The sequence below is a fragment of the Mercenaria mercenaria genome, chromosome 12 (assembly GCF_021730395.1).
Source record: "Mercenaria mercenaria strain notata chromosome 12, MADL_Memer_1, whole genome shotgun sequence".
NCBI lineage: Eukaryota > Metazoa > Mollusca > Bivalvia > Venerida > Veneridae > Mercenaria > Mercenaria mercenaria.
Genome location: NC_069372.1, coordinates 80,260,928 through 80,333,016, shown reverse-complemented (window position 1 = coordinate 80,333,016; position 72,089 = coordinate 80,260,928). Strand labels below are relative to the sequence as shown.

The 72,089-nt window shown below is 31.1% G+C and overlaps 2 protein-coding genes across 2 annotated transcripts in view; both read left to right on the top strand.

Annotated features, from left to right (window-relative positions):
• The window catches only part of LOC123558043 (uncharacterized), a 4,712-nt gene extending 3,012 nt beyond the window's left edge, over positions 1-1,700 (top strand). Inside the window, exons 5-7 of the mRNA XM_053520666.1 lie at positions 194-256; positions 831-930; positions 1,314-1,700. Coding sequence (XP_053376641.1) covers positions 194-256; positions 831-930; positions 1,314-1,387 — 237 coding nt within the window. The 3' untranslated portion in view covers positions 1,388-1,700. The remainder of the gene's footprint in view (positions 1-193; positions 257-830; positions 931-1,313) is intronic.
• A 42,675-nt stretch (positions 1,701-44,375) lies between these two features.
• Positions 44,376-49,044, top strand: LOC123565268 (uncharacterized). Its single transcript, XM_053520665.1, has 4 exons — positions 44,376-46,454; positions 46,703-46,819; positions 47,367-47,469; positions 47,906-49,044. Exons 1-4 carry the CDS (start codon positions 45,560-45,562, stop codon positions 48,360-48,362), a joined length of 1,572 nt encoding a protein of 523 aa, XP_053376640.1. The 5' UTR covers positions 44,376-45,559; the 3' UTR covers positions 48,363-49,044.
• Positions 49,045-72,089: the final 23,045 nt, after the last annotated feature.

Here is a 72,089-nt window from a genome sequence, read left to right as displayed (position 1 = left end):
TTACATGATGGAAGAAATACAAAAGAAATGTAAATAAATTATATTTTGGTGTTTGTTGAACTGTCAACATTTACGAAAACATACAGATGCCTCATCTTTTTAACCTTTATTCATCAGTATTCACATGTTCATTAATGTTGTCTGTCAAGTTTTTGCATTTTTTAGCTCAAAGCTTATTTCAATAAATTTTCAGGTCGAAACACAGTCGGCACCAGCACCAGCAGCAACAGTTCGCTCTAGCAGGAGGTTATCAGAGGTAAATACATTTTACTTGTAATTAAACTCTTCACTGTAAATAATAGATAAAATCAATGTGGATTTTTTTTATATCTGAAAATTTGTTTAGGTTAACATTTTATTTTATGGTCTCAGTTTTTTGTTTCTTTAGGATTAAACGCTGTTTTTGAACAGTATTTAAGTTATGTAATGGCTAACATTTAACCTAATCAGAGTTCCTGGATTCTGTACCAGTACAAACCTGTTCTCCGCGAGTAATTGCCAACTTTCCAGCATGAATCAAAGGTGGAGTACGAATGATGAAACAAAACGTCTTTTATCAAATAGTCTCTGAGAACATGTGGTCTCTACGAGGATAGAACTCATGACCTGGGATCCGCAGATCGGTACTCTCCCTATTGAGCTAAGCGGATGGGTTAATATTTTAGTGTAGGTGGCACTAAGAGTTTTGCTAGGAAGTTGTTAACACATGTTATTAAAAGTGAGTTTAAGAAAAAAAAATGAATCCAAAATGTCTCTAAATAGCATTATATCAGCGCTTAATTATTTCAAAAGTAATTTATTGTAATAAATTTTTTCGTTCTTTATAACAGGTTTTCAACAAAGGAGACCATGTCGAGGCACTTTGGCAGGATAGAAACCCAGAGTTGAGAAAGTTCTACAAGGCCAGCATTGTTGCTGTTGTATCCTCTGGTAAGAAAAAAAAACCTATCTACTTTCTTAGTAAGCATTGGGGATGTAATTTGTTGACAGATAAATGTTAATCAAGAAATACTTTATAAAGGAGGTTATTTGGGGAAAAAAATGATGCTACATTGCTGAAAGACTTTCTACATTTAGTGTTGTTTTGACTAAAAAAGGAATTATTAGCGAGTTGACATTTGAGGTCGTTTATGTAATTAAGGTGATAAAACAATTTACTTTGGTTGGACTTCGAACAAATTATCACGTTCAGAAAAATCTTAAGGCTATACTATTAGTATATATACTGTTACACAGTAAATTTGATGTTTTTGTAAAATGTTAAGAAGAAAACATTTTTAAAAAGATGTGTAATATAGTGTTTTCTTTTTCAGGCTTGTATAAAGTCAGGTTTTTAGACGATGGACAATATCGGTTTGTGAGCAAGAAGGACTTGAGGAGGGCATAGAATGAGAGTAGAAATAATACTTAAACAGGCCATTTATGGAAAACAAGGGATATACAAATTTTAAGAGTTGTTTGCAAATTTGATAAGGTCAATGATATTAATAAAATGTTAACTGATTTTTAGTTTTGAATTATTTAATTATTATTTGATATTTGTAGAAGTAAATTTATCAGAAAAGTGCATTCTTTAAGATATCTTTGTTGAGACATGTTTTGATTATTTAAGAATACTTACAGAAAGTTGCAGTTTCTGTCCAGACTAAACTGGTATACACTGTATATTGTTACATAAATTTTTGTGACCTTGTATCAGTTTTTTTACCCTTTTTGTTGAATTGAACTTTACCATCTTATATAATAAAACAATAACTTCTGAACACTTTGTACTCAACTCACATTATTTCCATCATATAATTATAATGAAACGTTTTTGTATACTACATTAATATGAAATGGACCTTCATATATTTTTGGAATATTGATTAGTGTTACACTTCTTTTGAAGAAATAATTTTGGGCAAGCTTTTTTGCTTATTATTAAAAGGTACTCTAATTGGATTGTTGCCAAAATCTAGTCTTGATATTATTTATAAGTTTAATGAATTTGAAGTTTTAATTTTTAAAGGTCAGATTTTTATAAGATGATACATTTGTTTCAATCTGTAACATCTTAAATGTTGATTCTAAGTAACCTGCTACCAGTCAAGAGCAACATTTTCTGACAGTTTATATTTTCTGTGAAATTTATTCAACCCTTAGCCTGCTACATTTCTAAAAAAGACTGGTTTATCATTTAATTTGGGCAATACCATTTATCATTCGAAGGGGTTTTCTATGAAAATTTACTAACTGAATAGTGAACAGTGCAGACCATGATCAGCCTGCACAAATGTGCAGGCTGATCTTGGTCTGCACTGGTCGCAAAGGCAGAGTCACTTGCCGCCAGCATGCTAAAGGTTAAGGAACAAAAAGACCCATTACTTGGAGTTAGATCGCTACTGGTTTATGTGTGACTTGTAATCGTTTATGAAATTTAAATTTGTTATTATCTCCCTTTAATATCAAAGTGTTCAAAAAAGTGGATAAATTCTGTATAATTTCTAGTTTCACATTTGCATTTGATATAAATTGGAATATTTCAACTGTCTGAAACAAGGCCAATTTTGCAACAACTTTTAGCTTTAGAAGTACTTTTTTTTAAATCTTAGTTGTGCACCCAAAGCTCAACAAAGGGAGGTAATAACTATTTCATAAACTTGCATTTCTGTTGAATTTTGGTAAAATATGTTCTTGTGAATGCGAATCTTTGACAACTTAATTGCGGTAGTGCTTAATAATTAATACAAATTATTAAATTTATACTTGTGCTAAAATTGCACTATTTTGTGTGACAAGGAAAATTAAAGTTTAAAAATACACACAGTGAATTGAATGCTTAACCACCCTTAAGCAAATTGTATCCAATTTTAGAGTTTTCGCTAATGTTTTGTGACTTTTCCTGGAAAGCTTTCCAAGATTGTAAAGATATAACTTTATTTAGATCTGATTTCCAAAACATAAACCATACTTGTTCATAAAAAGAGACAATATTTTAAGGTGCTTGATTGCTTTCATTTGTAATAAGACTGAAGTCTGTTATTGCAGATTTTAAGCTATGAATTTTTCCCTTCACTCCTTCAATGTGTGTATTTTTATTTATTTATATATGCTTTTCTCTACTAAAACACTCTTATGCTACAATGAAGTCATGTTAATACGTGGCGACGTCAATTTTTTGGTTGTGACTAAGAAAGAGCGTTACTATGTTTTATCTACTGTTTTAGATTAATGGCATAATAGAATCAAAATAATTTATAGCAAAACCGTATTTTAACACTTTATCCACTCGGGCGGTGATATGTAATACAAATAATTTTCGTTCGGGCTGCGTCCTCGTTAAATTATTACGACTGACATATAACTGCCCATCTTACATACATAGTGTTAAAACACTCTTTTGCTATAAATTATTTTTTTAATTAAATGGTGATATAAGGTTCAGGCTATATGTGTTTGAAACTTAGTATCTGGAAATACAAGATATCAAGTGTTTTATAAAGAAATATTAAATATCCACTATACTTTGTTAATATTTTAATATTTTATTAAGAAGTTATTTATTTCATATTTTATTAACTTAGAAAATGAGGAACATTAGCTTGTAACTTCCCTTGAAAAGTTGTATAATAAAGCGCAAGGATAACCAAATATAACATTGGTCCCTTTCAGTTGGATTCCTCCGACTTTTTCGTTATAACCTTTGTCCAAAATGTTGAGGTTGGTAAAAATACATATGCTTTTAAAGTGTAAGTTTATAAATAAAAATGATTAATCTAACATAAATTTAGCACAGAGCCAATAAAAGACACCCTGTTCTTAATCATTTTCCAATCCAATGAAATTTAGTTTAGATATTGCTTTTGAAAATTACAAAGAAGTCAACAATAAATCAGAGGAAGGACCAATCTACTTCTTGGACATAATCAAGGGAAGTAACTGATTAATGTTCCCCATTATTGGAACATATTATTTTGATTCAAACAACACACAATTATCATTTTACAGTATCACATTATACGTGTTATATGTAATTTTTGTCATACACTTTACCCACTTAGTTAGAAAGTGTTGCATAGCCAATGTATATATACTTATATATTTTCATCAAAAGTTTTTATAAAGTAGTAATCTAACAGCTTGCAAACTATTTATACACAGAATCATGAAATTAGGTATGTTGATATTATTACGAGTTACAAGCTTCACTTTTGTATGAGGTCATACATTTATGATGTCACCGTTGAATCAGAAATGAGCTAATTTAATTAGCTCATAGATATTAAAATATGTTTTATGGTCATTCTCATAAGTCTGTATGAGTTTATCATAATTATGTTTTGAATTATTTTCAGCCACTTGGCCATGAAATAATGTATGTAATGTAATGGAAGTAGAATCTCTTAATGTTAAAATTAGAGGGGGCAAAATGTATCAGCTTAGCAAATTTTATTGAAAATTCATATATAGACTGTTTAGAATCTGCCATAAACAATTCCTTTAAATGATACTTTGTGCACATGTTTGAGTACAGGTCTTGAAGCTGTCTTTGAGACAGCCTGAAATTTTATGAGTTCGGGATATCAAGTTTCCACTGTATTTTTTATATTAAGATGCTATGTTGTTTTATAAAATAATTTTGAGAATAAATTTTTTAATTTATTTGATTTTACTTTTATGCTTTTATTCTCAGTTGAGCAGAACGTTTTTTAGCTCACCTGTCACATAGTGACAAGGTGAGCTTTTATGATCACCCTTCGTCCGTCCGTGCGTCAACAATTTCTTGCCTGCACGATAGTGGTTTCATTTTTTATGATTTTATTTTAATCAAAAATGCATACAACTTGTATCACCATAAGATCTCGGTTCCTTTCTTGAACTGGCCAGATCCCACAATGGGTTCCAGAGTTATGGCCCCTGAAAGGGCCAGAATTAGCTATTTTGACCTTGTCTGCATAATAGCAGCTTCGTTTATGATATGAATTTAAACGGACTTGCACAAAACTTGTGTCATAGTAAGATCTTGGGTCCTTTCTTGAACGGCCAGATCCCTTTATGGGTTCCAGAGTTATGGCCCCCGAAAGGCCAAAATTAGCTAGTTTAAGCTTGTCTGCACAACAGCAGCTTCATTTAATATGATATTATTTTAACCAAACTTGCACCCAACTTGTATCACCACAAGATCTTGGTTCCTTTTAGCTTGACTATTCGAAGAATAAGTAGAGCTTTTCCTACTCACTATGGCGTCGGTGTTGGCGTCACACCTTGGTTAAGTTTTTCGTACCAGTCCACATTTTTACAAAGTCTTTTGAGATAAAGCTAACTCCATCAAGGATTTTAGCTGAATTATGGCCCCTTTTGACTTAGAAATCATGGTTAAGTTTTTCGTACCAGTTCATATTTTGACAGTCTTTTGAGATAAAGCTTTGAAACTTTCAACACATGTTTACAATCACCATGTCCAGTTATAGGCAAGAGTACTTAACTCCATCAAGGATTTTGGCTGAATTATGGCCCCTTTTGACTTAAAAATCTCAGTTAAGTTTTTCATACCGGTTCATATTTTGACAGTCTTTTGAGATAAAACATTGAAACTTTGAACACCTGTTTACCATCACCATGTCCAGTTATAGGCAAGAGTACATAACTCCATCAAGGATTTTGGCAGAATTATGGCCCTTTGACTTAGAAATCTGGGTTTAGTTCTTCGTACCAGTTAATATTTTGTGTAAAGTGTTTGACATATGGCTTTGAAACTTTTATCACTTGTTCAGTATAATTGTCTCTATCTGTAGAAAAGAGTACAATACTCGGTCATCTATTCTGGCTGAATTATGGCCCTTTGTGGACTTGGAATTTTTTTCGGTTTTCATTTACAAGTCCATGTTTTGTCAAAACTATTTGACATATTGCTTTTAAACTTTGAACACTTGATTATCATCATGATTTCAATCTGTAGGCAAGAGTACATAACTCTGACAACTATTTTGGCTGAATTAAGGCCCTTTCTGGACTTTGAAATTGGTTCACACATTGCCATTTAGTGCAAGACTTATTGAAATCCACAAATACAGGAACATTGTTTGTCTAAACTTGTTTTTTCTTTTGTCTGAATATCTTTGGTAATATTTTGACCCCATTCTTCAATCATTTTTTCGAATAGTTGAGCGCTCTGTCATCCGACAGCTCTTGTTTGAACTGGCCAGAATTCGTAATGGGTTCCAGATTTATGGCCCCTTAAAGGTCCAGAATTTGCTGTTTCGGCTTTTGCAGCCGATATAGAGAATTAATTTATGGTTTGATTTTATACAAACATCCAAAATATCTTCAGCAACTTTGTAGTCCTGTTTGACGCCATATAACCTATACTGTGTTGGTGTGCCATAAAACCCAAATAAAATAAATAAAAAATAAACATTGTTTTACCCTGTCTGTCTGTCCGTCCGTACGGTGCACTTCATTTCTGAGCAATAACTGGAGAAACGTTTGACCTAGAACCTTCAAACTTCATAGGGTGGCAGAGCTTATGGAGTAGACAGCGGCTATTGTTTTTGAGGTCACTCCATCAAAGGTCAAGGTCACAGGGGCCTGAACATTGAAAACCACTTCCGATCAATAAGTTGAGAACCATTTGCCAAAGAATGTTGAAACTTCATACTTAAGATGATTGGTCTTTCAGAGTAGATGGCCCCTATTGGTTTTGGGTCATTCTGTTAAAGGTCAAGGTCACAGAAGTCTGAACATGGAAATCCATTTCTGATCAATAACCTGAGAACTATTTGTTCCAGAATGTTGAAATTTCATAGGAGGATTGGTCTTGCAGAGTAGATGACCCTGATGTTTTTGGGGTTACTCTGTTAAGGTCAAGGTCACAGGGACATGAACATGGAAAACCCATTTCCGATCAATAACTTGAGAACTGCTTGACCCAGAATATTGAAACTTCATAGGTTGATTGGACATGCAGAGTAGATGACCCCTATCAATATTGTGGTAACTCTATTTAAGGTCAAGGTCACACAGTGGACAGAACATGGAATCTATTTCCGGTCAATAACTTAAGAACCATTTGACCTAGAACCTTCAAACTTCATAGGATGATAGGACTTACAAAGTACATGTCCCGTAATGGTTTTGGAGTTACTTTATCAAAGGTCAAGGTCACAGGGGGCTGAACATAGAAAACACTTTCCAATCAGTAATTTGAGAACCACTTGACCAAGAATGTTGAAACTTAATAGGATGAATGAACATGCAGAGTACATGATCCTTATCCACCGCCTCGGTAGCCCTATGGTTGAGCGTCCGCTTCGAGTGCGGGAGGTCGTGGGTTCGATCCCCGGCCGCGTCATACCAAAGACGTAAAAATTGTAGTAGTAGCTTCCTCGCTTGGCGCTCAGCATTAAGAGGATAGTGCTAGGACTGGTCAGCCCGGTGTCAGTATAATGTGACTGGGTGGGGTATCATGCCACGTGTCTACGGCGTGATATTCCAGTCAGGCAGCACTATAAAGTTGGGCATTGTGCTCACTGCTACAAGTAGACACCGTCGTTTATATGACTGAAAAATTGTTGAAAAAGACGTTAAACTCGAACACACACACACACACACACACACATGATCCTTATTGTTTTTGTGGTCACTCTGTTAAAGGTCAAGGACACAGGGACCTGTACATGGAAAACTATTTCTAGTCAATACCTTGAAAACCACTAGACCCAGAATGTTGAAACTTCATAGGATGATTGGACATGCAGAGTAGATGACCCCGATTGATTTTAGGGTATTTCAAGGTCACAGCAAACAGAACATTGAGTCAAGTTTAACTTAATTTTATCTACCTGTTTCGGTTATTTACCATTACTTTGATCAGGATAAAATACTAACATAAGTTCAGACATAAAGCATACAAAAGTTCTAAAAGTTAAAACCCACAGAATGTCACAAAAATAAAACTTGTTGTAAACGCTATTTCCGGAAAAAGAAATCCCTGCTATTAATATGAATGGAAAAATACCTATATGAAAGATGTAAATTCAAAGAAAACAATTTCAGGGCTATTAGAAGCATGAGTGTGTTATCATGTACAGCAAGTTACATGATAGCTTACTTTCCATTGCATTGATATATTAACATAGAAAAGATTATGATTGATAAATGATGTTCACTCAAATTGCGGCATAACCTTCAAACGGACCTATACATCGATGAACTCGGCCTTCATACAACATTCACCTTTTAATATAAGAAAACGACATCTTTGGTCAAGCACTTGGTGACATGACTTCGCATTCAAGAAATGCACGTACTCGTTTTAAGTGGGAAACCTGAAATATTCAACAATATAGAAACGTATTAGTAGACTGTAAAAATATTTTATTAACAACTGTGAGAAGTTTATGTTACGTAGACTGTACACATAATGAATGGCTTGCCGGTCTATAGTTAAAACTATTGCCCGATGAACAAATTGCATGACATCAGAAGGAAATGTTCATTTTTTTTGTCTTCCAAGATTTTTCATGGGCCCATGAAAATTTATATATTATTAGCACAATGTGGACCGCGCTTTACATAAAGAGTTGTGTAATAGTGCACACTTACCGAAAGACTTGCTGGCCAATAGTCAACTTGATTACATACTTTCATATGGAGTTAAACAAAATAGCATCTATTGATGCAAAAATGAATACAGTTCTTATATCATATGAATACTTACATTATGTTTTCTTGCAGTGACTCGGATTGGGATAGATAAATGAATATATAAATATATAATTGTTCCACTGACTTCTTGTGTTGGTTAATGATGGAAACAGATACAAACATGTGTATTCTTATAACATTAAAGTGCACATATATGTAAGATATTCTATATTTATGTAATTTCGTAGCTTTGAAAATGGGCGGGGCGTACGTTCTCCGTGACGATTTGATAAAAGACATTGTGTCTGACATCATTTGTCCACCACCTCTGATAATTCTGATAATAAGTGGAGGTTATGGCAGTTATTTCGGGAGAACAGGTTTGTACTTGAATCCAGGAACACTGGGTAGGCTAACTGCCCGCAGTTACATAACCGAAATACTGTAACAGTTGAAAAACGGCTTCAAACCCAAAACAAACAAACAAAAAAAGCTACGCTTATCAATTTAAATGTGACATCATAAGACCCTTTCAGTCATTTCTGCACCTGCTAGTGTTGTATTTCATTATCACTAAAATTTATTATAATATAATAATATTATTTGGAATTTTTTTTGCCATGGCAAGATTTTGCCATGGCAAAATTGTCATGACGGAATCTTGCCATGGCAAAATTTGGCCATGGCAAAATTGCCATGGCAGAACCTTGCCATTGCAAAATTGCCATGGCAAGATTTGGCCATGGCAAAATTGCCATGGCAGAACCTTGCCATTGCAAAATTGCCATGGCAAGATTTGGCCATGGCAAATTTGCCATGGCAACTTTTTGCCATGGCAAAATAAAAAAAAACCGAGATACTAATATGAAACATCATATTTTTACCTAAACATTCGTTTAGAAATAGTTAAAATCAATTTTAAAGAAAAATGAAAAAAAAGTTGCCATGGCAATTTTGCCATGGCAAAATGACGATTTTTCTTGCCATGGCAAAATTATTTTGCCATGGCAATGCATTTTGCCATGGCAAAAGACCGCTTTGCCATGGCAAAATCAGTTTTGCCATGGCAAATGCAATTTTCTCTTACTTCCTTACAAAAAACTGGTAATTATATTTAATCAAAACATACTAACTTTGAAATAGGTAAGTTAATGTAACAATTTAAGACACTTTTCATTTTTGTAAAGCGCGTATAAATATGGGCTGAATTTGCCAAATACCGGCGTGGCAAAAAGAAACCGGCGGCTATTTTATATGAATTGTTCAAATTATAAACCTTTTAAAAATCTATAACTAAGACAGTCTAAAACATCTAAAATAGTCGAAAGCGTGCTTGTATCAAATAATATCCGGTTGAAATAAGCCAATGCTTATACGTACATCTAGGTAGAGAGTAGGAAATTAAGCTTTTTTTTTCTTCAACGAAAAGGTCAAATAACACATATGATGGAGTGAACATTGAGAAAAAGAACAAATTAGAAATTCGATATAGGAAAATGAAAAATATGGAGATATATCGGAAGATTTGAAACCGTAGTTGTCTCTATGCTAATGAATAATTATAGTGCATCTGTTCACTTCGGTATCCCCTTCATTAAGATATGATCAATTTACTTTCATTTAAATGACATTCTAATGATAAAAATATGTGGCAGAAAGAAAGAAAATAAAAATTTAGACGTGTGGATTGAGAACAGTGAAATTGGAATGTTTGTGAAAAAACATAGTATACGGTCAAATAGATCTGAACGCATTGGAACAGACATGGAACAGGAAGTGGATTTGGAGCAGATATGGAACAGGAAGTGGATTTGGAGCAGATATGGAACAGGAAGTGAGCATGGAAAAACCGATATTCAAAAATTATATGACAAAATAGATGCAAGCGGTAAAGAGAGCATTTAGATACAAAACAGGTATGATCAGTAATTATAAAGATACTAATTGATTGACAAAAATGCTTCTGCTGGTACAATGTATCATATAAATACAGAACGGGGAGAAAAAAGTATAAAGTTAGAATTATTAATTCATTGGAACGTACTCTGAGCTCACTTTAAATACTGAAGTATGAAAATAAAGTATGAAAATTTATTTAAATTGTTGTAAGTGAGAAATCACGTCAGGTACATTTAAATCCGCATGTGTACCGTAATATGGAAATGATGTTTAGGACTACCTGAAATTGAATGTTGTTTTGTAAGAAGCAGAATCGAGGATTAAATAAAGTATACAAGCTTTCATTTCGCCGTCTTATCTTTACCTTATTTCAAAGTATGTGGTGGTTATATAACGATTTATTAACATCAATTTGTTTTGTAAGTTTAGATTTGCCTCCAACAATGTAATGTGTAAAGCAAAAAATAATAGGTAAGAGTAGATTTCTTGGAAACACAGAACACCAAAACACAGCCCCAGAGCCACGCCAACAACAAAAAGAAGCTCTAATAGACAAATATTTCAGACGGGTTGCTTCAAACATCAAACAAGTACATAATAATTCATGCTAAATATTGTTGGAGGGAAAGAAAATAGTAAAGGGCGAAATGTGGTCGGGGTGGGGGGTGGGTAACCCGAATGGGAAAGTTGAACAAGGATGAATATACAAGGGAATACCATGTTCTTTAGAAACAGTCGCACTACAACGTAAACCACAATATCGCAAACACTCATGTACCAAAGATACAAATACAACTACGATCAACTGAATAACATAGAGAAACGAACAAACAACGCATAAAAAACAGTAGGGCACCGTTAAAGACTCACAAGCATAGAAACGCACCCCCACAGTTAGAAAAAAACAATCAAGTAACGTCTGAGAAGTCGGCTGGAAAAACAAAGGGGAACCACGAAAACTTATAAAAGTAAAGGGGGAGGGGATACAAAACGTACCGTAAATGCAAGGGAAATGAGCGGGCAGTAAGGTGAGTGAGGTGAAGGAAAAACACTTACAACAAACTAGAAATTGATCATAAACCTTCGGCAAAGTGTATGGTCGAAAAGTGTCGTAATATTTTCATTGTGTTCTAAATTTGTATCTCAACATCCTTACCTTTTTACCACTCGCTTAGTACTGAGTAATTTTGTCAGTTTTTTTATAAAGCGTCTGTACCTTTTAAACCTGTATGAGCCAGGTTAAAATTATATGTGGAAAAGGGGCGGGCGTTAGTGGGGAGGGGCATTGGAACTTCAGATATTTCTATTCACATTGTCTTTCGATAGTATTTAATATTTGAAAAATTAATTTAGTTCTTTGACAATTAATTGCACTGAATGAAAAACAATATCAGTACTTTCGAAAATGTTATTTTATCTGTAGCTTTTGTCATCATTTCTCATGTACAGGAACCAGGAATAAATTTAAAATATTATGATGATGTATCAGCATTCGTTTGATTTGCAATATACTTAACATTGTATCAGTTATATTATTTAACAAGCGTTTGTAGGTAAACGCCGGAGTTCTTCTCCGAAATAGAAACTCACGACTTCGGAGCGTGAAAACGGCTATTTTGTGCTATTTCGGTGCATGCGCTGTGAACTACTTCCTTTTATTGCATATCATATTTATACATAATCATACTCAAATGACGTTAAAATCGTTTAACACCCATAGGCTATTCAGCAGGTAAGAACACTTGCCACCTGTATTCATAATAAACAATTATCACGGTGTAATACCGTTGATAACGTCTATTTGCTGCAAAGGATCTGTTGATGGCTTACCAGAAATCGAATATGCGCTTACTTTCGCGACAAAATTACGGTAAGGACATGACATGCGCTTATTTCCCCTATACGGAATAACAGTAAGACCTATGCGCTTATTATATACCAGATTCTAAAGTACTTTTCCACAGAAGTTAAAAGAGGCACAAGTTACTCCTCTCCACCAGAAAAATGACACAGTGTCTAAATCAAATTACAGGCCAGTTAGCATCTTGCCCGTCACTTCAAAAATCTTTAAAAAGGTTATGTTCGTTTAGCTTTCAGATTATTTCAGCAATGATTTTAATTATTTTTATGTGCATTTAGAAAGGGTCATGGCTGCTTAAATACTTTAATTAAATTCATAGAAGACTGGAAGTATGCTTCAGATAATAAAATGTTTAGCTGTCGTTCTAATGGATTTATCAAAAGCCTTTCACTGTTTGCCACGCAATATTTACTGAGAAATCTGTCTGCTTGCGGATTTTCAAAATCATCAACAAATCTCCTCTGTTCATATTTATCAATTAGGAAACAACAAATTAGAATTGGAAATGTAGTAAGTACATGGGCAAATATTAAAAAGGAGTACCAAATGGCTCTATACTTGGTCCTCTTCTATTTAATGTTTTTTATCAACGACAATGTTTTATTTAAAGAGCTATTACGCTTTACAATCATGCAAATGACAACACTCTTTCTTTTTATTCGCCTGATTTTAGTAAATTAGTCAATGTTTTTACAGCACGAAAATAAATACATTTCTTATTGAGTGGTTTAGTTTTAATTGTAATTGTATGCAGGCAAACCCTGATAAATTACATTACAGTAACAAGAAATAGGCAAGAAAATAGTTTCAAAGAATCCAGTCTTCAACTTTGGGTCTGCTAGTATAAATTGTGAAGAGGTGGTAAAGTTGCTTGGAGTAGAAATAGACTACCACATAAATTTTAACGTACTCATAGGTAACAAATGTAAATAAGCAGCCAGGCAATTGAATATCCTTTTAACAATTTGCAGAAATCTAAATAAACTGAATCAACTATCGATTTATTATTCTTTAATACTTTCATGTTTCTCCAATCAGCTGGCATTTTTGTTCTGAAGGTAACACTAAGAAAATTGAAAAAAAATAAAGAACGAGCTTTAAGATTTGCCTATAATGACTAGTCTTCGGCTTATAAAGATCATCTTGTTAAAGCAAATCTACCTAGCTTGCATATTAGACGCATGAGAACAATGGCTATAGAAACTTTTAAATTATTGAATGATATCTCTCCTCCTGTTTTGTACAACTTGATACAAGAAAAGACATTCCAGAAACAAATCTAAATATATAACATGCACCTCAAGAGAACTCTATAAAATTTGGTAAGAACTAATTTAGATATGCTGCTCTTGTGTTGTGGAATTCATTGCCAGAAAATTTTAGAAAATGCTCCAGATTTAACCAGTTTAAAACTCTGATATCCTCCTGGAATGGTAAGGACTGTAAATGCTTAGTGTGTAAAAGTTAAATAAAAACCTGCAGATTAATCATTCTTATCCAGTATAATTTTATTAATAAACGTTTACCAGCGTGCAATTAAATTATCACAGCACAGTAAAGTATATTTTTGTTTGCTTATAAAGTTAGTTTTGTACATTCAGTGTATTTGTTGTTTCTGTTTCGCAAGTGTTAAAATGTTTTAAACGTTTTTTTCTAAAGGTTCTGTAAGTACCTATTTCTGTAAGTTGCTATTTATGTGAATGTACCCCAGTTATAGTCGATGCCTTACAAATTGGGATAGCCCCGCCTTTTGGCATGGCTACACTCTGTGTGCATCCTTGCCACTGTATCTCCTTTGTTTTATTTATACATTTTTTTGTATTTGATCTTGGAAATGTAATCAGCACCTTGCATTATTTTAGTGTGTACCTATATACTGTATATCATATTCATCGTCAGCCAGGTTTAGGTTAATTTTCACAATGTTTGTTCATTGTTTGTTCTCCTTTGTAAAATGTGTTTTTGTGATAAATTAGGAATTGCTTGACACCATAGTTGCATATGTGCGATTTTGCTTAACTGTTTGTGCTTCCAGTCGGTACTGTATATTCTATCATCTACTGCTGCTTCATGTTCTAATCATTATGCTTGATTACTTTAATGTTGTATGCTTTGTGATGCATGACGACTTACCTGTCTTAATTTGCTTTTTTACCTAATCTTTCACGCTTGAAGGTGCTAATTAATGAAAATTTATTACTTTAGAATGAATTCTTATTAATCATGTTATCTATTGAAAAGAATAGTATGTCTTACGCCTAGTAGCTATTCTTAAGCTCACTTAGTATGTATCTTTTCTTCTTTTATGGATAATTCAGTGTTTTTAAATATCTTACTCCTATATATGTAAAAACTAAACAATGTTCTCTTACCTAAAATGATGAATGTTTGTAAATTGTTTTACTTACTCATTCATGTATTTATCTAAGTAGTTATATATATAGCGCTTTTGGCGCAGTTTCACCTAATTTAACATTTAGTCTTTGACCTAAACCGACCAATGCTGACCAATTTCAACAAATTTAAAACAAATTTTAACAAATTATTGTTAAAACCTATAGTAAAATATGATTAAAGATAATTTTAAACACTTCCACCAAATATTTGCGAAAATCCTGCCAAGTGGCAGCAATGTGGCAGTCGCTGCCAACTTGACAAACTTTTGGCAGAACGTTGGCAAACACAAATTCAACCAATCAAAAGACTGCCATTTTTCTGCCAAGTGGCAGCAATGTATGTCTGCCAACTTGACAAACTTTTGGCAGATTATTTTTATTGATAAAATGTAACTTATTTGATCTTATTTTGAATTAATAACTACATTATTAGTCTTTAAATAATTTTAAATACATTTGATATAGATGAGTTTACAAAATAAAATATATTGTTTGAAAGAAAGAAGATTTACTGATAATATAAATCCTCATTATGTTACAACAAAAAACGGGAGAAAAATGATAAGGGCTACTTGTTCATCTTGTGGAAAAATGAAATCAAAGTTTGTTAAAAGTACAGGGGGTAATTTAGATATTCACAAAGCAATGTTACCTTTATTACCTAAGAAAGGTTTAACACTTCCAGGATATAATTATTGTGGGCCAGGAAATCCCCTAGATAATGGACCCCCTGTCAATGAACTGGATGCAGTATGTATGGACCATGATTTTTGCTATGACAGTGATGTAAAAAAGGGTACATGTGATAAGCAAATGCTTTCCAATTTAAATAAAACTAAATCAAAAACATTTGGAGAAAAGATTGCAAAACATGTAGTTGTGAAACCTATAATTAAAACGAAATACAAACTTGGTCTCGGACAAAAACAAAAATCAAAAAACGGGAAAAGGGGGTAGAGTATACCCCCGGAATCACTGCAGAGCCGGTAACTCTGAGCTACCGCTGGAGCGATGAATTAGCAGAAGAATTACACAAACCAATTAAAAGAAAATTTAGGAAACGAAGAGTGATAGTTAATGATATTGATGATACTTGGTCAGCTGATTTAGTTGACATGCAAGCTTTTTCAAAATATAATAAAGGAGTAAAGTACTTGTTAACCGTTATTGATATATTTAGTAAATATGCTTGGGTTATTCCATTAAAGAATAAAACCGGAGAATCTGTTACAGAAGCATTTGAAAAAATAATTTCTGAAGATAGAATACAGGGACAAAAGTCCCCGAAGACTGCAAGGATTCCACAAAATTTATGGGTAGATGAAGGAAAAGAATTTTATAATAAAAAGTTTGAATCATTTTTAAATAAAAATAAAATTAATATGTACCATACATTTAATGAAGGAAAGGCTGTAGTAATAGAAAGATTTAATAGAAGTTTAAAAAGAATAATGTGGAAATATTTTACAGCAAATAATACTTATACTTATTTTAGATAATTTGCAGGATATGGTTGATAATATAACAAACAAAACTTCTAGTATAAAAATGACACCAACCGAAGCTAGTAAAAACTTAAATAAAGGTACTGTTTACTTTAATTTATATGGTGATTTAAAGATACCAAAGAGCAAAGCAAAATTTAAAATTGGTGATCGAGTTCGCTTAAGCAAACTTAAAAGAACATTTTGAAAAAGGTATACACCAAACTGGACAGAGGAAATATTTATATTTATAAAATTAATAATACAAATCCCAGAAACATACACTATTAAAGATTTAAATGATGAAATAATTCAAGGTTCATTTTATGAACAAGAACTTTTACCTACTACACAAGAAGTTTTTTAGAATTGAAAAAGTTATTAGACGAGACTATAAGAAAAAACAAGCTTTAGTAAAATGGAAAGGTTACAATGAAAATTTAATAGTTGGGTACCATTTAGCGATCTTGAACAAATTTAATTTAGAAATAAAAAGTTTAATTATATAAATGAGCAAATAAAAATCTAATTTCTAATAATAATGGAATAGAAACAATAGATCAATTAATTATTCACTTAACTAAACTAGCTGCTGCTTACAGAAAAAGTTATAAATTTTGTGGGAGAGTAAATACTGGATTATATATTACAGCAGGTATTTTTGGTTGTTCAGCTGCATTAGTACTTGTTCCAGCTATTCCTATATTTGTAGCAGTTGCTGGCGCTGTTCCATCAGTAATTACCATATTTACTAACAGACTAAAACTTGACGACAAGAAATTTTTTTTAAAATCACATCATCATAAAATAAAACAACTTATAACAAAAGCACGGATCGGAAAAGTAAATAAAGAAGATCCAAATAAAGTTATTCAGGATATTTTTACAATACTATTAGAAATGCAGAAAGAAAAAAATTATTCAACACCTCTTGAAATGCATATGAAGGAATTTAAACTTAACGGATATAAAAGTAAAAAAGAAGAAGAGCTGTATTAAATTTTACGTGTGTTTTTTAAAGATTTTTTTCTATAAGTATATTATATATAGATGGTTAATAGAAAGGTAGATAGAATGATTATACCAAAATTATCTAGCACTTTAGGAGAAATAATGAATCCAGACAAAAATTCATATAAAAAAGTTCTTAAAAGAAGAAATGTTATTAAATCAAAACTTAATCAAATAGTTAGCGATGAATATAAAAATCATGTCATTGATAAATTACAAAATGTTATAGATCCTTATCTTCGTAAAAGAACTTTATTTGAATGGGACTGTGGTTGTCTATTAACTGAAGAAGAAAATGCTGAAAGATTATGTGATTGTCCCAGACCAAATAATATTCGAAACAATCCTAAAAAAGTTATTGCAACCGATTGTGACACTAATGAAGGAAAAACATATAAAAGCACTTATGCAGCATCCAAAGACCTTAATATTAATTCAGGGTTAATAACAGTGTGCTGCAAAGGAAAAACCAAGTTAAAAGTGGAATATCAAAACCAGCGGAAAAAGATATAATTTAAATATTTTAATTCATCTTAAAGATAATTTAAAAACTTTATTTATTTTATTATTTTTTTAATCCTTTTTCCTTAGTGATTTTTTTTTCTAAATATAATATATAGATGGAAATCGAGAGATCTACAAAACAATATTATAAGAAATTTGAAATTAAAATTACATATAGACAAGATCCAAAGAATCAATTATATTTAACTATAAACGACTCTTATGAAATACTTAAATCTGAACTTAAAACTTTAAAAGGTATAAAAATAAACGTTGTTTTTAAAAATAACTTTTGCAAAAATGGATAAAACTGATACAATATATAAATCAGCTTATTTTCAATCAAAGGCTTAGGAATTATTAACACAAATGAAATAAAAAAAACTTTACATCAAGCTTTTGATGAAATAATAAATAGAATTGGTAATTGGATTTCTGAAGGAAGTGGCTGGAGAATAGAGTCAGTTGATGCTCATTTATAATAGATATAAGTATAATCCATTGGCTGCTTCAAGTTATTTAGAATTACCAAAACCATTACAAAATTCAATGAAAGGATTAATAAATATAAAGAATGATGATAATGAATGTTTTAGATGTGTCATTTAGCTTACAAATTTCCTGTTGAAAAAGACCCTCAAAGAGTTTCAAAATATAAAAAAACATATAAACGATCTTGATTTACTGGAATTAAATTTCCTGTTACATTAAATCAAATACCTAAAATAGAAGTTTTAAATGAAATATCATTTAATATATTTGGTTATGAAGAAAATAGTATTTATCCATTGTACATATCAAGTATCAATACGAAGAACACTGTGACATGTTGCTAATTACTAATGATAAAATAAATGATAAAATAAATGATAAAATAACTGATGATGACTGTAAACCCTCAAGAACTGTAGTCCAACATTATGTTTGGATAAAAGACTTTAATAGATTAATGTTTCAAAAAACAAAATATCAACATAAAAAAACATTTTTGTAAATCATGTCTACAGAATTTTTCACAAGAAAGAATATTAAATGAACATATTCCAAATTGTTTAGCTATTAATGGTATCCAAGGTGTAAAAATGCCAAAAGAGGAAAGTAAAGTACAATTTAAAAATTATCATAAAGGTTTAGAAGTACCTTTTGTAATTTATGCTGATTTTGAATCAATAACTAAAAAAGTTTTAACTGCTTTACCATCAACTGAATCTTCATTTACTGAACCATATCAAAATCATATAGATTGTGGTTACGGTTATAAAGTTGTTGTTGTTATGACGATAAATATACTAACCAACCCAGATTTATAGAGGTCCTAATGCAGTTTATAAGTTTATTGAAAAATGCTTGAGGAAGAGGAATATTGTAAAGAAATATTTAAAGAACATTTTAACAAAGAACTAAGAATGTCTAAAAAATGATTCAACCGAATTTAAAAAAACAAAAGTTTTGTCATATCTGTGAAAAAGATATATAGAAGGTGAAGTGCCAGTACGTGATCATTGTCATATAACAGGAAAAATTCAGAGGAAGTGCTCACTCAGAATGTAATATTAATTTTAGACTAACACACAAAATTCCTGTTATTTTTCATAATTTAAGAGGTTATGACGGTCATTTTATTATGCAACAAATAGGAAATTTAAAAAGAAATTAATGTTATTCCTAACAATATGGAAAGATATATGGCATTTATGATTTCTGACTTGGTCTTTATGATTCATTTCAGTTTATGTCTCAATCATTGGATAACTTAGTAAAAAAATATTCCAGAATTTAAATATTTATCTCAAGAATTTGATTACATAGAATTATTAAAAACAAAAGGTGTTTATCCATATGATTACATGGATTCATTTAAAAAATTCAAAGAAACAGAATTACCTTCTAAAGAAGAGTTTTATTCAATTTTAAATGAAACTAATATTTCTGATAATGAATACGAACATGCTAAAAATATCTGGAAAAAATTTAAAATAAAAACAATGGGAGAATATCATGATCTATATTTAAAAACTGACGTATTACTTTTAGCTGATGTATTCGAAAATTTTAGAAAATTATGTTTGGAGTACTACAAATTAGATCCTTGTCATTATTTTAGTAGTCCTGGGTTAGCTTGGGATGCAATGTTAAAAATGACTGGAATTAAGTTAGATTTAATAACTGATAATGTATGTATCTTTTTATTGAAAAGGGGACTGAGAGGAGGAATAAGTTATATTTCAAACAGATACAGTAAAGCAAACAATAAATATATGAAAGATTATAATTCAAAAGAAGAAAGTAAATACATTATGTACCTTGACGCCAATAATCTTTACGGTTGGGCTATGTGTCAACCTTTACCCTCTGGAAACTTAAATTTATATCCGAAAAAACAATTTAAGAAATTAATTGCAAAAGGTAAAACTAACTTATAGTTGAATGTGATCTTGAATATCCAAAAGAATTACATAAAACCCACAACGATTATCCTTTAGCTCCTGAAAAAATTAAAATACCAGATCAATGGCTTTCTGATTATAGTAAGAATATTAAAACAGAATTTGAAATAGGAAAAAGTAATGTAAAGAAGTTGGTTCCAACTTTAATGAAAAAACAAAATTATGTGTTCATTATAAAAATCTTGAACTATATACACAATTAGGGTTAAAAGTAACAAAAATACATAAAGTATTAACTTTTGACGAAAGTCCTTGGTTAAAAAAGTATATTGATTTTAAATACTCAAAAAAGATCTAAAGCAAAAAATTCATTTGGAAAAGGACTTTTTTAAGTTAATGAACAACTCTGTATTCGGTAAGACGATGGAGAATTTACGCAAGAGGGTTAATATTAAATTAACTCATGATGAAAATATTTTATTAAAATACATAGCCAAACCTTCATTTGTTAGTTCAACGATGTTTAACTCTAACTTTTTTTGGGATTCATAGAATAAAAGAAAGTTTTGTTATTAAACAGACCTTGTTATGTTGGAATGTGCATTTTAGATTTATCAAAATATTTAATGTATGATTTTCATTATAATTATATTAAGGAAAAGTACAAGGGTTAATGTAAATTATTGTTTACTGACACTGATTCATTATGTTATGAAATAAAAACCAAAGATGCATTTAAAGACTTTATAAGGACAAAGATTTATTTGATAATAGTGATTACGATAGTATTCAAAGTTTTATTTTGATTACAACAAAAAAGTAATTGGAAAATTTAAAGATGAAGCTGCTGGTGTATAGTAATTGTTGAAATTTGTTGGATTAAGAAGTAAAATGTATTCATATTTATTAGAAAATGAAGTTAACATTAAAAAATGTAAAGGAATTAAAAAACTTGTTGTTAAGAAAACAATAGTTCATAAAAATTATAAAGATACTTTGTTTAATTCAACCCAAAGTAATCACACCTTTAAAGTTATTCGTTCTGATAAACACAATCTTTCCAGTTATGTTATAAATAAACATTCATTATCAATGTTATGATGATAAAAGATATATTCTTGATAATGGTATTGATACATTAGCTTATTCTTAAATTAATTAAAGTTTTTATTAAAGTTTTATTAAAGTTTTTATTAAATTATAGAACCATAAATTGTTTAACTGAATATTTTTAACGTTTAAAGAATTAATATAAATAACATCATTTATTTTAAATTTATTAGCATAATTAATAGAAATAGATTCATTTTTTCTGTTATTTTTTACATCGTAACTTTGAAGAATTACATTTTCTTTATTTTTTAGTTGTAATTTAGCTTCTCCTTTATCTAATTTAATTGCATCAACAAGAATAATTAAAATGCAATTAAAATTAATTCTTACATTATTACCTTTTTGAACATAACCAGGACTAGCATTTACAGTTTTCCATTGAAAATAATCCACCATCAGTATCTTGAGTATAACATGTTAAAAACAATGGAGGTTTTCTTATTAATTGTTTTTCTATTTTATTTACTTTTTCATTTATATTATTGAATATTCCCATTATATTAATTATTCCAGTTAAATTTCAGTTAAATAAATGTCCTTATTAGTTAAAATAATTTATAATAGTTTGTACATTTACTCTTTGATTATGAATTTTTAGTATTTTATACAATAAATCATACAACGTACTTTGTCTTGTAACATTTTAATGAAAAATAAACAATAATATCCGCAAAGCATACTTGTTTTGTCTTGATATTGAACATTGTTGTATTTTACATTTGGTATATACTTAATTACTTCTTTCGGCGGAGGAAGCCCAAATGGATCGAAATACATATTATTTAAGTAACAAACCCAATGTGTTCCAGGACCAACAGAGTCGTCTAAATTTATAATTCCACACTCGTCCTTTTCTTTTAATTTTAATAAATTATTTCTACTAAATACACCCCTAAAGTTTTTAATTTTTAACTGTTTTACCCATTGTTCAATTTCAAAGTTAGATATTGGTTTGTTTATAAATTTTATTTTTTTTTTACTATAGGAATTCGTCTGTAAGGTCTTCGTTGTGAATCAATCTGTAATCCTTTCCCACTTAACAAAGATGTAATCAAAGGTATTCCTAGACTAGCAGCCAACATACCTAAAAACCCACCGTCTTGTTTTTGTTTTTGTGTTAATTTAATCACTCCAGATCCTACTAGTTGCTTTCTTTGATTAGGTGTAAGATATGGTGATATCATATTTCTCTTATCATTAGCTATTGAAATCATACCATTCCAAGTATTTTACTAACACCAAGTACTGGCTAGCCAGACAAAGCACCAATGCCTAGAGGGGCTAATATTTTTGGAGCTATTTTTGCTGCCATTGGAAGAATTGTTTTTCCTAACAAACCAGCCAAAGCTCCTAAAAATCCACCATTTTGACCTTGACTGGACATTTGTTTCTTTGAAATTGTAATTTCTAATCCCTTATTATTTGCAAGAGCTTTTTTAATTTGATTAATTTGTGTTTTTGTTAAAAGTAAAGGGAAGTTTCCATGTAATTGTTCATGTTTTAATCTAAAAGTATGTGGAATTTTGTTGCTGTAGGCTCGGGCTAAATTTTTCTTTTGTCCATCTGTAAGGTTAACTTTATATTCAATATAATTTGATGACATTATATACTTTATATTTATTTTAATTTATATTTATTTTATTTAAACAATAACAAGTTCATTTCCAATAGTATTTATTTCAACTGTTTCCTCATATAATACAATTGCGTAAACACGAATATTAGCTGCTGGTGGAATATTTAATTTAGCTGTTAATGTAATATGCTTAGGATCTTCTGTAGTTACTTCCTTTTTATATTCCAAGTTAAAATGAACAAATCCAAAATAATTATAAAAATTTGATCTATTTAAAAGACTTCCAGTAGTTTTGTTATTTTGTTTATAATAATAATTAATTACATCGTCATATATTCTTGATATACTTGTGTATTCTGTTTCTGGATAAAAAACACCATTACCAACTTCAAGACGACAAGAACTCAAAATGCAATTTTCATTTGCTGCATTAATTTTAAATGTATCTAATAAATGTGGATTATGTTCTTGTGAATTACTTTTGTCAGGTCGTTGTAAATAAACAAATACATGTTGTGGTTTTATTACACCAGCTGTTATTCTAAAGGTTATATTAGTTTGTTGTGTATCAGTTGATTGTGTCACCATTTCCCTAAGGTATGACCATCTTGCTTTTTTAAATCTTTCAGTAGCAATTAGATCAAACCCAAATTCATTAAAAATTAAACGTGGAACCCATAGAATTAATTTTGTTACAATTACTCTACCTGGATCAGCAGCATTAGCTCTAAAAATTAATTCATCATCATCTGTCAGCTGCAGTGTTATTTGAATTTGACTTGGAGGTAAAATATTAGTTTCTAAACCCTGAAAAAATGAATAATTATTTAATGGAATTTTAGCATTTACCTCTTTACCACCTTGGATTAATAACTTCCTAGAAGCAAAACCCGAATTATCATCAGCAGCAGCAGTAGCAGTAGTATCTAAATAAATAAATTCATTTGTTCCAGTTGATTTTGCATAATCTTCAGATAGTTCAACCAAACTCTTTACATTTATTACTTTGTATAAATTATTACAGTCATAAACAATTTTTCCATTTTGTTTAACCACTAACTGATCAATTAATGAAGCTGCATTATTAATTAGAGCAATTTGATCTCCATCAGCATAATTATTACCATTAGCAAGCTTATTTACAATTTCTGATTTATCAAATTCATAATCACCATTACTTATTAATGTTTCCCTAATATAATTATTAATATCTGTGTAACTGTAAGAACCATTTGTAAATATGATATCTTTCCAATCCTTACCATTATGATAACGAATTCTTTTATTGTCATATTCATCACTAATATTATGCCAAGAGTAGGTCATAGTGTTAATACTATCCAAACCAACAACATAAGTTTTATTTTTATCTAAAATTAAAGAACGACTAAATCTGATTGTAAAATCACTCGGTTTATTTTTATTATCTTTAACTGTTTCAGAACTTAAGGAGGTAGGTTACCTTCATATTTGTAAGTGCGCATGTCCAACCGGAAGCTAACGTGACGATTTACGACGACGTTTACGACAAACTAAATGTGTTTGTATATTCATTTTTCTGAAAACAAATCATGAACCTGTCTTTGAGCTGATGCTTTATGGTTTAATAATGTAGAAATAATGAATAAATTGCCGCAGAAACGCTTCAAAACAATGTTGCCTTTAAATGACGTCATTGACGTCATTACGTTACGTGTCAGTTACCGCGCAAAATTAATAGCTTTTATCTTGAAAGTATGTAATTCTGTGCATTTCCTTTATTTTAACTATTTTCAAATAACCATTATTTGCTAAATACTTTTTATGAGTCTTTTGCTCAGAATAATAATCAATATTTTGCTTCTCTTATGTAGTTATATTGAAATGTTATGCGGAATGTTAAGAAAATGGATGATGGTAACCAAGTTATATTGGAATATAGTTGGGTGAAAGGTTACTTTTTTACGGCCATTTTCAATTAAAAATCAGCAGTTTGATTTGTAATACTTTTTTTCAGGGTCCGTTGATAATTTGTTACTTATATACTAAAACTAAGATCTAAAATGTTCAAATTTCAGTAGAAAATAGTGGTTTTCTTAAATTGAATTGATGTTACCATGGAAACGAAGCCCGTGACCTATGTATCTAAATGTAAAATTCAAAAGCGTTGACACTGATCTATTTAAGAAACACAGCTTCGGCTTTTCATTTTCATTTCAACAATATCGATGAGATAGTAGCAAGCAAGTTGAACGATTTTTCCATGAAAAATACCATACAAAAGGGTACTGCTGTAAGTATTCTAACCTGTGAAATGTGTTTGAATAAATGCAAATACACGAAAATGTAACTTACTTTAGAAATAATATGTTTTAAAGCCACAATAACTAAAAAGATAATCTTATTCAAAATTTTTTATAAGAAATTACGACAAAAAGCATGATAAAAGCTATTTTAAACATCTCTGTGCCATGGTTACTTTAAACTTTAAGAAAAATAGGGTACCATGTAAAGTGCATGGTATTTTGCTGATAATATTACCCAAATATTCCATGATGGTCATTAACAGAATGGCACTGAAGCCGTCGAAAACCCCTATATTTATACATAGTTGTTTAAAAATGAGAGAAAATGCGTTACCATGGAAACACGAGCCCCGCGACATATACATTTTAAGCTTATATTAGAAAGCTAACGTGCATACTAGTAAAATTATCAATTATGCAGACTTCTACGGATATCAATGAAACTAAAATACTCTGAAAAGTGTTAAATTCCCGTATTTTCCTTCTTCTTTCAATATGAAATACGTTTGGAGGGTCATGTTCTTCAAACCTGGATAAAAATTGAACTTGAAGGGACAGAGACAAACGAAATTGAGATTGTAGCAGTTAAAACTTCATATTACACGAAATACAAAAAAATGCTGCGGTTCAACTAATATGAATTTACCCTTGTAACAAGGTAACCTACCTCCTTAATACTATTTTTTGTTCCATTTATATATTCAAGAAAAATAATTTTTATATAACATTTCATGTTGTTCTGGTAAAAGAGAATTCATTTTTAATAGTTCATCAATTATTCTAATACCTTCATTTTTTTGTTCTTCATTATTATTTCCAGCATTAATTGAACCACAAATTAACTCCAAGTCATTAACCAATTCTTTTGGATTACATGGACAAACGTCATAACCTTGTCCCCTAATTACTTTTTTAAATTTCATAGATCTTTTATTGATAGGTAATCCTGACTTTTCTGTTAATTCTTTGAATATTTTTATTGAATGAATTGAATGCTTTTTCTTATTGTTATATCTTTTATTAATCAAATCAATTAAATCATCATCAACTTTAGTGTTAATGACTTCTTTTCCAGTTATTCTATCCTTAGCAATTAACTTATTTTGGCCATAAAGTTTATTTAAGTTAATAATTAAATTACCATATTGTCCATTTGGTAAAACTTTATATGGGTTATGATATCTTATTCCTTTTCCTGTATATTTTTCTGTTTTTAGAACATCAATGATTGCGTCTCTATAATTTTTATAATTTTCCTTCTTGGCTATAATTGCTTTCTGTTGCTTTAAATCAAGATCTGTGGGATTTTTCATTCTGGATATTGCACCAGATTCATTACCCAATTTTTTTATATCCACTGATACATTTTCTATGATATCCTCTACTTCTTTTCTAGTCATTTTTTCATCAGGATTTTCAGATTCAGTGTGAAAAAAATCAAACACTTCTTGCGGTGTATAATATTGTTCTTTATCTAAAAGATCTAAATCAATATCTTTATTAAAATTAACTGTAAATTCTTTTGGTCTTGCTCCCAATTCTTCTGATTCTTCTGATTCTTCTGATTCTTCAAACACATCATCTTCATCATCCAAACCCATATGATCTTTTGGTGGTATTAATCGTATTGGTTCTCGGAATAGTTTTTTCAAACCCATAGTATCTTTCGGCGATAATGGTTGTAATGGTTGTTGTAGTCCCGGAGGTGGTTGTGGTAATGGTTGTAATGGTGGTTCTTGGAATAGCTGTGGTACACCCTGGTATGTTTGTATGTCTTTCATTTCATCACCTAAATAACGCTAATTGTTGTTTTATCCAGGTAATGCTTTTAACGACTTGATAATTGTTCTTTTTGACTTTCTATTTTTTCAGTAATTGGCTATAAATTTCAGTATACATTTCCCGATTTGTAAGCTTTTCTTTATTTTTTCTCTCATTATTTCTTCTCTAAGATCTCTCATCTTTTGCCCGACTAATTTTTTTCTTATTATCATTTCATTAAGTTTTGATTGCATTTATATAATAATGTAAAATAATGTAAAATAATGTAAGATAATGTAAGATATTGTAAAATAATGTAATATTATATAATGGAAATTCCAAATTATGATACAAAAAATGATAAATCCAATAACTTTAAACAATTTTATCCTTTTATGCCAGATTCATGATTTAGAATGTTAATATGTGGATCTTCTGGATCTGGAAAAACAAATACATTAATGCATATACTTCGAAAACCTCTTATATATTATGATAAATTATACTTATATGCTAAAACCTAGAACCAATCTAAATATCAAAATTTAATTAACAACTTAAATCAAATTGCAAAAAAGATTAAATTAGATCCAAATGAAATACTTGAATATTCAGCTGATCCCGACCAAATTGAACCTTGTGAGAACCTTGAATCAGAAAAACAAAAAGTAGTAATATTTGATGATTTTGTATGTGAAGATAAAAAAGTTCAAAATGAAATAACAAAATACTTTATTCAAGGACGTCACAAAAACTGATGTGTTATTATTTAAGTCAGTCTTACTATAAAACCCAAAGGATATTCGGATAACTGTTCACATTATATTTTATTTGAAAGTCCAGGTAAAATGGAAAATAATAGGATTTGTGATGAACAAAATATAGATCGTGATACTTTTGCTAATGCAACAAATCAAAAATTGATTTCTTATATATTGACAAACCAAGGAAGTTTTTAAGAAAAACTTTACTGGTAATATATAATAATTATATAATGGGAGTTTTTAATGATGTAAAACAAATTAAATCAACCTGACAGTATAAGTAAAGTTAAATTTGATATTGATTTAAGTGATTATGCTACTAAATAACAATTCAAAAAGCTTAAAAAGGAAACGGAATCGTATCTTCACAGAAATAAGGAACTTGATAACACAATGAACAGAGCATTAGATAGGGAGATAAAAGAAATAATCAACCTAGAAAACCAGATAAACCCAACGATGCAGTTTCAAGACGGTTTGTGTATAAAAAAAATCAAAGTGTAATAGATGACTATAAACTTGAAGATATCAAATCTATAAAACAAACACTAGAAGTAGAAGTAAAGAATATTGAAGAATTAACAAAAGATTTTAAAAAGAATTCATTATAATTAATCAATTACAAGGTAAAATTGAAGAAGAAATGAAAGCTATGACTGATTCTATTAAAGAACTTGAAGAGAAATCTGATTTGACAGATGACAACATAAAAGAAGTATTTCGAGTTAATTTAAACATTTTATTCACTCAAGTTCAAGAATTAAAAGATAGTATGATTAAACATGAAGAACTAAAAAGACAAGATTATTGAAGCTGAGAAAAAGTTACAAAAATGTATCAGTTAGAAATCAGAACAGAAATAAAATAAACTAAATACTGAAATGACAAAAGGGAATCAAGATTTACTCGAACATTTTCAAATAAATTGCAGAATATAAAGCTGAATTGGAAAAGGCAGCTTCACAAAGAGGTGATGATCATGATACAGCATTAGATAACCTTAAAAATGAAATTAATTCTAAAATAAGATGACTTTAAAAAACAAATTCGAAATTGGATTAGTACTGTTGACAACCGTCACAATTTAAAATATGCAGAATTAAGTAATATACAAAAAATTACAAGAAGATATTAATGAATTTAATGATCAAATTAAAAAAATAACAAATGATTGGACTCTGTATTGAAATATCAGCTAAACAAGAAGAAGCAATTAAGATAATTAATGATAAAATTAATGATAAAATAATGATAAAATTAAAAAATAATAAATGATTGGACTCTGTAGTTAAAATATCAATATAACAAGGAGAATCAATCACTGCTAATACCCAAGTAATTACTGCTAATACTAAAGCAATAACCGCTAATGTTGAAGAAATTACCACTAATACCCAAGAAATTACAAAAGTAAAAAATGTTTTCTTAAAACAAGAAACACAATTAGCTAGAACAAAGGCTACTGTTGACAATTTATCTGCTTCTGAAGTTGCCACAACAAAACGAGTTGATGATTTAGCTGAAATAATTCTTAAACTTAAAAAGAAAAACAGGAAAATAGGAAAAAACTAGAAAAAGTAAAACATGAAGTGTTTTCTCTTTGAATACTATAATAAAAATTTTTATGATTATGATAAAAATGAAAAAGTATTTTAACCGTCATGGTGCCTGATATATTCAACATATGAAGATCTGGGCGGTCTGGGCTATTTAAATATATTTCAATTAAGACCTGGAATTATCGTAGATTATAAAGATTTTATAAACACAAACCAAGAATATAAAATAGATGTACTAAATGTGACTTTGAAGGGTGTGTTTATAGCCGAAAAAACTGGAATTTATATAATAGATATTAATATTTTATTAACGGGGGCCAGGCCCATAGGTGAACCAGATAAACCGATTAAAAGCCCAATATCACATTTTATATTTAGGTGGTGGAATGATAGGTTTCGGGATGGTGTTGATGATCTATTTTTTGGTAAATTTAGCAGTAATATAATAAATATAGCAGCTGAGGCAGCTGAGGACTTTGACACTGATCAGTTAATATCTATGTATAAGAAAAAAAATAAAATTTATTTAACACAAGGGACAATGTTTGACATTCATCCTTATGACGATTCAGCATCTACAGAAGTAACATTTTCACTTATGAGGGATAGTTACATTAGATTCTACATATCGGATGAATCTATACCGGATGGACGTGCCGATATAAGCAAACTTTTGAATTAAAAGCTTAATTAAAGTTTTAATTACTATGTGTACCCTGATAATATACTTACTAATTCAAAATAAGATCAAATACCTTTACATTTTATCAATAAAAATAATCTGCCAAAAGTTTGCCAAGTTGGCAGACATTGTCACATTGCTGCCACTTGGCAGAAAAATGGCAGGCTTTTGATTGGTTGAATTTGTGTTTGCCAACGTTCTGCCAAAAGTTTGTCAAGTTGGCAGCGACTGCCACATTGCTGCCACTTGGCAGGATTTTGGCAAATATTTGGTAGAAGTGTTTAAAATTATCTTTAATCATATTTTACTATAGGTTTTAACAATAATTTGTTAAAATTTGTTTTAAATTTGTTGAAATTGGTCAGCATTGGTCGGTTTAGGTCAAAGACTAAATGTTAAATTAGGTGAAACTGCGCCAAAAGCGCTATATATATAACTACTTATCTACTTTCCAGATTATATTTATCATCTCTTACAGCTCATTCTACTTTTTATGTTGATAATGTTTACCTTTGTTCTTTATAGTCGGTTGTAAAAGTTCATAAGGGCTTATGTTTATCAGTCGTTGTCTTGCTGACTCAAAATAAATCTTATCTTATCTTTACCTTGGGTGGCCCTCCACCATGAAAGTCGCCTTACCACATAATTGTAAGAAAAAAATATAGACATGAAAAGGGAAGTTTTACGCTATTGCTTCTCTGCCGTAAAGTGTATAAAGGACAGGAATAAAACAATGTGTGAAATTAAAATGATAAAAATGATGTACCTGCTTATAGAACAGGAAAACAAAAATGTTTAACATGTATACAATTAGAATGTTCTTTCTTATATCGGTAATGAAGCGGACAGGTATATAGAGAGAAAATAATATCATATAAAAATAAAATGATAGAACTGATTTGCATTTGAAATTTTAAAATGATGACATAAGATATAAACAAAACAACATATAAATGTTTTCAACGGTTTAAATACCGCGCAGTTCGGTGAATGGGTACTACGCACATTGAACACGTTATAATGTATCTTCCATCGTGCATAAGTCATATCATCTGAATATTCCTTATCGCCGAGACACTACACACATTTTATGTTTTCGTCAACATCACAAAAAAAAACTTAGATAAACTTCTTAAATTGAACTCACCATGTCAATACTAGGGAGTGTAACATATGGAGATATTTTGGGAAAACTAAAACAGAGGTGGCCTTTTGTACTAATGAGCAATTATGAGGCATCTGTTCATTTCGGCATCTCATTAACAAAATATAATCATTTTGCATTGATTGAAATTATAAGCGATCTTTATTTTCAAGAAGAAACTGAAAGCATGAAAGAAAATGTTTAAAGAGATTTAAACATGGACAAGTCAAATGAGTGTATGCCCTTTAGCGGGTATGTATATATAAAACAGGAAATATGACATTGTTAAAAGTATATTGAGGAAGTGGGAAAGAAAAAGAGAATACGAAAAACTGAATGTACTAAGATGATATTATCAAATTAATACAAGTGAAGATGAGGACATTGATATAAAAACTGATATTTCAAGGTAAGTATTAAATTATTTTGTTTGAAAAAATGGATAGACTGAGGTCATTTAAATACCAAACGGGCATGAAAACGCAGAACAAAAATAGATAAATTACATTTGTTGGTGTTTAGCTCTATTTGTAAACATTATTTTCATTATGTAACGGCGGGCAGTTGACCTAACCAGTGTTTCTGAATTCTATACGAGTATTAACTTTTTACTCTCCGTAAGTAACTGCAAATCTTTCCGCCTCAGTCAACGGTGGAGGACGAAATTACTTCGGACACAATTTGTCTTTGTCAAATCGTCATAGTGAACAAACACCTCGCCTGGTAATGTAATCTAAATCACGACTTCGTGATCCGGAGATTCGTAGATCCACGCTTTGAGCCTTGTGGACTGGCTCACAAACATGACATGAATAAAAAAAGATGCATGTGTTGAAAAGATTATGCTGCTTAGATATTACTTATAAAACTACAATTATATATGGTAACTGATTTAAGTTGCATCAGGTATTGATTTGTTTGTTTTCGGTTTAACGCCGTTTTCAACAGTATTTCAGCCATTTAAAGGCGGCCAGTTAACCTTATCAGAATATTCTATATAAGCCTGTTCTTCGCACATGATTCGGAGATGGGGAACAAATGATTTCAGATACATTGTCTTTCATCAAATCGTCACGGAGACATGTACTTCATCCTGGGATGAAATTCATGACGCCACAATCCGTAGATCAGCGCTCTCCGTATTGAGCTAGGCGGATAGGCATGATGATGAGTCTTTACATATGGCGGTATGGACATAGAGAATATTAGGTTACTGTCTTTCTGACTTTTTGTACAAAGCTTTGTCCACACCGATACTCAGCCGAAAGGGAAAAACATTTCAGTGACGAGCTTGATAAATTTAAATTCAGAAAGGCTGAACTCTAATATCTTATGTACCCTTTCACCAATAAAACCTGTTTAAAGCAATTATTTTATCAAAACGCTTTTCGGTATTCATATTTTACGCATTTTCTCCGACAATTGCTCGTTTAAAAATTGCGATTACAGTACTGACATATTACAATAAAATATTAATCCTTAGCTTTCAGTTTTACTACTGTGTAATATAATTCAATGGTGCTAACCGATCATTTATGCACAAAACAAATAATAACGTTAAACAAAGCAAAAATTACTGTTGAATTTTCCACCGCTTGACTTCATTTTTTTCTTTAAATCGTAATTCTTTTTTAAGTGTTTATTTGTTTTATGTTTCTGTAATTATATAAGTGTGATTAGCTTTTAAATTAATGTTAATTTACTATTATAATTCTAAGTATTGTTAATTCTCGCTTATGCTTCACATGTATACTTCAAACTTTGTCATACAGATATGTTGGTTTTTATTTTTTTTTTTCTCTACTTCATATTGAAGAAATATGTTTTCGATAAATACACGCCGTATCATTATGATCCGTATCTATATGTACATCAATACAAATATATTCTATATTTGCGCTTTTTGTCACGTTGACGTTCGCGTCTAAACGGACGTGACGTCGTTTGTATTGTGCGTTGTTATTTCTAACGTAGACATAAAAGTCGAAACTAGTAAATGAAGTAAAGAATGTGTTGTCTTGGCAATTTTAAATTCTTTGAATCTGTTGAATTTTAAGCAATTTCCCAAAGTCGCTTCCTTAAAACGCTCAATTCGAGGCACTAAAAGAATAATTCAGTGAATGTTTAGACCTAAAATTTATGATACAAGAAAGGAAACATATGAAAGTGCGTTATAAATTTTAAAGAATTAAATAGTTTGTATAATTGTGACTTTAAGCGAATATATATTTAAATGTAACATACGTAACTTTCGTCAGTCCATTTTTCCATCTTGGAGAATTAGCAACATAGAAAACACATTACGATTGCATTTGCACAGTTCTGATTTGAATAAAACATGTATACTAAGCACGTATGCGTGGCAGTGATAATTGTTGTTGGATTTTACCTTGTCACTATACTAAATTATCGGATGTCAACAAACAACGGTAAAACAATTATTCCTCTTTCAGTCTTTTTGTAAAAAAATGTTGTTCTTTGTTTCTGGTTCAAACAAAGATAACATATTTGTGCGCAGTCTGAATATTTTCCACATTCATATAAAAGGAAGAATGAGCATGAGGGTATCAATCAAACATACGTTACCAAGGTTTTAAATGTGACATATTCAGTTACATATCTCGTACATTATTCTGCCTGACTGATGCATAATCCATGCTCAGTAACATTGCAAAACACCTATTCTTTTTTCTCAGCATTACAAAGATTAATTAAAATATGTTTTTTGAAACATAAAATACAAATAAAACAAAGAACATTAATTTACACTAAAGCTAGTATAGGATTGTTCATGTGTTTCGTTGTTCTGTGGTGACTTCAATACAGTGGCTTTTGCATTTTCGATGTGTTTGTATTTTGATACTTAATAGAAGGGAAGATTTATTCTTTATGGAACTTATCGGTTTTTATGTACGAGTATTATGTATTTGAAATTGCTGATGTAATTCATGATGGAAAAAAAAACACTGCACATCTTGTTTTTATAGCACAACATGCATATAAAAATACAACATGGTTTGAGAAACAAACTACGTGTCTTCAGATAGATCTGTTTCTTTGACAATACTGAATTGTAAATATCACTTATAATGTGAGACGGAATTATTGATCTGCGCAATCATATTATCATGTTATATTTCCTTAATGAAAAACATAGAGGAGACTCATTTTTCATTTTTGGTTACAGTAAAATGAGTTCAGATGCGAAGAAATTATATCACGAGGGCACAGCCAGAGTGATAAAATGATACGCATCTGAACGACAAGCAATGATTTTATTCAAGAGCAAAACACTAAATGAGATATATTATTTCGATTCTAACACGTAACCAAGGACTTTAAAGTACATCCTTGACGGCATTCATTAAATATTTGCCCGTTTTCCATCGGACTCTTTTCCAGCGCGCCGCTGTGCCGTTTGACTCTATGACGTAATAGTTGTGACGTCAGAACAGTGAACTGTTGTATACTAATTCACTGTTTTCAGCGATCTTTGTTTAATAGGAAAATGAATCGGATCGTGTTAGAATGATGTTTATATGACATATTTATAAAGAATATAATGAACTGGAAAATACCTCAAGCTGAATATTAATTACAACAGTACAAAGCATGTTTAATAATAATAATACGCATAAGGTTTAAGATAGTAAACACAATACATGTCAGGAAGAACACAGTAAAAATACATATAACCACACAGAACTGGAAGGCTTTTGACAAGCTTCTTTTATTACATGGAATGTAATTGTAAATGTAAACAAATTATTCAAAGACGTGGCAAAGATTTACATTTATTGCGGATTTTCTGCTTTTGAATAAATATCTGAAAATCAAATATTTTGATAAAACATGGCATTAGATATCTTTGACATAAAAACTATTTTTATGATACAAAAACAAATTAGGACAGGGCAGTTGGGGTACAATTATTGCACCTGAGAATAGATTTATTTCAGGATAGTGTATTCTGAAAACTCAGATAAACTCCGTCACAAAACCACAATGAATATTGGCTTACAATGGCAGATTTAAATAGATTGATTGAAATCATTTTATTTTCTTAGCCGGACTTTTAGAGCAGTAAGACATAGCGTTAACAAATTTAAACATATCAGTAGTGGCGTAACGACTGGGATAAGCACTGGACTGAGATTCGTATGGTTGGCTACATAAGTTAGTAAGGAAATATTCATTTATTGCCATCTATTCGCACTTTGAAATTGTAAAGCCCTTCTGGGGCGAATAGCTAAACGTAAAAATATATAATTAATAATTCGGCAGTATATGGGTGCAAACAGCAGATCCCTTGAGTACACAAACTATCTGCAGGATTGCACCTGTTTGCAAAATGACAAAAGCTGTTCTGCTTGGTCAACAGAACAATACATCGATTCACACAATATATAAGACAAAAACGCTGAAAATCGGACACTTTCAGTATTAAGTCAAAAGTCCGGTTTGCAGAGGAGTCTGGTTTTTCGACGATTTTGCTCAAATATATATGATGTTCATTCTTTTATTTATGTCAATTACGATAGATTTTTATCTGCGGGTATTATTTCTTATATTTTTTAGATTTTTAAATGTGTTTGGTACGTCTCTAGGATATATTAAAACTGAAAACCTGAATACATCATTTATCATAAAAGTATTTTTTCAAACAAAAAATGGGCTACAACTTACCATTTAAATACACATGCTGTACACACACAGTGTATACTAATGTTCTAAATGATTATGATACAACGTTAACACCAGGAGAATGGCTCCTGTAAGGTATTACCACCGATAAATGAAAATAGTCATTTGTATAAGATATTTTCACATTTCAAATTCAAAGAATGTTAGGCTGAAAGATAAAATTAAACGTACACATATTTATTATATGCATAAAAACGCAATTTATAATAGTATAGCTAACGTTCATATCTAAAGTGTACTCTTTCACCTTATAAACAGAACGCAATTGGTACACAGTCTCCATTATTTCTACCATATGCTAGAATTCAATCATGCATAAACGTTACAAAAATTAGAAACGGCCGACAGTGTACGTCATAAGAGCTAATTTATTGAACGAAGGAATAGAAATTGAATTATAATTGAATGCATTTACCAATTTGAAACAGAGCTGGTACAATGTTGAACAGATGTTCGTGTTCAAGTGCTAAATGCTCCGTCAGATGAAACCGCAAATTGTGGTGGGGTTATGATATGGGTCGAGTTGGGGTGGGGCGGGAGGTGGGATTTATAGCACCAAAAATCAAGTATGGGTATGGGTTGAACTAAAACTCCATTGTCTATCAAAACGCATGAATGTAAATTTCTTGATTATGTACATTTGTTTTGTTTTTTCTCGGTTAAATACACTAAGGTGAACTGGTAGCATTGTTCCTAACGTGATAGGTTGATATTGGTGCGTTTGTTTCAGACACACTAATTACATAAAAAGATATAGAGTTGGATGCAAATAATCAGACTGGAACAAGTTTACATAAACTTTAATCATTATGATAAATAAAAAATAAAAACGGGTAAATCAAATGAGGGAAATCAATTCAGAAAGTATCAAAACAAAACAAGAAAGACTTTACTTCAGTTTATTCAGTTTACTTCAGTGAAACATACATTCATTATAACCATAATTGTGTGCGATGGGTAGAAATCGAATGACATTTTGTTTCATTGAATATGTTAATATAGTTAACTTTTACCGTTCAAAGTACACGTTACCTTTTTCAGTTGAGAAAAATGATGTAACTATGGAAAAATCATTGTCTTAATGAAAACCAAAGAGAAGAAACTTCCATTCAAATATCATTTTAAAAAGTCTGCAATATTTGCGTAAGTGAATATTGTTTTCGAGATTCTTTGATTTATCTTGCGCTACATTGTTACATTTCAGTTCACGATATGTGGTATTAGTAAACGACTTACGTGTAAGGTTTATTCACAGGGTAAGGAAGATAAACCTTTGTGGTATACAGCTATTCTAAGACGTTTGGATAAATAAAGTGCTAGCAGTATCTTAAAGCTTTATCAGAGAGGATGCTAGAAAGGTTTGTTCTCAGGAAAGGGTAAGTAACATTGGCGCTAAGGTGCTTAATGGTTTTTTCGTACGTCGGTAGGATTATAGATAAGGAATGAACACTCAACAAAATTCCTAATCAATCAGTTTATATTGTATTACTATTTTGTTAATAATGCATGCATTTAAAAGAAATTTCACATACCGACATTTGAATAGGTAGTGTAGCTAATTATGATTCTTTTTGGCCGACTCACGGCTAATGTAACCGCATTAAGTGTTTAGACCAATATAGCATATTTTGCACGTGCAGGGAATGTGTACAAATATGCACGTATTCATGAACACTTTTTGCATAACTGAAGAAAGTCCTTCTAGAACAAGAGCTGTCACATGAGACAGCGCGCTCGGCTATTTCGATGCTGGATAGTGAAAACTGGCACATCAGAGGAAGCTGGAGCAGCAACAGGAGTGTTTAATGACTACAATTGGATGAAGGTATTGGAAAATAGCATACACCAGTATATGCTTGTGTCAAATGAATCATGTATTAAGAGATATAAAAATATCAAAATATTAAAGAAGTATAATCATAATCAAAACGAAGCTGGGGCATCACTCATGAAATATTGGTGCAAGAGTGATGCATCTAGTGTCACTGGATGTTGGTGATGATATGTAACAACTACTTTTAGTTTCATTCAAATACATTTACTAATAACCGAGATAGAGTGAAAGTGCACCTAAACTTTAACCTGAAATTCTTTTTCAAAAGGGGAGCTATTTCATAAAATACTTGTGCTAGAGTTATAGGTCTTGTGTTATATGATGTGAATGATGACACCGAACAACTATTTTAAGTTTGAATTTATTCTATCTGTAATGACAGAAAATGCATCAAAATTAACCTAAAATTGTAATTAAAAAAGGGATTTATTTATGGACCTTGTGTCATATGTTGTGGGTGATAAGGTGGAACAATTTTTAACTTTGGATCAAATCCATTCAGTTATAACTGAGATAGAGTGAAAGTGCGCTAAAACTTTAAAGTGAAATCCTAAGTCAAAATTGTGGGGTGGGGTGGTAATTCATGAAATGTTGGTGTAATTCTTATGGCCTTTATGTTATATGATATGAGTGATGATGTAAAACAACTAATTTAAATCTGATTCAAATACATTCAGTAATACCTGAGATAAAATAAAAGGGCATCAAACCTTAAACTTGAAACTCTAAGTAAAGAGAAGGCATAATTCATGAAAAATGGGTTCAAGAGTTATGGACTTTGTGTTATTTCATGTGGGAGATGATGTGGAACAACTATATTAAGTTTGAATCAAATCCATACAGTAATAACTGAGATAGAGTGACAGTGCACCAAAACTTTAGCTGAAGTTTTAATTAAGAGGAGGCATAATTCATTCAACATTGGTTCCAGGGTTGTTAACCTTATGTCATTTGATGTGGGAGATGATGTGAAACAATTATCTTAAGTTTGATTCAATCCATTTAGTAATAACTAAGATAGAATGAAAGTGCACCAAAACTTTAACCTGAAATTTCAAGTCAAAAGGGGGATAATTCATGAAATATTGGTGTAAGTCTAATAGCCTTTATGTCATATGATGTGGGTGATGATGTGGAACAACTATTTTAAATCTGATTCAAATCCATTTAGTAATATCTCAGATAGAGTGAAAGTACACCAAAACTTTAACCTAAAATTCTAAATTAAAAAGAAGGTATAATTCATGTAAAATGGGTTTTAGAATTATGGACATTACATTGTGTCATTTCATGTGGGAGATGATGTGGAACAACTATTTTAAGTTTGAATCAAATCCACACAGTAATAACAGAGATAGAGTGACAGTGCACCGAAACTTTTACATGAAATTCTAAGTCAAAAGGGGGATAATTCACGACAAATCGGTGCAAGAGTTATGTCCCTTGTGCCATATGATGATGGCGATGATAAGGAATAACTCTTTTAAGTTTTAAACAAATCCATTAAATAATTAAAGAGGTAAAGAGAAAGTGCATCAAAGCTTTAACCAGAGTGCAGACGCGGAAGGACGCCTGGGCTGTTGGAATTTGACACCAAAATTCAAAATCTGTCACTTCAATGTAAATTTCCCTTATTTCTCCATGAGAGCTTAAACAAGAGCGTTTTCTTATCGATCGGCCGCAGCTTCGAAGTAATTCATTCATTCATTCGACTAGAATTGTAAAACCATCTGGTTTTGTCATTTACTTGGCTGCCGGTTGCAGGTTTATTTTATTACTGCGGGAAATATTTCTCTCCTCTGAACATGCCGACTGTTTTAAAAAGTTATTTTGATTGTTACCTGATTGTGCTATGAGCAACTAAAGTCATCATTAATTTTAACGCAATGTTATGAAGAATTTAATTCTCATATCAATTCTCAAGTAAGAAAGTTTCTATTTAACATAGCATTATAGGAAACAGAGTAATGAAATATAGTAATAGTTCATGTCACTGCTTCTTATGAAGAGAAGACAAGATTACAAAAAGGTCATACATAAACGATATATGTGGCCCCCATGAGTGGCGGGGTCATATATATTTGGTCTGGTTTGTCCGTCCGTCCGTACGTTTGTCCATGGGTCAGTCCGAAGTCATGACGCGCTATGCTCAAAAGGTATTTAATATAAATTATTAAATCTTGCACGAGTCTTTATCATGATATGAACTTGCGCACCTCCTATTTTTGTTTGGCTCTACCCTCTATTGTCAGAGTTATTGCTCCTGAAATAGTCAAAAATGCATATTGTCACATTGTGACACTCCTAGCTCAAAAAGTATTTATTATATCAGTTTATATAGCGCCCTTTCCATGTTAAACACGTTCAAATGCGCTTTGCATATAGCAACTGCAGCCACACAAGGCGCGAAATCATCCTCTACTAGTACAGACACAGAGCGATCAGACCAGAGGGATAGGGTGAGATAAAGCCCCCAGAACAGACTGAGAGAAGTTTTCAGATACCGACGTGTCCGGCTAACTTAGTCTAGCTCTTTTCGAATAGACAGTCCGGTTCTTTACCGTGCCCGGTGTATAGCCCCGATACACGCGAAGCCGTCTTTCCTGGGAAGAAAGTACAGGCCTCTAGTAAGGTGGGAGATACTCAAGAGAATCTCAAAAAATTCCAGTGCCTGGACCAGGATTCGAACCCCGGACCACTGGATTCACAGTCAAGCGTGTTACCACTAGACCACCGGCCCACCTATAATATTTCATATAGATTCATGAAACATTGCATGAGTTTGAATCATGATATGAACTCCGCCCCGTATTTCCACAGTTATGGCCCCAGAAATAGTCAAAAATATACGTTTACACCTTGTGACGCGCCTTTCGCAAAATTATTTAATATAAATTGATTAAACCTTGCATGAGTCTTTATCATGATATGAACTTGCTTACCTTTTATTTTTCATCTGAGTCTGAATCCCCCCCCCCCCCCCCCCACACACACACACACTTCCTCCGCCTCCATTTTTCTAGAGTTATGGCCCCTGAAATAGTCAAAAAGCACATTGTCCCCCTGTGGCATGCATAACTCAAAACGTATTCTATATAACCTGATATGTTAAACCATGCATGAGTCTTTATTATGATATGAACTTGCACAACTCCTGTTTTTGAATGCCGCCACCCAATAATTCTAGAGGTATTGCCCTGAAATATTAAAAATGCACATTTTCACCTTGTGACGCACCTAGCTCAAACAGTATATGCTATAAATGGATGAAAACTTGCATGAGTCTTTGTCATGATAAAAAGCTGCGAAGCCTTTTATTATTTTGGATGGTTCCACACCCTATTTTAAAAGGGATGGCTCCTGAAATAGTCAAAAATACACATTACCATCTAATAATGTGCCTAGCTCAGAAAGTATTTCATGTAGATTAGTTGCATGGGTCTTTATCATGATACGACCTTGCACACTTGGCATTGTTCTTGGGGATCTAAGCGTTTATTACAGAGTTATGACCATTGAAATGGCCAAAATAATGGATTTTGTTGTTTCTGATGCTGATTGCTTTAAACTATATGGCCTGGAATAATGAATCCTTTTCATTATTTTTTTGTTGAGGCTATACTCCCTTTAGACTGCAAACATTTGTGTTATTGCACCTTATTTGTCATAAGTGCGGGCACACCCTGTGTCCTTCAGCCACTACACATATATTGCTCCGGACATAACGACACGACTTGATAGAGGTAATATGTGCTACGGTACCATACATAAAGATAAATCCCATGAACGTACTAATAACTTTACCAAAATGTTTAGCTTAAGTCTATCAAAAATGACAGATCGGTTAATTACCAAAAACATTCGATTAATTGAATTCAATATTTCGAAACGGTTACAGACTCTTAAATATACCCGAAGTATGATCGGATTTGGTATCGCTTCAATTTGTTTCGTAAGTGTCTGATAAGAATATGTAAAAGTCTGTATGAGGAGAAGGAACCAGGACAGACTTTGTACATTTCATAACCTATTATGGGCGATGTTTGAATGTCGCAGAGATTTCATTTGCTTTAATTGTATAATGATTTTTTTTTCTTGTCGCAAATTTTGAGAAAAGAGCTATTTGTTTCAGAAATAACGTGAACACGCACTGCGTTGTATCTGTTTCACCACCATATTGTGAATAACTGTGCAAAATGTCCTTACTGCATAGAAAGTAAGACAATAGATTTCTTTTGCTTTAGAAACATCATTTCCTTAGAGAAAGGTACATTTTTGTACTCGCATGATATCTATAAAATTAAAATCTAACAGTACATACCCCATTATGTTTCACTTTATTTCTATTTTCATTGTTTACTGTAAGTAGTATAAGAAATACCGCTTCTGGCACACTTTAACCCCATTTTGACCCTCACCTTTAACCTAAACTGACCAATGCTAGCAAACTCAGAAAAACCAAAGGTTTTAACAAATTACTATGAAAACCTTTGGTTTGATAAAGTAAATCTATTTTAGTAACGTTTATTTTTAGTAACGTTTACAGTGTAAACGCTTATTTTTATATTACTTGTTGTAGTGAGATGTGAAATATGAAATAATTATTTGTTCATTTCCTCTTTGATTGTTAACATTTAGTATTTTATACAATAAATTATAAATGTTTATACTATCTTGTAACATTTTTATGAAAAATAAAGAATAGTAGCCGCACAATACACTTGTTTTGTCTTACTATTGTATGTTATTGTATTTTACATCTGGGATGTAATTAATCACTTCTTTTGGTGGAGGAAGTCCAAATTGGTCAAAGTACAAAGTACTTTTTCGAAAACCTCCGGTTTGATCAAAGTACAAAGTATTAAAGTAACAAACCCAATGTGTTCTAGGTCCAACAGAGTCATCCAAATCTATAATTCCGCATTCTTTATTTAATTTTGTTTTTGGTAGAGTATTTCTACTAAATACACCCCTAAAGTTTTTAATACCGAGTTGTTTAACCCATTGTTCAATTTCAAAGTTAGAAATTGGTTTGTTTATACATTTTATTATTTTTTTACTCTAGGAATTCGTCTGTAAGGTCTTTTTTGAGAGTCAATTTGTATACCTTTTCCACTAAGAAGGGATGTAATCAAAGGTATCCCTAGACTATCAGCTAACATACCTAGAAACCCGCCGTCTTGTTTTTGTTTTTGTGTTAATTTAATTACTCCAGATCCCACTAGTCGTTTTCTTTGATTAGGTGTAAGACAGGGTGATATCATATTTCTCTTATTATTAGCTACCGAAATCATACCATTTCCAAGTATTTTACTAACACCAGTACTGGCAAGACCAGAAAGGGCTCCGACGCCTAACGGTCCTAAAATTTTTGGAGCTATTTTTGCAGCTACCGGAAGTACTGTCCGACCTAACAAACCAGCCAAAGCTCCCAAAAATCCACCATTTTGACCTTGACTTGACATTATTTTTTTTTTTTGAAATTGTAATTTCTAATCCCTTATTATTCGCAATAGACTTTTCAATTTTATTAATTTGTGTTTTTGTTAAAAGTATAGGAAAGTTTCCACGTAATTGTTCATGTTTTAATCTAAAAGTATGTGGAATTTTATTATTATAAGCTTGTGCTAAATTTTTCTTTTGTCCATATGTTAGGTTAACTTTATATTCAATATAATTTGATGTCATTATATATTAAAGTTCATTTCCAATAGTATTTATTTTAACTGTTTCTTCATACAAAACAATTGCGTAAACACGAATATTAGCTGTCGGTCGAACAATTAATTTAGCTGTTAATGTAATATGCTTAGGATCTTCTGTCATTCCTTCCTTTTTAAATTCTAAGTTAAAATGAACAAATCCAAACAAACTTTGAAAATTAAATCTATTTAAGAGACTTCCAGTAGTTTTATTATTTTGTTTATAATAATAATTAAGAACATCATCATAAATTTTTAATATACTTGTATATTCCGTTTCAGGATAATAAAAAAACCACCATTACCAACTTCAAGACGACAAGATTCCAATGTGCAATCATTATCTGCGGCATTAAGTTTAAATGTATCTAATAAATGTGGATTCCGTCTCTGTCCATTACTTTTATCAGGTCGTTGTAAATAAACAAACACATGTTCGGGTTTGTTACACCAGCTCCAGATCCTGACAATAATCTATTTAATCTTATATTAATATCCTTCTCATTATTTTTACGGTTGTTTTTTTCTTGTAATGTTTTGGCAATTAATTCACCAAATGATGGTTTTTTAACGTTCACAGCAGGTTATTTAAAACTTTTATTTTTTTCTGTTATTTTATCAGCAGCTAAATTCCCGACTTCCGCTCCAATCCTTTTTGTTCAACTTTCAAGTGCAGAGTTTCCTGCAGTTTTCAGAGCTTTTTTTTCCAGCTGTGGTAATTGAAGATGCAACTCCACTTGAAAACAATTTTGTTAAAGTGTCAAAAATACCTGTACCGTGTATAATTTCTTCTCCGGTCTGAGCGTAAAGCTCATAAGGAGCTGAAGCTCCAGTTTGAGCATCAACATAAATAAATATTCCTTTATTTTTATCATAAACTTTTTTGTATATTATATATTTATATTTCTTTTAAAATTAGTGTAAAACTTGTTTCAACCCCATTAAAATTAATTATTCTACCAAATACGTCTGTAATATATATTCTAATTGAATTTATAATATTTTTATTAATGTCAGAATATCCGACTCTGTTCGGTTCTTTTGTAAATGGATAAACTCTTGTTAAGTCTGCAATACTTGAGCCCCGTCAAGCATAAAAGGTCCTTATCGTAATTGACACGTTTCCGAGATAAATGACGTCAAAGTCAAATGATGACGTATCAATATGGCCGCGCCCAGATGTTGACATGCATCAAGGTTAAACGGAAGGAAAAACAGAATAATGGATACATTTGAGTCAAGTGATATTTAAAATAAAAAGCATACTTTAAATATATTTCTTTTAATAGAATGCTATACATGTTTATTTATTCTACCATGCTTTCTCTGCTGGAATAATACAGATAACAAAACTTTTTTAATATCGAGTTAATCGCATCAAGCAGATTTGTTTAAAATATGCCAATGGCAATGTTTACCTGTTAGCATGGACTTATATGACTATAACATGATATTATCTGCTGTAGGTAGGTTGTTTTAAATGCGCAAAGTAAGAAAAACAATTGTTTAAACATAAAACTAAAGATAGATCTGCAGGTTTTAAATTTCTGTTCCAAGTAATTTTCTTAGGCATGACGTTTGTTTTCCATCTAGATCTGTTATAAAGAAATGAAAATTAACCGCGGCAATAGTTTTGGTATGTTGAAAGTAATATTCTTAGAAAAATGTGGAATTTAAAAATCAATGCTACCGATTTATTTTATTGTTTAACGTGGGAATTAAATAATCTAGATATTAAAGACGTTTGAAGTCTAAGTCCTACGTGGCGCCAAGGTTAGGCGGGGGATTTATAATCCAGAGGTCTGGAGTTCGATTCCTGTTGGCGGAAACTTTTTTTTTTTTTAATTTTTTTAAAATATAAGATAACGTACCAACATTCAAACTTTTAATTAAAAAATTTATTTTCTTGTATTTGTGCAGGAATTGGATGACTTGCTGTCAGTGTTTGGGTTAGGCGAACCACCCACACATGCCTCACAAGATCAGTCTTCCGGTAGAACATCGCCGACTTTTGCTACTGAAACCTCACTAGAAGAGCGTGTTAACCGTTTCTTTGTAGCAGTGGTGGTTACAGAAGAGGCTTGCCAAGCAGACGACACAGAGGATCAACATGACGACCATGTCCATGTGACCAATGAATATGATCCTCAGAGTGATATAGATGACGTCTCAACTAAAATAAATACAGGTTGTCCTTGCAAAAGGAATTGTTATCTGAACTTTACTGTGGACCGAATTCAGACGCATATTCTTAGTCTACGAGAGATGTCCAAGAATGAAAAAGAAATGCTTCTAATGGGGACATTAAAACGGATAGGTGACAATTCCAGATGTAAAAATAAAGAAAGAACGCGACAAAGATACGACTATTATTTTGATGGCAAAACGATCTGTCAAGAATCATTTTCATTTATATTTGACACTAAACATAAGACCCTAAGAAACATTTTGGCACACATGAAAGAACATGGAACGGAACCGCGCGTTCATGGTCACACAGGCAGACGAGCACCAAATGCGTTTGCGCCAGACGTAATTAGAAATGCAATCCAATTTCTAATCAACTACGCAAGTGAAGTCGGCCTTCCCCAGCCGGCAGCTCCCAGAGGTCGCAGTGATGAACCTCCAATATATTTGCCGTCGTCGGACACAAAGCTTTCAATCCATCAACAGTACAAAGAGGTGTGCATAGAGAATGACAAACTATACGTTGGTTTAACAACATTCAAAGACCTGTGGTCATTATGTGTTCCGCATATAAAGATAAGTTCACCAATAGAAGATGTGTGTCGCACTTGCGAAGATTTTAGACAAGAAATTAAACTTGCTATGAGTGAAGATGATAAGTTGTCGGCGACAGGAAGATATCAATCACATATTCTACAAGCTAGAAAGGAGAGGGACGTGTACAAGAAATGTGTAGAAAGGTCAGCTGAAATGTTTAGGAAAAGACAAGAACTTGACCCATCTGCGGGAGACAATTTTTCAATGGACGATATACATTATACATTTGACTTTTCCCAGTACGTCAAATTGCCACATCACTCCAGAGAAAAGGGGCCGACATATTTTATTCAGCCCGTCAAGGTACAGATATTTGGTTTCCTGGTAGATGGCTGCTGTCAGTACAACTGCCTCATCAGTGAGAACGAAACATTAGGTAAGTAGTGTATTTGGTATTTGTGCGTGCGAGCGTGCGCGTGTTTCCATTATTACTTTAGTAACCATCTTCACTTGCTTATAAAAGAATTTATTTTATATTCGAAAACTCGATATCATACCCTTAGATACACTTTTACAATGCATTGGTTTTGTCAGAACAGACGGTAATTTTGATAATATTCTAAAATGAATGATTTCAACAAAGTATAGTGTGCTAATGTGTAATAAGTCATCAACATATTGCAGGTCGTGATGGACAGCTGGCTCCCGGACCAGATTCAGTTATTTCCATGTTAGACCATGCGTTCCATTCATACGGATCTGGTGAGAACGACTGTAGCATTCATGCTGACAATTGTTTCGGTAAGTAAGTTTAATGATTATTCTTCTAGTTTTATTATGTTTTGTACTGTTCGCTGCTTTTCTAAATGACTATTTAAATAAGTAGTGTATTCATCATAAAAATAATTCAAGGTTCAAGGTTAATCTACTCGTATGCGCAAACTCAAGTTTGTACAAGTTTAACGAAGTTCAGCAGAACAATTCTGGTTTATCTATGGTAGGTGCAAAGTAGTAAAAGTGAAATAATTACGTCATCAAGATATGTAATTTGCCTTGCTTCAGAAGTCACATGTAACGATGTAAGAACGATTTCGGGCATTTAGCCCTGAATGCTCTTTACACGTATGTGAATACTATGATCGTAAATGCCAAGGAAAAAGTGTAAGTCACGGCTTATTGATTGGAAATCAATAAAATTTGTTTTGTAAACTTTTGTCTTGTTCCATGAACTTTAGTTCCAACTAGTGTGTTTAGAACTTGTTTTAATGTTTATTTATTTAGAGTTGCACACGTTTGTCGGCCGATAGTGATACATACACGTAATTAATATTTTGTGCATCTTCAACAGGTCAAAACAAGAATCGTTACGTTCTGGCGTATTTTGCCTGGAGAATCATGGTTGGAAAACACAGAAATATTACATACATGATGCAGATTCCCGGACATACTCGGTATGGTTAAGATAACACGTTTCATATGCGTTACATGTTAGTCTGCTCTTTATCATTTTATTATCAGAACATCTTTTCAAAAAAAATCTGCTGGAGTCGGAAATTAAAATGACAAATTATGTCGTCTGCTGCGTACGTACGTTCCTTCAAACGACCTGTCGTAATCACAGTCACTTTCTTTCATTCATTGATATTCCAGATGTAATATGCTAACAACTTGCATGTAATATTTACGTGTCTATTGTTTTGCAAATTTAAACATTATGGGTCGTTATAAGACAAAATCCTGTCATTACTGGATATGCAGACATTAAGAGATGAAGTTCGGATTATCTTATGTACATAAAAGACTATGTCAGTACCTGCTTGATAAATATATATAAAAAGTAATAACTTTAACGCTTTTCTATCGACTTACTTTATCGCCATTTCACAGGTGCTTGATTGATGCGGGATTTGGAAACATTAAAAAGTTATACCGGAGAACAGACTGTGACACACCGCAACATATAGCTGAAGTAGTCGGAAAGTCGTCAGTCAGCAACTTTCCTGTAACCTATGGTGCAGACGGATGGATATGGCGGGCGTGGAAAGTATTTCTGTCAGACAGATTTAAAAAAGTTCCGAACATATCAAAATACCACAGTTTCAGATTCACCATTGAACAACCCGGCGTCGTCTATATGAAAGTAAACGCAGACGATGTAGATGAAATCCGATTCATCATCTGTAAAACGCATCACCTACCAATGGATGTCACCGATATTCCGGACGTACTGCCACCTGGCGGATTGAGCAAAGAGAGACAGGAATACTTGTTCCGGCACGTGAGACCACTTGTTAGGCAACCTTTTCAGGACATACTTTGCCCGATTCCTACTCAGACGGAATAGAGTCGTTTAGTGTTTAGTTTAATGCCCGTATAGGTAATAGGCGAGTTTTTGAAACGACGTGACAATTTAGAGTATTGCACAAAACTTTAAACGTCACCATGGAAACATATAATAAATTATTAAAGCAGCTATTAAAATTCATCGGGAAAAGTGTTATAATTGAAGATTATTTCTGACAACTTATTCAGAATGAACTCAACTTGTATATTTACGTACCCGTTTTATGAAGCATTATATGGACGTTCAAAACAAAAACAACAGTGTTATTGTTTAATATTTTCCAAAACCTGTGTAACTATCGTATGCAGTAAGTAAGCAGACTAGTTCTTTCTAGTAACGAAACTTTAGTGATTTGCGTAACAAATTCAATAATCGTACTGAATTTGAAATGTTCTGAAGGTCATTCCTTGAAAGTCACATTTTAGCGATTTTTAGGAAACAATATCATACCATAGTGTTACCATGGAAACGATAGATTCTTGGTAGTAACTATTTGCTATTATTCTGTAAAATCTGTGTGGAAGGGAAAGTTTCAAGTACAAACTGCCTTTATAGAATCAATGAAAAGGAAACAGCTAATGAAATTCGAGTTGAAAAATATTCCATATATTAAAAAGATTAATGTTCATTACCACTGATTGTTCTTCATACTTTACTAGACCTATATTGTTTTCTATACTTTGTTGTTTAAGTAATAGTTTGATGGGATTGACTGAACAAAAATGACATGTTAATGAATTTTAGCGGTTTCTAAATATCACGTGCAGAAGTATTAATTAGTAGTTGTTTCGAGCCTTTCTTAAAATATCATTTTCGCTACTATATTTTAAAAAGAAAACAGTTGCCATGGAAACAGTAGCTATTAATTCTGATCATTCTGTGTTTTACTCGAACGTTAAGTTTACATGACAAAGACAATACAAGTCAATAATTTAATAATATAAATATATATATATATGTATTATTACACATATAGAGAAACCGATTAAAAGTTATGATAAAACTGATTCATCAACTTCTAAATGCGATATCCAAAACCTATGTTTTCCTGTTAAAAGGAAATTATTTTACACGAAACACATATTTATGCAAAATATATCATTTTTAATGCTTTTGGGTGTCTTTTTATTAGTGTGAGCAGTTCTTCTCGATTATAATATCATTGATCTCCTTAAAAAAGAATTTAATTTGTTAATTTTGTTTTTCGTTGCTATGGCAACGAAAATTATAATAATTTTTATTCCAGTTTCATCTTATAGATTAAAAGCATCATTTGTGTATATGCTGTCGAATATTCAAATAGTTGATTCCTACTTTTCAACTGCAGATAATAAGCTGATGAACTCTGTATACTGTTCAAAATAAATAACTCTGAATGAGTACTTATTGTTGCTTTTTTGTTTAATTATATCATGTCACAAAATATAGCATATTTCCATAATTACTGGAGATAGACAACTGAAACTTCGGTTTCTGATACAAAATAAAGCGTTCTTTCAGTAAATGGAAAAAAGTAAAAAACATGAAAAAATACCATAAGGACCCTTTTTGCTTGACTTTTTTGTATATTATATATTTATATTTCTTTTAAAATTAGTGTAAAACTTGTTTCAACCCCATTAAAATTAATTATTCTACCAAATACGTCTGTAATATATATTCTAATTGAATTTATAATATTTTTATTAATTTCAGAATATCCGACTCTGTTCGGTTCTTTTGTAAATGGATAAACTCTTGTTAAGTCTGCAATACTTAAAGCAGAGATAATAACACTAAAATTACCATCAACGAGTGAATTATCAATAAGATCACAATGAATGTAAATTGTATCCACAGAGTTAGTTATATTTGGTGTTGTATTTCCCCATTCAGTATTTCTCAAAGCTTTTTTCTCAAATCAAAGCAATGTATGAAAATTTGACATTCTTAAATCCAACATAACATTATCATGAATTGAAATCAAAACCTTAAAACTACTTAAATCAAATTCCAAACTTATTGGAGCAAAGTTTGATTTATCAATTTCATAATCACCATTGGTTATTAAAGTTTCTTCGATATAATTATTGATGTCTGTATAACTGTAAGAACCATTTTGAAATATAATATATTTCCTTTCTTTACCATTATTATAACGAACTCTTTTATTATCGTATTCATCACTAATATTATGCCAAGAGTAAGTCATAGTGTTATTACTATCCAAACCGACAGCATAAGTTTTATTTTTATCTAAAATTAAAGAACGGCTGAATCTGACTGTAAAATCGCTTGGAGTATTTTTGTTATCATCTTTAACTGTTTCAGAACTTAACACTATTTTTTGTTCCATTTACATATAATTTATTAAGCATATTTTAAATAAAAGTGTAAATTCAAGAAAAATGTTTTTTATATAACATTTCATGTTGTTCTGGTAACAATTTATTCATTTTTAATAGTTCATCAATTATACTAATACCTTCATTTTTCAGTTCTTCATTATTATTTCCGGCATCAATAGAACCACAAATGAACTCCAAGTTACTAACCAGTTCTTCTTGATTACACGTACAAAGACTTGAATTAAAACCTTCACCTCTAATTACTTTTTTAAATTTCATAGATCTTTTATTGATAGGTAATCATGATTTTTCTGTTAATTCTTTAAATATTTTTTTCTAGAATAAATCGAATGTTTTTTTTATTATTGTTATATCTTTTATTAATTACATCAATCAAATCATCATCTACTTTAGTGTTAATTACTTCTTTTCCAGTTCTTCCATCCTTAGCAATCAATTTGTTCTGACCATAAAGTTTATTTAAGTTAATAATTAAATTACCATATTGTCCATTTGGTGAAACTTTATACTTTGTCTTTGGTAAAGTGTAACTTTGTTTTTGATTATGATATCTTATTCCCTTTCCAAATACTTCTGAGTCATTAATCATTTTTGATAAGCGTTCACCGTATCTTTTAAGATTTTCTCTATGTAATTCTAACTCCGAAACATACTCGCTTACAGTCATAGGTTCTGCATTTGTGAATTCAATTATTTTATCTGGTTCTTCTTTGCTATATTTATTTATATCACGAGTTAAGCCCTTTAATTTCTTGGTAACCTCTTATCTTATTTTTATCCAATCATCTTTATCTTTGCTTATTGCTAACTCTGATAATGTGGGTAAGTCCCATTCTGATAATATATCTTTATTGATATTTATATCTAAATTTGCCTCCAATTCTTCAGGAAGTTCTTTAGTTTCTTCAAACTCATCATCATCATCCGTATCCAAACCCACATGATCTTCAGGATACTTATCATAATCCGGCAGTAACGGTTTTGGTGGTAATAATGGTTGTTGTAGTTCCTCCGGGGGTGGTTCTTCCAATAACTTTGCTAATTTTTGTTGTTGTTCTACTTCTTGTATTTTATCAACAAACCTTTTTGGAATTAACGCTAATTGCTCTTTGATTCCAGGTAATGCTTTTAACTGACTTGATAATTGTTCTTTTTTACTTTCAATTCCTTCTGTAATTGGTTTATAAATTCCATTATACATTTCTTGACTAGTAGCTTTTCTTATTTTTTCTCTTCTTCTTTCTTCTCCTTTAGCTTTTACTTTTTGTTCAACTAGGTTGTTTATTTCTCTCATTTCTTTAAGTTTTGCTAGGATTTATATAATAATATAAGATAATGTAAGATAATGTAAGATAATGTAATAATATTATATAATGAAAATTCCTAATTATGATACGAAAAGTGATAAATCTAATACCTTTAAGCAAATTTATCCTTTTTTGCCAGATTCATGTTTTAGAATGTTAATATGTTAATATGTGGATCTTCCGGATCAGGAAAAACAAATACATTAATGCATATACTTCGAAAACCTCTTATATTTTATGATAAATTATACCTTTATGCTAAAAACCTAGAACAATCTAAATATCAGGATTTAATAAATCATTTAAATGAAATTGCAGATGAAATTGACTTAGATCCAAATGAAATACTTGAATATCCATCTGATCCCAACCAAATTGAAACATGCGATAGCCTTGAACCAGAAAAACAAAAAGTAGTAATATTTGATGATTTTGTATGTGAAGAAAAAAAGGTTCAGAATGAAATAACAAAATACTTTATTCAAGTACGTCACAAAAACTGTTGTGTTATTTATTTAAGTCAGTCTTATTATAAAACACCAAAAGATATCCGTATTAACTGTCAACATTATATTTTATTTGAAAGTCCAGGTAAAAGAGAAAATAATATGATTTGTAATTAACAAAATATAGATTACAACTCTTTTGCTAATGCAACAAAACAAAAATATAATTTCTTATATGTTGACAAACCAAGGAAGTGTCTAAGAAAAAACTTTACTGGTATAATATAATGGGAGTTTTTAATGATATAAAACAAATAAGTGAACCTGACAGTATATATAAAGTTAAATTTGATATTGATATAAGTGATTATGCTACTAAAAACAATTCAAAAAGCTTAAAACGGAAACGGAATCGTATCTTCACAGAAATAAGGAACTTGATAACACAATGAACAGAGCATTAGATATGGGAGGTAATGAAATAATCAATCTAGGAAATCCAGATAAACCCAACGATGCAGTTTCAAGACGATTTGTGTTTAAAAAAGTTCAAAGTGTAATAGATGACTATAAACTTGAAGATATCAAAAGAATAAAACAGACACTAGAAAAAGTAAAGAATATTGAAGATTTAACAAAAGACTTAAAAAACAATTCATTATTAATAGTTCAATTACAAGGTAAACTCGAAGAAGAAATGAAAGCTATAGTTGATTCTGTTAAAAAACTTGAAGAGAAATCTGATTTGACAGATGACAACATAAAAAAGTATTTGGAACAAATTTTGAAAACTTATACACTCGAGTTCAAGAATTAAAAGCTAGTATGATTAAACATGAAGAACTAAAAGACAAGATTATTGAAGCTGAGAAAAAGTTACAAAATATGTATCAGTAAGAAATCAGAACAGAAATAAATAAACTAAATACTGAAATGGTAAAATGGAATCAAGATTTGTTCGATACATTTTCAAATAAACTTGCAGAATATAAATCTGAACTGGAAAAAGCAGCTTCACAAAGAGGTGATGACCATGAAACAGCATTAGATGACTTTAAAAAACAACTACTATCGATGTACGCCACAATTTACAGTACGCAGACTTAAGTACACTTACAGGTCTGTTACAAAAATATATTAACGCTTTTAATGATAAAATTGAAAATAATAAAAATGAACTGGAATTTTAAGTTGAAAAATCAGTTAAACAAGGAGAATCAATTACTGCTAATACTCAGGCAATAACCACTAATACCCAAGCAATTTCTACTAATTGGAAAGATATTACAAAAGTAAAAGATGTTTTCTTAAAACAAGAAACACAATTAGCTAGAACAAAGAATACTGTTGACAATCTATCTGCTTCTGAAGTTGCTACAACAAAACGGGTTGATGATTTAGCTGAAGTAATTCTTAAACTTAATGAAAATTATAATACTTTGGAAGAAGAACTAGAAACAGTAAGACGTGAAGTGTTTCTTTTTTAATACTACAATAGCAGACAACTATATGTAAAACAAAATATTGCTTCAAAAAGATATGATATTGAAGATAAGCAATTGCAACAAAAGGTATTAGATACGGAAAATATTTTTGCATTATTTGGAATACGAGCTAATAAGATTATAGATTATAAAAATTTTATTAAAACAGATCAAAAACTTGTCATCGTTCATGGAGTGGAGAAGAATGTATTTCTAGTCCAACAAGATGGGGATTACATAATTGAAGTAAACATTATCATGGAATTATTTTTTGCTGAACAATTAAAATTTAAGTTCATTTTTGACTGGCGGGGTGATCAGACGAATAGAAAAGAGTATATATCACCTGAGATTAAACAAAATGGTATTCAATAAAAATAAATAAAATTAATTTAAGCAAAGGAATGTATTTTAATTTGTATCATGAAGATATATCATTAGTTAAGTTACCTATAGATGGTCAATATACTGTAGAACCCGGAAGTTATGTAAGATTTTAATTGATTTATTTCCATTTATATAATAAGCATAATAAATGAAAAAGTAAGTAAAACAGAAAGATGGACGTCAACACAAATTAAAAGAATACCACCTTTGTTCTTGACATCTGCAACAGAAGATACCGATAGCGGATTATTTCAATGGAAAGTTGTAAATGCTAGTCCTAGTTTGGTTCAAATTGGTAATAATGTAACAATCAAACAAAATTGTATTTTAATTATTCTTATTGATGCAATTAAAAAAGATAAAGGAGAAGCTAAATTACAACTAAAAAATAAAGAAAAGAAAATTCTTCAAAGTTACAATGTAAAAAATAACAGAAAAAATGAATTAATCTCAATTAATTATGATAATGAATTTAAAATGAATGATGTAATTTATATTAATTCTTTAAACGTTATGAATATTCAGTTAACAATTTATGGTTCTAGCTAACAATTTATAGTTCTGTAATTTAACTAATATATCAATAAGCTAATGTATCAATACAATTATCAAGAATATATCTTTTATCGTCATAACATGACAAAGACGTTTTATTTATAACATAACTGGAAAGATTATGCTTATCAGAACGAATAACTTTAAAGGTGTGATTACTTTGGGTTGAATTAAACAAAGTATCTTTGTAATTTTTATGAACTATTGTTTTCTTTACAACATGCTTTTTTATTCCTTTCAATTTTTTAACATTAACTTCATTTTCTAATAAATATGAATACATTTTATTTCTTAATCCGACAAATTCAACAATGGGAATGCCGGCAGCTTCATCTTTTAATTTTCCTATTACTTTTTTGTTGTAATCAAAATAAAACTCTGATTTTGGGTTGTAATCACTATTATCAAATAAATTTTTATCTTTATAAAAATCCTTAGATGCATCTTTGGTTTTTATTTCATAACATAATAAATCAGTGTCAGTAAATAAAAGCTTTGCTGAATTTTTATACTTTTCCTTAATATAATTATAATGAAAATCATACATTAAATATTTTGATAAATCTAGAATGCACATTCCAACATAACAAGGTCTGTTTAATAACAAACTTTCTTTTATTCTATGAATACCTAACAAATTCTTATTAAACATTGTTGAACTAACAAATGAAGGTTTTGCTATATATTTTAACAAAATATTTTCATTATGTGTTAATTTAATATTAACCCTCTTGCGTAAATTCTCCATCGTCTTACCGAATACAGAGTTGTTAATTAACTTAAAAAAGTCTTTTTCAAATGAATTTTTTGCTTTAGATCTTTTTTGAGTATTAAAATCAATATAATTTTTTAACCAAGAGCTTCCGTCAAAAGTTAATATTCTGTGTATTTTTGTTACTTTTAATCCAAATTGTGTATATAGTTCAAGGTTTTTATAATGAACTACATAATTTTGTTTTTTCATTAAAGTTGGAACTAATTTTTGTACATTACTTTTTCCTATTTCAAATTCTTTTTTAATATTTTTACTATAATTGGAAAGCCATTGATCTGGTATAATAATTTTTTTAGGAGCTAAAGGGTAATCATTATGGATTTTATGTAATTCTTTATGATATTCAAGATCACATTCAATTATAAAGTTAGTTTTACCTTTTGCAATTAATTTCTTATATTGTTTTAAAGTGACCCATTTAAAGTTTCCAGAGGGTAAAGGTTGACACATAGTCCAACCGTAAAGGTTATTGGCATCGAGGTACATAATGTATTTAGATTCTAATTTAGGATCATAGGTTTTAATATATTTATTGTTTGCTTTGCTGTAACGGTTTGAAATATAACTTATTCCTCCTCTCAGTCCCTTTTCAATAAAAAGATACATATCAATATCAGTTATCAAATCCAGATTTATTCCAGTCATTTTTAACATTGCATCCCAAGCTAAACCAGGACTACTAAAATAATGACAAGGGTCAAGTTTATAATATTCCAAACATAGTTTTCTAAAATTTTCGAATACATCAGCTAATAGTAATACGTCAGTTTTTAAATATAAATCATGATATTCTCCCATTGTTTTAATTTTAAATTTATTCCAAACATTTCTACATGTTCATATTCTCCATCAGTAATTTCCGTTTCATTTAAAATTGAATAGAACTCTTTTTTAGAAGGTAATTTTGTTTCTTTGAATTTTTCAAATGAATCCTTGTAATCGTATGGATAAATACCTTTTGTTTTTAATAATTCAATGTTGCTGCCAAATTCTTGAGATAAATATTTAAATTCTAGAATATTTTTTACTAAGTTATCCAATGATTGAGACATAAATTGGAAACTATCTATGAAAATCAAATCACTTATCATAAATGCCATATATCTTTCCATATTGTTAGTAATTACATTAATTTCTTTTTTAAATTTTCCTATTTGTTGCATAATAAAGTGGGAATCATAACCTCTTAAATTATGAAAAATAACAGGAATTTTGTGTGTTAGTCTAAAATTAATATTACATTCTGAGTGAGCACTTCCTCTAAATTTCCCTGTTATGTGACAGTGATCTCTTACTGGCACTTCACATTCTATATATTCTTTTCACAGATATGACAAAACTTTTGTTTTTTAAATTCACTTTCATCTTTTTTAGACATTCTTAATTCTTTGTTAAAATGTTCTTTAAATATTTCTTTACAATATTCCTATTCCTCCTCAAGCATTATTTCAATAAATTTATAAACTACATTAGGACCTCTATAAACTTGTTTGGGTTTAGTATATTTATCGTCATAACAACAAACAACTTTATAACCGTAACCACAATCTATATGTTTTTGATATGGTTCAGTAAATGAAGATTCAGGTGATGGAAAAACAGTTGATATTTTTTCAGTTATTGATTCAAAATCAGCATAAATTACAAAAGGTACTGCTAAACCTTTATGATAATTTTTAAATTGTACTTTACTTCCCTCTTTTGGCATTTTTACAGCTTGAACACCATTAATAGCTAAACAATTTGGTATATGTTCATTTAATATTCTTTCTTGAGTAAAATTTTGTAAACATGATTTGCAAAAATGTTTTTATGTTGATCTTTGGTTTTGTTAAACATTAATCTATTAAAGTCTTTTATCCAAACATAATGGTTTATCTTATCTTTATTGATTAATAACATGTCACGGTGTTCTTCATATTGATATTTTGAAATGTATAATGGATAAATACCTGTAGGTTCTTCATAACCAAATATATTAAATGAAATATCATTTTGAGTTTCAATTTTAGGTATTTGATTTATTGTAACAGGAAATTTTATTCCTTTATAATTAAGTTTTTCTATATGCTTTTTGTAATTTGAAACTCTTTGAGGGTTTTTTTTTTCAACAGGAAATTTGTAAGCTAAATGACACCATCAAAACTAATGGATTATATTTATATCTATTTATATAATGAGCATCAACTGACTCTATTCTCCAGTCACTTCCTTCTGAAATCCAATTACCAATTCTATTTATTATTTCATCAAAAGCTTGACGTAAAGTGTTTTTTATTTCGTTTGTGTTAATAATTTCTAAAGCCTTTGATTGAAAAAAAGCTGATTTATATATTGTACCAGTTTTATCCATTTTTGCAAAAGTTATTTTTAGTACGATATTTATTTATATACCTTTTAAAGTTTTAAGTTCAGATTTAAGAATATCAAATGAGTCGTTTATAGTTAAATATAATTGATTTTTCGGATCTTGTCTATATGTAATTTTAATTTCAATTTTTTTATAATATTGCTTTGTAGATTTCTCAATTTCTCTAACAGTCATCTATATATTATATTTAGAAAAAAAATTCGTTAAGCAAAAAAGGATTAAAAAAAAAGTTTAAGAAGAAATAAAATATTTAAATTTATATTTTTTTCCATTAGTTTTTGATATTCCACTTTTTACTCTGTTTTTCCCTTCGCAGCACATTTTTATTAACCCAGAATTAATATCAAGGTCTTTAAATGCTACGTAAGCGCTTCTATATATTTTTTCTTCATTAGTATCACATTCGGTTGCAATAACTTTCTTAGGATTGTTTCGGTGATTATTTGGTTTAGGGCAATCACATAATATTTGATTATTTTCCACTTCTAACATTAAACAACCGCAGTCCCATTCAAATAAATTTATATTTTTGTTATGAAGATAAGGATCTATAACATTTTGTAATTTATCAATCACATGTGCTTTATATTCATCGCTAACTATTTGATCAAGTTTTGATTTAATAACGTTTCTTCTTTTTAATACTTTTTTATATGAATTTTTATCTTCATTCATTATTTCTCCTAAAGTGCTAGATAATTTTGACATAATCATTCTCTCTACCTTTCTATTTACCATCTATATAATATACTTATAGAAAAAAATCTTTAAAAAAACGCACGTAAAGAAATAAATCCAGCAATCTAAATTTAAAGCAACTCTTCTTCTTTTTACTTTTATATCCGTTAAGGTAGAAGTCGACACTTTACGAACTTTCGAGTAGGGTTTTGAAATTTTGCATGTGTAAAGTTGACCATATTTCAAACAAGATGCAGTTGATTTTATACCAATAGAGCCTACCAGTTTTTGTACATGAGACGTCAAAGTTGACCACCAAAGCCCGTTTTTAAAACTGACGTTGCCGCGTATCCTTGGCAACTGTTACGAGTACTGCAACGGCACCAGCCAACATATTTTCTTAAGTTATACATTATTCGACGAGAAATATATTTTCCTTTATGGTGATGTAAAAATCATTGTTTTACACCGACAAATATTTGAAAAATGGAAAGAAAATCGCCGTTTTTTGGCTAAAAATTGACGTTCAGTTTCGAAGCATATTTCGGTTTTAAATCAGCATATTACAAAATTCCTGAATTAAATTTTTGATTTTTTTTTCAATAAACGGTGTTTAAAATATATACCGAGTTTAAATGACAAATAAAACTGGGGGGTCACCGACTTAGTTTTTTCTGTACATGTGATTTTATTTCCCCCACCCTCATGCGTAAATTTTGTATATAAACAATGATGAAAGTGTATTAAAAAGTGAAATCTTAGTACATTTCAATATATTATATATTGTGCCACTGGTGCTAAAAAAATCCTAAGCGTTTGGTATCTTTAAATGCGTCAAGTGGACACAATTTGCTATAATTAAGGTGGAATGTGCCTACACTCAGAAGTTATTGGGTTCCGTTTCGACATTTTGTTTAATTTAAAATCCAGCATATTCCTCATATAATGCGTATATTACTTTTTTGATATTTCTGTAAAGTTTTTCTCCACAAACCTTAGACGTCCATTTTTGATGAACCGCGATTTCACGTCCGTCGGACTGTTTTCGTAAATCGTTCTGTTCAGTCAACAAGTATCTGCATTTAAAATGGTATACAATTTGTGGTGATCACTTAACCTTAGACTCGATATTTACGTTAAAGTTACATCAGAGCGACAAATATGACGTTCAGTTTTGAATTAAAAAATAAATATGCTTTAATCTTGTCTAATGTAAAACCCAAGCAATATAATTTGACTAAAAAGTAATATGATGATGAAAACTTTATTTAATCGCAAGGAGTATTTGTTTCTGTAAAACTTCATTTTAAGATAAAATTAAAATAGCCTTTACAACTCTGTTACCGTGGGCGAAATTATTACGCTGAATTACATTACTCTACCACTACCCCAGATAAAAATACGTAATTAAACAGAATCTCGTATGTCTTGTGATCAATTTTTAACCTATTTTAAGAAGAATTTAGTCAAAAGAGTCCTTGACAACTTTGCAAGGATTTCTTGAATTACCTCTTAAGTTCATGATTATACATGAGTGATACACACAACATTGTAAACATTTACAAAAATAATAAGAAAAATTAAAAGCCCTAATATCGTTATGTCATCATATTGGAATAAACATTACAAATTTATTTAACTTTATTATAACTTTTACGTTTTGGAAATATTTCGATTGTTTCGAGAGTGGTTAGACACCCCGATTGCAAAAGTGCAGCCACGTGGAAACAGAATTTATATTCATTGTACGGAGGCTGTTGCTCTGAAAAGGTTAATTTATTGACAACGCTAGATAGAAACACCATCCTTTACAAAGAGGTTTCAGCTCTCCAAAGATGTGTTTTAGAAAGGTTATCCTTGTATTCATAGACACATAATAGAAACATATTCCATATATAATATTTTTCCTAATATTAGAGACCTATCAAACATAACAAGTACGAGTAAATACTCTGCTAAAAATGATAGATATTCCATAAAATAAAAAAGAAAGAAAACTGTTTGTTTGTTTTAGGTTTAACGTTGTTTTCTGTTACGATAGGCGGTTAACCTAACCAGTGTTCCTCAACAAGTAACTTTCAACTTCACCACATAAAATCGGAGGTGGAGGACGAATAATTTCGGACAGATACCTTCTACCAAATTGTCACGCCCTACCCAGGGATTGAAAAAGCGATTCATAGAACTGAGCTAAGCGGATAGGGTAAAAGAAAGAAACACAGAAAACAGTGGTTGTGATGGAAACTCATCAGCGGTTAAACATGTATAATTCTATGTTGTAATTATCTATATGAGCGACTCAAGAATCGTAACTTTGTACATAGGACCGACAGCTCAAACTTGCTAGTCATGGTTTCGTATTGACGAGATACTAGGATTTGTACCATTATATGTATATGTTTAAGATTTTATTTTTATTTAATTTTATTTTAATAAGCATCTGAGATGTCAACATTCAGAATGTAACAATTTTCAAACAATTTAGCAGTTCACTCATCAGAATTTTATAAAGCTACGCTTATGCGTTAATGTAACTTTAGGACAGTATTAAAAGCTATACCTCTTATTGAGCCGTGCCATGGGAAAACCAACATAGTGCATTTGCGACCAGCATAGATCCAGACCAGCCTGGTCAAGATCCATGCTGTTCGCTAAGGGTTTCTCTAATTACAATAGGCTTTGAAAGTGAAAGCACGGATCCTGATCAGACTGCGCAGATGCGCAGGCTAGTCTGGATTCATTCTGGCTGCAAACGCAGTATGTTGGTTTTCTCATGGCGCGGCTCATAATAATGATTGTCCTGGAACTCATACCTTAAATAGTGCCCTTTGATATAAAATTTCAAAATACTCTGACTAGTAAAACCAAATCCCGCCGTCAAAATATGTGAACGTTTGCGTGGAGCTGATAATGTAACCGGAAGAGACCATAGAAACTAATCTTATTGTCATATGTTACTAGGCTGGAGAAGTTAGAAACAAAATAGTAAAAATGTATGACAATGGGATGTGCGGGCGTGCGTGCGTGTGTGCAGATGGAGGAAAAGGGATAATATCAAGAAAAACACGAAACAATTAAGCTTTACTCTTTATTAAATTGGTACTTTGAATAAGAAAAAGATGAAAAAAAAAATCATTATTATATAGAAAATATATTAAAAGCGATTTTTAAAATGGCTGAATTCACAGGTACCAGACACATAACCAAATATTTTACTTAATAGACCTATATATGTATATAATAGACTTAAGGTCCCCAACGGAACAAAAACATCATGCTGAAACAAACAAGAACACTGCTGCAAGAATCGATCAGATCATGGCTTTCTGTTTGTGGTCGCCACTTGAAAGCATCAATCCAAGAGTTAACACTTTTTATTTCATTAAAATCTCTCAAATAGCAAAGAAAAGATGAAAAGTTTCACTAAATACCGCGATTGTCAATCCATGTCGTTTTTCGCATAACAAACAGATTTCTGATCGATTTCCTGATAGAAAATACAAGAAACGGCTAAAACTTCCACATACTTCCAATAAATGAACTCTTTTTCTGTCAATCTGTTAATATAGGTCTATTAAGTAAAATATTTGGTTATGTTTCTGGCACCTGTGGCTGAATTATGATGTCCCGAACGTATTTGCAGACGTCGAATCACAACACAAAATTTACCCATGGGGGTGGGGGAAATAAAATCACATGTACAGAAGTCGGTGACCCCCCAGTTTTATTTGTCATTTGGACACGGTATACATTTTAAACACCGTTTATTGAAAAAAATCAAAAATTTAATTCAGGGATTTTGTAATATGCTGATTTAAAGCCGAAAAATGCTGCGAAACTGAACGTCAATTTTTAGTCAAAAACGGCGATTTTCTTCTTTCCATTTTTCAAATATTTGTCGGTGTAAAACAATGAATTTTACATCACCATAAAGAAAAATATAATTCTTGTCGAATAATGTATAATTTAAGAAAATTTGTTGACTGGTGCCGTTGCAGTACCCGTAACAGTTGCCAAGGATACGTGGCAACGTCAGTTTCAAAAACGGGCTTTGGTGGTCAACTTTGACGTCTCGTGTACAAAAACTGGAAGGCTCTATTGGTATAAAATAAACTGCATCTTGTTTGAAATATGGTCAACTTTACACGTGCAAAATTTCAAGACGATACTCGAATGTTCGCAAAGTGTCGCGTTCTACCTTATTAAGTTTAAATTCCTTCATATACATTTCAAGAGGCATTGAATAGTTTTTTCTTTCTGCATTTCTAACAGTATTGTAAAAATATCCTGAATAACTTTATTTGGATCTTCTTTATTTACTTTTCCAATTCGTGCTTTTGTTATAAGTTGTTTTATTTTGTGATGGTGTAATTTTAAAATAGCTTTTTTGTCGTCAACTTTTAATCTATTAATAAATATAGTAATTACTGATGGAACAGCGCCAGCAACTGCTACAAATATAGGAATAGCTGGAACAAGTGCAAATGCAGCTGAGCAACCAAAGATACCTGCTGTAATATGTAATCCGGTACTTACTCTTCCACAAAACTTATAAATTTTTCTGTAAGCAGCAGCAAGTTTAGTTAAGTGAATAATTAATTGATCTACTGTTTCTATTCCATTATTAGAAATTAGATTTTTATTACTCATTTATATAATATATTTTTTAAATTAATTTTTTTTCCAATTCACTAAACGGAACCCAGCTATTAGATTTTTCATTGTAACCTTTCCATTTTACTAAAGCTTGTTTTTTCTTGTAGTCTCGTCTAATAACTTTTTCTATTCTAAAAACCTCTTGTTTAGTATGTAAAAGTTCTTGTTCATAAAATGAACCCTGAATTATTTCATCATTTAAATCTTTTATAGTGTATGTTCTGGGATTTGTATTATTAATTCCATAAATTATAAATATTTCCTCTGTCCAGTTTGGTGTATATCCTTTTTCAAAATGTCGTTTAAGTTTGCGAACTCGATCATCAATTTTAAATTTTGGTTTACTTTTTGGTATCTTTAAATTACCATATAAATTAAAGTTTACAGTACCTTTATTTAAGTTTTTACTGGCTTCAATCTGTGTCATTTTTATACTAGAATGTTTTGTTTTGTTATATTTGTCAACCATATCCTGTAAATTATCTAAATATGTGTAAGTATTATTTGCTGTAAAATATTTCCACATTATACTTTTTAAACTTCTATTAAATCTTTCTATTACTACAGCTTTTCCTTCATTAAATATATGATACATGTTAATCTTATTTTTATTCAAAAATGATTCAAACTTTTTATTATAAAATTCTTTTCCTTCATCTACCCATAAATTTGTATGTGTTCTACCTTTTAAAATTATTTTTTTCAAATGCTTCAGTAACAGATTCTCCAGTTTTATTCTTTAATGGAATAACCCAAGCATATTTACTAAATATATCAATAACGGTTAATAAATACTTTACATCTTTATTATATTTTGAAAAAGCTCGCGTATCAACTAAATCAGCAGACCAAATATCATCAATGTCACGGACAATCACTCTTCGTTTAGGAAATTTTCGTTAAATTGGTTTATGTAATTCTTCTGCTAATCCATCACTCCAGCGGTAGCTCAGAGTTACCGGCTCTGCAGTTATTTCGGGGGTATACTCTACCCCTTTTCCTGTTTTTTGACTTTCGTTTTTGTCCGAGTGAGCTTCCAGCTCCCGGGGACTTATGTCCTAGCCCAAGTTTGTATTTCGTTTTAATTGCAGGTTTTACAACTAAATGTTTTGCAATCTTTTCTCCAATTTTTTTTATTTAGTGTTATTTAAATTGGAAAGCATTTGCTTGTCACATGTACCTTTTTTTTACACCGCTGTCATAGCAAAAGTCATGGTCCATACATACTGCATCTAGTTCATTAACAGGAGGTCCATTATCTAAAGGATTTCCTGGCCCACAATAGTTATATCCTGGAAGTGTTAAACCTTTCTTAGGTAATAAAGGTAACATTGCTTTATGGATATCTAAATTACCCCCTGTACTTTTAACAAACTTTGATTTCATTTTTCCACAAGATGGACAGGTAGCCATTATCATTATTTTCCCGTTTTTTGCCGTAACATAATGAGGATTTATATTATCAGTAAATCTTCTTTCTTTCAAACAATATATTTTATTCTGTAAACTCATTTATATTATATGTATTTAAATTTAATCTAAATTTTACTTTCAATATATACCCGATAAACAAATAATTATTTCATATTTCACATCTCAATACAACACGTAAAGAAATAAGCGTTTACACTGTAAACGTTACTAAAAATAAACACAAACATTGTACACGGAATTTAAAATATAAAAAACAACGTTTACATTGTAAACGTTACTAAAAATAGATTTACTTTATCAAACCAAATGTTTTCATAGTAATTTGTTAAAACCTTTGGTTTTTCTGAGTTTGCTAGCATTGGTCAGTTTAGGTTAAAGGTGAGGGTCAAAATGGGGTTAAAGTGTGCCAGAAGCGGTATTTCTTATACTACATCTGTAAAGCCTGACCTAGATTTGAGACATTATTTGTATCAATAATTATTTAAAGTGTGAATCTTAACCTTATTAACAAAATGCAATGGGTACACAGACTCCGTTATTTCTTGCCTACATGCATGTATACTGACAGGGCGACACTGCCTAGCAACGCTGATTATGACCACTTTACCAGTTGTCACACCGCCTCAACCCCGAAAACGGTGTATCAAATAACGTTGAAATTGATACACGGTTTTCACCCAGCAAAAAGCTTTTAATTAATTTACGCATTAAATATGGCATGTAATATTTTCCAGCCAACTTTCCATTCTTCATCTTGCTTCTACCTGAATGTTTCTGTTGAATATAACTTTTGCAATAACTCATTGTCTTTAATACATAGCCTGGTTTGATAAGCACTACTTTCCAAATGGAAATTCAAAGCATCACGTGTTGGTGTCAACATCTCAAGAACCGAACATCCTTCGTAACAATTAAACGCATTGATTAAAACATCAGAAGTTGAACTTTACATCCTGGTCTGCAATAACAAGAATATTTTGATAAATTATAAATTCTCTTAATGGCGGCTAAGGAGGAGGATGTGCTTCAAAACCGGAAATTCGCAATAGTCGTGTAATGCCAGGTAAGGATAGAATATTGTTCAACTACCTTTTGTACATCTTTATCTGATCCTCCTAGGTGGTAATTTTTTAGAAACTAATTATATTAAAAAGGAGAACATGTTATACATAAATGTTGTATTTATTAATATGCTGATTTTCGGTGCTTTGGGTAGGAAAATGAATAGGGTATATCTGAGAATTAAATTGTTTAATATTATATTGTTTCTAAATATAAGAATTGTATTGTTTTAGCTTCTCAAAGTTACAAACATTACTTTATATGGATGGAATACATTAATATTATTTCTGATATGTTTGAACATTTTAAAACCAAGTGCAGTTATCAAAACGAAATTACAGCACTGAGCAATAGCCATTACAGTATAGCGGATACACTCATTTTTCATTAGAAAATAATACTACACACATAGTATACCGACCATAAAATGTGGCTCTATTAATTAGTTTGCTATGATTTACACAATTGAAGATATATCGATAAATCATATTGTTGTCAACTGATATATAATCGCACGGTTTAATCACATTCTTTATACTGTTTCCAGTACTTAGTAGTACACATATACGGTGTTAAAAAAAACAAAAAAACGGATATCAAACAACAGCATTGTCATGGTTCCAAAATGCCGCGATGGTTCGAGAATGTCGCGATGGTCCGAGAATACCGCGATTGTCCGAGCCTTCCGCGATTGCCCGAGATGCCGCGATTGTCCGAGAATACCATGATAGTCCTAGCATTACGCGATTGCCCGAGATGCAGAGATGGTCCGTGAATGCCGCGATGGTCCGAGAATGTCGCGACGGCTGGAGAATTCTGCGATGGTCCGAGAATACCGCGATGGTCATAGAATGCCAGGATGGTCAGATAATCACAGAACGAGGACAATACAAGAAAAAGACATATCGATGTGTCCCGGCTCAGAGCGGTCAATGATAAAGAAACTAAAGATGAGTCTATGGTGTCCATATAAACCTACTCGTTATCCCCACTATGTAAAAATGTCAAAGGAGATTGTAAATAAAAGTTACCCTCTTCCCGCCTGGTTAATCATCAACACAAGTAACAGTATCAAAAGGCACGATATATAAAACACAAAACAATGTTCGTGCAAAATACATATCAATCAAGCCTTGTATAAGATCAAGCAATCGTTGCCTTCGCAATTTGCACTACAATAAGAGAAACGCAAGTAAATACCTGATGAAACAGGTCAGAAAATAAGATTTAAAACAGACAAGCTCCAGCTTTGGAAAATGTCTATTACGGAGAATAAACAAATTCTGATTTTTTAAAGACATAAGAAGCATTGAGGCAAAGGAAAATGCATTCGTTACGATATTTACAATTTTTGTTCTTTCCAAATGCGAACCTGTCTGACGAAACATTTGGTGCTAAAGTCATTTTGCAGGTTGTTTCACATTCAGACGTCAAAGATCTCAACAAGTCTTGTTCTGTAATACCTTGAAGTCCTCGTTTCCTTTGGATCCTGTTGTGAAAATCCATTTTCAATATATTTCGGTTGTGTTACATATTACATATTTGCAGAATATTCTCGATTGCTTTGAGTACCATTTGAACATTTCTTAGTAAAAATTTTTGATTTTACAATTATTTATGAACTTGAACAATATGCAAACAAAAGTATACAATAAAACTTTTTAACAATGCATACTTCTAACCTAAGGTAAATAGTGTCACCGTATGTCAATAACACAAACTTTTTTATCCAAATATTTAATTTGAAAACAAATACATAATAATAGATATATCCAGAAAATATGTCAGTGTCTGGAATAGCTATTATGGTCCTTATAGCCGTCCGTCTGCCCTGTAACATTAGAAAGTTTGAATTTTCAAGTAAATAATTGAGTACCCTCTTCTATATTTTCAAGCATATCCATGATCAGTTAAGCAACCTAAAGGGTTCATACCCCATAAAATCAGCACTGCCCCATAACAAAAGTTTTAAAAAGAAGTGTTGTTATCGCAATGGTATGTCTCCTGAATACAGTACAACTTTAGGATGTACAGGCTTTATGAAGAAATAATTTGCATTAACGATAATCTCTGTATTAATGTTAATCATAATTGTTTGAAACGTAGTACATCAGCAATTTTACTGTAATCATAATTATATCATTTTTTAGCAAAAAGGGGAAACAGGCTAGCACAGTACACCTCTGCAAGTTGGCGACCCATCGAGGCAATTCGGTGAAATGAATTTGATCGGATAGTAGTATCCGAGAGAACCCATGCGACCATGACCAAAGGCGATAATTACTCACCGGGGCAATTCGACAAACTGCATCGGATAGAAGTATCAGACAATACTCCAAGGAGTCATGGTCGTAGGCATACTAGCATATAATTGTTTGACAGTCGCTATATGCAAACCTCATTGTGTTAGCGGCAGCCGACTTCCAATAAACAACCCCCAAAGTAGAAGCAATGGGACAGTAGTATCAAGAAGACTCAAAATGAATTAACCTTTCAGCAACTTATCCAGAGAACGTTTAGGCTTTTGGTTCTATTCAGTGATTTATTAAGGGGGCGTTGAGTTATATGATGGCCAAACGAGATTCATTGTAGGAAATGGACTGAGCAAGAGTCCCCTTAAAAATATTTCCCAGGTTCTGCACGCTTGTACAGGTAAAGCATATTTACATAAATTGTTTAACCTACGATATTAAAGAACAAGTTGAATTATACACAATATAACATTGACATTAAAGGTGAAAATGTGGAAATTTTCATCATGTCAATACTGCCACAACTAAGGTTAACATTTAGTAACTCATGTGCACCTGTATTAAATATTCTTCTTAAAAAAGAACAAATACAAGTTGAATTATACACTAGTACAACACTGAATATCAAACGCAGCAGTATGCAAAAATGTTATTAAGATGTCTATACTGCCACAACTGAGGTTAACAGTTATTAAGTCGTGTGCACGTATATAAATTATTCTTAAGGTATTTACAAAAATGATTTAGCATATCACATTAAAAAAGCATTCTTAACAAATGCGAGTTGAATTATACACCGGCATAATATTGTATATTGTACGTGAGTGTGAAAAATATCATGATATGTCAATGCTGCCACAACTAAGGGTAGCAGTCATTAATTCATGTGTACTTGTATAAACTATTCTTTAGATATTTACGTAAATTGTTTGACATACCACATTAAAAGAAAATTCTAACAAATATGAGTTGAATTATACACCAATATAATACTGTATATCGTAGGTGGCAGTATGAACAACATCATTATGTCAATGCTGCCACAACTAAGGGTAACAGTCATTAATTTATGTGTACTTATATAAAATGTTCGTAAGAGTCAGTTAACGCCTGCACCGTTAGATTATGTACAGATCAGATATCAATTGTTCTTCAAAGATACCATAAAGGTACGATAACGAACTGTGTGGCTGTAACCATGAATAAACTAGTTGTTATTTACGAATCCGTTTATACATTTGAAGGATACTACTATCAACAACAAAAGAGTACTGCCTGACAAATATCTGAACTCCTTCCAAGAGAATCGATAGTTCTTGTTTCAACCCGTCTGAAATATTTTTCCATTACAGCTTCTATTTCTGTGGGCCTACTCTGCAGATGCGTGGCTCTGTAGTTGTGCTTTTGGTGCATCTGGACGCCTTGACAATATTACTAGACACTGCATTCGTATGTTTGACCAACTAACACGTAACTTCTGCGTGAGAATAGATTGCAACTGATATTTATACATATGTACATTCTTTAAAGATTAACACTATGCATACTTCTATTAACATTGACATAAAGAAGGTACTACGAACACTCCTACCTTTTTCTTACATATACACATTAAGGAGGTAGGTTACCTGCATATTTGTATGTGCGCATGTCCAACCGGAAGCTAACGTGACGATTTACGACGACGTTTACGACAAACTAAAAGTTTTTGTATATTCATTCTTCTGAAAACAAATCATGAACCTGTCTTCGATCTGATGCTTTATGGTTTAATAATGCAGAAATAATAAATATATTGCCTCAGAAACGCTTCAAAACAATGTTGCCTTAAAATGACGTCATTGACTTCATGACGTTACGTGTCAGTTACCGCGCAAAGTCAATAGCTTTTATCTTGAAAGTACGTAATTCTGTGCATTTTCTTTATTTTAACTATTTTCAAATAACCATTATTTGCTGAAATATTTATTATGAGTCTATTGCTCTGAATAATAATCAAAATTTTGCTTCTTTTATGTAGTAATATTGAAATGTTATGCGGAATGTAAGAAAATGGATGACGATAAGCAATGTTATTTGGAATATAGTTGGGTGAAAGGTTACTTGTTACGGACATTTTCAAATAAAAAATCTAGCAGTTTGATTTGTAATACCCATTTTTCCGGTTCTGTTGATAAGTTGTTACTTATGAACTAAAACTAAGATCTAAAATTGTTCAAATGCCAGTAGAAAATTGTGGTTTCTTGAACTGAATTGATGTTACCATGGAAACGAAGCCCGTGACCTATGTATCTAAATGTAAAATTTAAAAGCGTTGACACTGGTCTGTTTAAGAAACACAGCTTCGACTATTTATTTTCATTTCAACAATATCCATGAGAATAATAGCAGCATGCTGAACGATTTTTCCATAAAAAATCCAGGCGAGGGGTACTGCTGTAAGTATTCTAGGCTGTGAAGTTTGTTTGAATAAATGCAAATAACACGAAAATATAACTTACGTTAGAAATAATATGTTTTAAAGCTACATCAACTAGAAAGATAATCTTATGCAATACTTTTTATAAGAAATTACGACAAAAAGCAAGATATAAGCCATTTTAAACATCTCTGTTGCCATGGTTACTTTAAACTTTAAGAAAAATAGGGTACCATGTAAAGTGATTGGTATTTTGCTAATAATATCAACCAAATATTCCATGTTGGTCATTAACAGAATGGCACTGAAGCCGTCGAAAACCCCTTTTTTATACATAGTTGTTTAAAAATAAGAGAAAATGCGTTACCATGGAAACACGAGCCCCGCGACATATACATTTTAAGCTTATATTAGAAAGCTAGCGTGCATATTAGTAAAATTATCAATTATGCAGACTTCTACGGATATCAATGAAACTAAAATACACTGAAAAGTGTTAAATATCAGTATTTTCCTTCTTCTTTCAATATGAAATACCTTTGGAGGGTCATGTTCTTCAAACCTGGATAAAAATTGAACTTGAAGGGACAGAGACAAACGAAATTGAGATTGTAGCAGTTTAAACTTCATATTACACGAAATACAAAAAAAAATGCTGCAGTTCAGCTAATTTGAATTTACCCTTGTAACAAGGTAACCTATCTCCTTAACTAACTTGCTACTTCTTGAAATATGACAAAAACTTATGTATAAAATGGACCTCCAATCAGTCAGTTGTCTTCGACTCCACTCGACACATGCCATTTTGTGCTTGTTGTATGGAATTCCGATTTGTTCAAATGTCCATCTTCCCAGTGTTTTAGTAGATAACCCTCTATACCCACTTTCTCCACTGATATTGCGGATCCAGTTCTGAAACTATGACCAGAATAGAAATCTGGAGCCTTTTCTATGTCATGTAACAGAATCCTGATGCTAGTTACAATAATTTCTCTTGATAAAGTTTTCCCATCACTGTTAATAAATAGAGGATTGCGTGGACTGCCTCCTAACTTGAACCGCAAGTTGATACATTCAGCTAGCAGTTGCAACGGGCATGTAATTCATCCTTTGCGGCAACTGTCACATTCACCTCAGACCTGAAAATATCTCCTTTAGAGTTTTTAAGATTTAGAATGTAATCAGATTTATCATATTCTTCCTTGTTTATTTTAAAAATACACATTAAGATATGGCATCTATATTAAAGTTAAATATTATGCATTCTTGGTGATGTTTCAGATAATCAGTTGTTGCTCGAATAGTCGAATAGCTGATGCATTTTATGCCAGGGAGGTGCAGTAAAATGTACTAATAATTCGAAGACTACACTGCATTTGTTGGGATGACATATCTTCATATTTACAATTGTTAAGTACACATATTTATTCCAGTATTCCCTATACAATAAAATATATCAGCCCAGGTAAGTGTCTGTTACAAGATACCTTGTTTCTTGCACAGGAGCTTTGTAGCTCGTGTTTTCTGTTGGTTATATGCGAGACGTAAATAAA

Bases quoted from the DNA above. Each gene is read 5' to 3' on its own strand.
- LOC123565268 (XM_053520665.1), top strand. From the start codon at position 45,560: ATGTCCAAGAATGAAAAAGAAATGCTTCTAATGGGGACATTAAAACGG. The intron at 46,455-46,702 runs GTAAGTAGTGTA...AACATATTGCAG, and splicing joins CAGTGAGAACGAAACATTAG to GTCGTGATGGACAGCTGGCT. The intron at 46,820-47,366 runs GTAAGTAAGTTT...CATCTTCAACAG, and splicing joins TCATGCTGACAATTGTTTCG to GTCAAAACAAGAATCGTTAC.